General features: G+C 50.4%; 2 protein-coding genes across 4 annotated transcripts; both read right to left on the reverse strand.

Moving 5' to 3' along the window:
- Positions 1–918: 918 nt before the first annotated feature.
- Positions 919–33,875, reverse strand: TOP2A (DNA topoisomerase II alpha). Its single transcript, XM_038754538.1, has 35 exons — positions 33,781–33,875; positions 27,779–27,934; positions 27,038–27,128; positions 25,630–25,693; positions 24,548–24,693; positions 23,883–23,980; positions 23,484–23,696; positions 22,488–22,661; positions 22,190–22,291; positions 21,937–22,074; positions 21,596–21,734; positions 20,835–20,992; positions 20,300–20,425; positions 19,655–19,765; positions 19,433–19,538; positions 18,236–18,345; positions 17,897–17,989; positions 16,669–16,783; positions 16,398–16,519; positions 16,111–16,259; positions 15,535–15,766; positions 15,282–15,416; positions 14,995–15,195; positions 14,149–14,344; positions 13,730–13,821; positions 13,248–13,412; positions 13,068–13,151; positions 12,238–12,429; positions 10,083–10,170; positions 9,780–9,932; positions 8,710–8,857; positions 6,310–6,368; positions 4,417–4,584; positions 2,074–2,288; positions 919–1,941 (listed from the first exon to the last, which is right to left on the reverse strand). Exons 1-35 carry the CDS (start codon positions 33,808–33,810, stop codon positions 1,810–1,812), a joined length of 4,701 nt encoding a protein of 1,566 aa, XP_038610466.1. The 5' UTR covers positions 33,811–33,875; the 3' UTR covers positions 919–1,809.
- Positions 33,876–43,951: 10,076 nt separating this feature from the next.
- Positions 43,952–57,213, reverse strand: LOC119934996 (collagen alpha-1(XVIII) chain-like). Of its 3 annotated transcripts, XM_038754610.1 has the most exons (12): positions 57,090–57,213; positions 56,650–56,774; positions 55,884–55,931; positions 55,320–55,478; positions 54,442–54,687; positions 54,226–54,354; positions 51,320–51,478; positions 49,509–49,568; positions 49,228–49,281; positions 48,871–49,065; positions 48,558–48,676; positions 43,952–44,335 (listed from the first exon to the last, which is right to left on the reverse strand). In XM_038754610.1, the coding sequence occupies exons 1-12, from the start codon at positions 57,181–57,183 to the stop codon at positions 44,125–44,127; spliced, it is 1,599 nt and encodes a 532-aa protein (XP_038610538.1). In that variant the 5' UTR covers positions 57,184–57,213; the 3' UTR covers positions 43,952–44,124. The 3 variants fall into 3 exon arrangements, with proteins under 3 accessions (XP_038610538.1, XP_038610537.1, XP_038610536.1); XM_038754609.1 differs by lacking the exons at positions 55,884–55,931; positions 56,650–56,774; positions 57,090–57,213 and having other exon boundaries at positions 48,558–48,703; positions 51,320–51,457; positions 55,320–55,477; XM_038754608.1 differs by lacking the exons at positions 55,884–55,931; positions 56,650–56,774; positions 57,090–57,213 and having other exon boundaries at positions 48,558–48,703; positions 55,320–55,477.
- Positions 57,214–70,304: the final 13,091 nt, after the last annotated feature.

Consider the following 70,304-nt stretch of genomic DNA (forward strand, 5'->3'; position numbering starts at 1 on the left):
TACTTCCCAAGCGCTTAGTACAGTGCTCTGCACACAGTAAGCGCTCAATAAATACGATTGATGATGATGATTTGGTGCCACCCCCGGGGCTGGCACCTCTAGACCGTGAGCCCGCTGTTGGGTAGGGACTGTCTCTATACGTTGCCAACTTGGACTTCCCAAGCGCTTAGTACAGCGCTCTGCACACAGTAAGCGCTCAATAAATACGATTGAATGAATGGTGGTAGAGCTGGGGGGCAGGGGGGCCCTCCCATGAGTCTCTTGGGGTAGCGTGGCGGGCCTGGCACTCAAAAGGACCCGGGATCTAATCCCTGCTCCACCGCTTGCCTGCCGTGTGACCTTGGCCAAGTCATGTCACTCCTCTGGCCTTCGTTTTCCTCATCTGTAAAATGGGGATTACGACTGTGAGCCCTATGTGGGACAGAGACCGTGTCCGACCTGATCCCACTGTTGGGTAGGGACCGTCTCTATATGTTGCCAACTTGTACTTCCCCAGCGCTTAGTCCAGTGCTCTGCACACAGTAAGCGCTCAATAAATACGATTGATTGATTATTACACATTTCTGCACACAGTAAGTGCTCAATAAATACGATTATCACACATTTACACACATTGTGAGTCCCCCCAGGGGACAACCTGATCACCTTGTCACCTCCCCAGCGCTTAGAACAGTGCTTTGCACATAGTAAGCGCTTAACAAATGCCATCATTATTATTATTATTATTTACCTCAGTGCTTAGCACGGTGCCTGGCCCATAGTAAGCGCTCAACAAATACCACAGTTATTATTTCTGCCCACGTTCCCCGGGGCCAGCTCGGGGCTATGGGAGAGACGCGCCTCCCCCAGATTCTCCAACCTCGCGCCGCATGGAGGTTGGTGAGGGGGGGGATCAGGGATGCAAATCCATGTTTACAAACTTCTTTATTCTTGTAAAAAAAAACCAAAACAGAATTCTTTTTTTTTTTTCCTAATGAACGGACAACCGGGAAACACAGCAAATATTTACAGACATTCACAGGACGCCACGACTACACGGACACTTTGTACACGGTGAGCCGGGGGATTTGAACGCCAAACCGGGGGATACGGTTTGGCTCGAGATGCCAGCTGCCTGAGAAGCTCCTACTCCGCCCGGGCACCCGGGTTGCCCTTCGGCGGCGGGACGGGGACGAGCCAAGGCTCCGTGGAAACGGGAATGGCACGGGGGCACGACAAGGGACGGGAGGTTTGGAAGGCCCGACGGCCGGGATTTGGAAAGCCTAAAAGGTGCTGCCCATTAGCTGAAACTGGACTTGCTTAAAAGTTAAGTAGTTTAAGGTCTTAAAACCGAACCTCGCACGCAGAGGGCTCCCGGGGTCCGTGCTTTTGGAGCTTAAAACTTAAGTAGTTTAAGGTCTTAAGTGCTTAAAACCAAACCTCGTACGCCGGGGGCTCCCGGGGCCCGCGCTTTTGGAACCCATCCCTTGCCGGGGTGGGGAGGGAGGGGAGCAAGTCAACCACGGGAAGGGGTAAAAATCCCATTCAAGTGCAATGGAACCGAGACTCAAAGTGTCGCTCGGCCAGTTCATTAGAGATCGCCGGCCCCTCTGGATGGAAAGGGTCGATTCCTTTGCGGGGGCAAGGCAGAGCGCTCAATCGGTACTTCCCGGCGGCTAAACTGAACCCTATTCTTAACCTGATAAAATACATCTAGAATAAAACCTATGCTGCAATCGGGGGACGGGGGGGAATTAAGAACTCTTGGGAGAACCATTTTAATTCAAAACCAGTCTCGGGCTCCGAGACTTTTAAAAACAAGCCCGCTACCTAAAATATGTCGTCGTCGGACTCCTCGAGGTACTGGATAGGCTTCTTGGCGCGGCCGGGCCGGGCCCGGGGGGCAACGGGGGCAGTTTCGATCCGGAAATCGTCGTCGTCGTCGTCGTCCACTTTGGCTTTCTGGAAGAGAAGGGTAAAGGAGGGGTTGGTGCTTTTCGGGGTCTGCCCGTCCGTGGGGTGCCACGCCGCCGTCCCCGGTTAGACCACCCGTTCGACTTTCAGCACCGCCCACCTCCCGGTGGCCGAACCCACCTTGGTGGCCACAGATTTGAAAACTTTCTTTCCGAAGTCCGAGTCGTCTGAGTCTTCGGGGACGGGCTTCCTCTTGCGCTGCTGCTTCTCTTTGGCGGGGGCGGCCTTCTTGGGGCCCGCGGCCGCCCCGCTGTCCGAGCCCGCCTTCTTGGCCGCGGCGGCCTTGGTGGTCCTCGGGGCCGCTGCCTTCTTCGTCCCGGCGGGGGCAACCGCGCCTGCAATAACAGCCCCCGGGTTATTCATTCATGCAGTCGTATTTATTGAGCGCTTACTGTGTGCAGAGCACTCTACTAAGCGCTTGGGAAGTCCAAGTCGGCAACATAGAGAGACGGTCCCCTACCCAACAGCGGGCTCACAGTCTCGAAGGGGGAGACGGAGAACAAAACATATTAACAAAATAAAATAAATAGAATAAATAGGTACAAATAAAATAGAGTAATAAATCCGTACAAACATATATACACGTATACAGGTACAAATAAAATAGAGTAATAACTATGTACAAAAGTATATACAGGTGCTGTGGGGAGGGGAAGGAGGTAAGGTGGGGGGGATGGGGAGGGGGAGAGGAACACTTCTCTGTGCCTCAGTTACCTCCTCTGCAAAATGGGGATGAAGACTGCGAGCCCCCCGTGGGACAACCTGATCACCCGGGGACCTCCCCGGAGCTTAGAACAGTGTCGGGTAGGGACCGTCTCTATATGTTGCCGACTTGTACTTCCCAAGCGCTTAGTACAGTGCTCTGCACACAGTAAGCGCTCAATAAATACGATTGATTGGTTGCTTTGCATATCGTAAGCGCTTAAATGCCATCATTATTCTTATTAGGGCCCTCGCCGGACCTCCCGATGGCCCCAGGGGAAATAGATGTGGACGAGCGGGCCGGGCCGGAGCTCCGGGTCTGAACGGTCGGAGAAGGATGAGTGACACCGGACGGGAAGGGAGAAGGGGTGGTGACAGGTCACGGGTTCAAATCCCAGCTCCGCCACTTAGCTGTGTGACTTTGGACAAGTCACTTGACTTCTCTGGGCCTCAGCTGCCTCATCTGTGGAATGGATATTAGGACGGTGAGCCCCACGTGGGGCAACCTGATCACCTTGTAACCTCCCCAGCGCTTATAACAGTGCTTGGCACATAGTAACTGTTAATACTTGCCATTCTTATTCTTATAAATACCATTGATTAAATGACTGATTTGGGGCAATTACTGCTCTGAAAAAAGGAAAGTCCCCATGCTTAGATACCTAGCATATGCATATCCAGAAAACTGGGTTACCAAATTTTCGGTTGTGATAAACATTTAGAGGGGTGTGCTATTTATATTTAAGTCACTATGTATATATGTTTGTACATATTCATTACTCTATTTATTTTACTTGTACATATCCTCCCCCTTCACATCCCCCCCGCCTTACCTCCTTCCCCTCCCCACAGCACCTGTATATATGCATATATGTTTGTACGTATTTATTACTCTATTTTATTTGTACATATTTAGTCTATTTTATTTTGTTAACATGTTTTGTTTTGTTCTCTGTCTCCCCCTTCTAGACTGTGAGCCCGCTGTTGGGTAGGGACCGTTTCTATATGTTGCCAGCTTGGACTTCCCAAGCGCTTAGTTCAGTGCTCTGCACACAGTAAGCGCTCAATAAATACGATCGAATGAATATTTATTTTATTTTGTTAATACGTTTTGTTTTGTTGTCTGTCTCCCCCTTCTCGACCGTGAGCCCGCTGTTGGGTAGGGACCGTCTCTATATGTTGCCAACTGTACTTTCCAAGCGCTTAGTCCAGTGCTCTGCACACAGTAAGTGCTCAATAAATACGATTGAATGAATGAATGAAAGTTTATTTTGTTAATATGTTTTGTTTTGTTGCCAGTCTCCCCCTTCTAGACTGCGAGCCCGCTGTTGGGTAGGGACCGTCTCTATATGTTGCCGACTTGGACTTCCCAAGCGCTTAGTCCAGTGCTCTGCACACAGTAAGCGCTCAATAAATACGATCGAATGAATATTTATTTTATTTTGTTAATATGTTTTGGTTTGTTGTCCGTCTCCCCCTTCTCGACCGCGAGCCTGCTGTTGCGTAGGGACCGTCTCTCTATGTTGCCGACTTGGACATCCCAAGCGCTCAGTCCAGCGCTCTGCACACAGTAAGCGCTCAATAAATCCGATTGAATGACTGACTGAGAGCAGGGCGGCCCACACGCCTTCAGCGGCTTTCCGGGCCCAGGCCCCCCGGCCCGCTCTCCCGATGTTTCCGGCTGGCTCCATCCCCCGGAGCCGGAAATCCCCAGGGAATCTCGGCCCCAAGGTTTGCCTCGTGACCGATACTTGCCCTTACCCTTGGCTCCGGCGGCGGCAGCGGTGGTTTTCTTCCCCCGGGCAGGGGCCGGCTTCTTAGGCGGCGGGCTCGGGATCACGGGGCCGGGAGACGGGTCGCGGGTGGGAGGGTCCCGAGCCGCTGAGACCGGGCCTTCTTCATCAGAGGTGTCGGAGTTCTGGATTTCGACTTCAGGAGACAGAACACATCTCTAAGAATGTCCTCCCACCCCGGGGAGGTGCCCCCAAACCCTTCCAGTTGATGAACTGCATGCCCGCCTAAATCATCATCATCATCAATCGTATTTATTGAGCGCTTACTGTGTGCAGAGCACTGTACTAAGCGCTTGGGAAGTACAAACTGGCAACATATAGAGACCCAACAGTGGGCTCACAGTCTAAAAGGGGGAGACAAAACCTCGTCAGGTGTGACAGCCCAGTCATTCTTACGACACGGCGGCATCTGTGACTGCTTAACTTGTATCTACTCCTGTGCTTGGGACAATGCGGTCACCTAGAAAACGCTTCATGCAACAATAATGATAGCTACTAACAATGATAGTAATTATTATTCTTAGGGGGGCATCTGTGACTGCTTAACTTGTATCTACTCCTGTGCTTGGGACAATGTGGTCACCTAGAAAACGCTTCATACAACAAGAATGATAGCTACTAACAATGATAGTAATTATTCTTCTTAGGGGGGCATCTGTGAATGCTTAACTTGCATCTACTCCTGTGCTTGGGACCATGAGGTCACCTAGAAAACGCTTCATACACCAATAATGATAGCTACTAACAATGATAATAATTATTATTCTTAGGGGGGCATCTGTTACTGCTTAACTTGTATCTACTCCCGTGCTTGGGACAGTGTGGTCACCTAGAAAACCTTCATACAACAATAATGATAGCTACTAACAATGATAGTAATTAATATTCTTAGGGGGGCATCTGTTACTGCTTAACTTGTATCTACTGAGCTTGGGACAATGTGGTCACCTAGAAAATGCTTCATACAACAATAATGATAGCTACTAACAATGACAGTAATTAATATTCTTAGGGGGGCATCTGTGACTGCTTAACTTGTATCTACTCCTGCGCTTGGGACAATGTGGTTACCTAGAAAACGCTTCATACAACAATAATGATAGCTACCAACAATGATAGTAATTATTATTCTTAGGGGGGCATCTGTGACTGCTTAACTTGTATCTACTCCCGTGCTTGGGACAATGTGGTCACCTAGAAAACGCTTCATACAACAATAATGATAGCTACTAACAATGATAGCAATTATTATTCTTGGGGGGCATCTGTTACTGCTTAACTTGTATCTACTCCCGTGCTTGGGACAATGTGGTCACCTAGAAAACGCTTCATGCAACAATAATGATAGCTACTAACAATGATAGTAATTAATATTCTTAGGGGGGCATCTGTTACTACTTAACTTGTATCTACTCCTGTGCTTGGGACAATGTGGTCACCTAGAAAACGCTTCATACAACAAGAATGATAGCTACTAACAATGATAGTAATTATTATTCTTAGGGGGGCATCTGTGATTGCTTAACTTGTATCTACTCCTGTGCTTGGGACAATGTGGTCACCTAGAAAACGCTTCATACAACAGTAATGATAGCTACTAACAATGGTAGTAATTATTATTCTTAGGGGGAGCCCAAATCCCTTGCCAGCGTGGGTACTTGGGTAGATCAGTGTCCAGTGCTCTGCACACAGGAAGCGCTCAATAAATACGATTGAACGAATGAAATAATAGGAGACAATTCCAGGAGGTGCTGGAAGACAGCTTTTGTTTCGTTTACCCTGTTGACGCTGGCACCCAAGGACCCCCCGACACAGAAATGCAGGCGTGTGCACCCGCGCCACCCCCAAAAAATACACGTACTTGATTTGGCAGTTTGTTGGCGCTCGTGGTCCTCATCAGCCACCTTCTCTTGGTGTCCCCTGGAATACAAAGACCCATAGGAGCTCCTAGCCCAGCTGATGATTGCGCACTGACATCGCTTTCCCCCCCAGACATCCCTGCAAGTCGAACGCTTGGTACGGTGCTCTGCACTCAGTAAGCGCTCAATAAATACGATCGAATGAATGAACGAGAGGGTCAGGGCTGCCCCTCCCCATTTCCCAGATGGAGAAACCGAGGCCCGGGGGAAGGAAGCGTCTTGGGCCAGGTGACAGGGCGGGGTTTGATGGCGGGGGTGGTCCGAGAGGGTCCCTGAGGCTACCGGGAACAGCTTTGGCCGCCAACACGCTTGGCTTGCGGTGCTATCGGAGTTTCCGGGCTGCCCGGGGGCTCGGCCCACATCATCAATCGTATTTATTGAGCGCTTACTATGTGCAGAGCACTGTACTAAGCGCTTAGTACATGGAGATGAGCAGGGGCACTACCTTTTGTTGAGCACCCACTTGGTGTAACGCAGTGCCTGGCACATAGTAAGCGTTTAACCATTACCATTATCATGCAGGGGTGGAGTTAATATTTTTTATGGTATTTACCAAGCGCTTACTATGCACCGGGCGCTGTACTAAGCACTGGGGTAGATACAGAGTAATCAGGTTGGACACAGTCCATGCCCCACATGGGGCTCATTCATTCATTCAATCGTATTTATTGAGCGCTTACTGTGTGCAGAGCTCTGGACTAAGCGCTTGGGAAGTCCAAGTTGGCAACATCTAGAGACGGTCCCTACCCAACAATCAATCAATCGTATTTATTGAGCGCTTACTGTGTGCAGAGCGCTGTACTAAGCGCTTGGGAAGTCCAAGTTGGCAACATATAGAGACGGTCCCTACCCAACAATCAATCAATCGTATTTATTGAGCGCTTATTGTGTGCAGAGCACTGGACTAAGTGCTTGGGAAGTCCAAGTTGGCAACATATAGAAACGGTCCCTACCCAACAATCAATCATTCAATCGTATTTATTGAGCGCTTACTGTGTGCAGAGCACTGTACTAAGTACTTGGGAAGTCCAAGTTGGCAACATCTAGAGACGGTCCCTACCCAACAGCGGGCTCACAGTCTAGAAGGGGGAGACAGACAACAAAACATATTAACAAAGTAAAATAAACAGAATATGTACAAATAAAATAGATACGTACAAACACATATACAGGTGCTGTAGGGAGGGGAAGGAGGTAAGGCGGGGGGGATGGGGAGGAGGGGGCTCAAAGCCGTAATTCCCGTTTCACAGATGAGGTAACAAGGCCCAGAGAAGTGAAGCGACCTGCCCAAGGTCGCACAGCCGACGAGTGGCGGAGCCAGGATGAGAACCCGGGTGCTTCTGACTCCCGGGCCTGTGCTCTAACCGCTAAGCTACGCTGCTCCTCATTCTAATTCTGTTGTATTTTCCCAATCAATCAATCAATTGTATTTATTGAGCGCTTACTATGTGCAGAGCACTGTACTAGGCGCTTGGGAAGTACAAATTGGCATCACATAGAGACAGTCCCTACCCAACAGTGGGCTCACAGTCTAAAAGGGGGAGACAGAGAACAGAACCAAACATACCAACAAAATAAAATAAGTAGGATAGAAATGTACAAGTAAAATAAACAAATAAATAAATAAATAGAGTAATAAATATGTGCAACCATATATACATATATACAGGTGCTGTGGGGAAGGGAAGGAGGTAAGACGGGGGGATGGAGAGGGGGACGAGGGGGAGAGGAAAGAAGGGGCTCAGTCTGGGAAGGCCTCCTGGAGGAGGTGAGCTCTCAGCAGGGCCTTGAAGGGAGGAAGAGAGCGAGCTTGGCGGAGGGGCAGAGGGATTGGGGGCATTCCAGGCCCGGGGGGTGACGTGGGCCGGGGGTCGATGGCGGGACAGGCGAGAGCGAGGTACAGTGAGGAGATTAGTGGTGGAGGAGCGGAGGGTGCGGGCTGGGCAGTAGAAGGAGAGAAGGGAGGTGAGGTAGGAGGGGGTGAGGTGATGGACAGCCTTGAAGCCCAGGGTGAGGAGTTTCTGCCTGATGCGCAGATTGATCGGTAGCCATTGGAGGTTTTTGAGGAGGGGAGTAATATGTCCAGAGCGTTTCTGGACAAAGATAATCCGGGCAGCAGCATGAAGTATGGATTGAAGTGGAGAGAGACACGAGGATGGGAGATCAGAGAGAAGGCTCTCCCAAGTGCTTGGTGAGTAGTGAGCGCTCAGTAAATGCCATTGGTTGTGAATGATGGATTGGAGGGGAGGCTAAGCCGGCTTTCGGGGGGCCCCCGCTGGGCCTGAGCTCCCCTCCGGGGGCCCGGCCCACCCCCTTAGCCCCACTGGAACCATTCCACTCACCCTGGGTCAGCCTTCGTCCTCGAAATGGCCACTCTTGAGGAGGTGACTTTGGAGGGGATGAAGTCCTCTTCCTCGGCTGTGGAGTCTTTTCCGCCGGAATCCGAGCTGTCCGAGTCCGAACTCAGATCAACTGTGTATTTGGATTTGGCTGAAGGGACACAAAGGGCTATTTAGCTCGAGCGATCTGGCCCCGTCCGCCTCTGGTAAGTCGGAAACGCCGCCCCTCATGGCTCGAGTTCCTCAAGGACCCCAGGGTGGGTTTCCCAAATGAAGCAGTGTGGCCTAGAGGATAGAGAGTCAGGAGGACCCAGGTTCTAATCCTGCCTCCGCCACTTGTCTGCTGGGTGACCTTGGGCAAGTCACTCCACTTCTCTGTGCCTCATCTTTAAAAATGAGGGTTAAGACCGTGAACCCCATGGTCTGTGTGTCCTACCGGATTATTATATATCTATCTCAGCGCTTAGTACAGCGACTGGCACAAAGTAAGCACTTAAATACCATTTTTTTTTAAAAAAAAAAACCTTTTCCCCAAGCGTCTCAGAGCAACTGGACGCCCTCTCAGTCCGTGGCTATTTGACCTTTATTTCGTCTTGGTGTTTTATTCCAACTTTTTTTGTGTGTCTGGACGCCCTCTCAGTCCGTGGCTATTTGTCCACGTCCTTTATGTCGTCTTGGTGTTTTATTCCAACTTTTTTTGTGTGTCTGTCCAGTCCCCTCTGTCCCTTTATATTCTCTGATTGTGAGCCCCATGGGGGCCAGGGACCATGTCTAATTCCCACTGTGTATTCTTTTCCTATGCTCTGCACAATGACAGCGTTTACTACGTGTCAAGCATTGTACTACGCAGACAATCAGGTCGGACACTCAACCATTCATTTGATCGTATATATTGATCGCTTACTGTGTGCAAAGCACTGTACTCAGCTCTTGGGAGAGTACAAGATAACAAGAAACTGTCATTCTGGAGGGACGGCTTACAGTCTACGGTCCCCGTCTCACAGGAGGCTCGGCCTAAGCAGGAGAGAAGAACTTAATACTGTCATCGTTACTCGCCGCCGTCATCCTCTCACCTGCGGCTCTGCGCGGCTTGGCTTCCCTTGGCGCCACGTCGACGTCACTGTCGTCACAGCTCAGGTCGGACTCCGAGTCTGACCAAGGGTTCCTCTTCTTCTCCTTTTTGACTGGTTTTAACGGCAGCGTGCTCTGCTTCTTTGCTTTGGGGCCTGGCGGGAGAGGTTCCTTCCCACATCACACCCCCCCATTCGGCAGCTGCAGCCCCCCAACCCGCGGCCCCAGGTACTTCTCCGCTCGCCATCGCCCGGGACCCCCCACCATTTAGGCCTGGTACGGTTTCCCTGGGACGTCCCCGGTACCTGTGTCCGATTTCAATTTCTTCTCCAATCTCTGCTTGAGGCTCATGGGCTCCTTGTCTTCCGGGGAGCTGCCGGCGCTGGTCTCGGACTGGGGAAACACAGAGTTCGACTCATCCCCCTTCCAGCCGGTGACCGGCCTGGTGTGGGGATGGAGATGGATTCAGTTCTCAGTTCTCGAGTGGGGTTGCGGGCATAACTTGGCGAAAGAGACCTGGGGAGAGTCCGGTCCTTTCAGTAGCCAGCTCGGTGCTTCGTAGCGGCTTCCGTTTTTTCCCCTTTGCGCTCCAAAGGAGGAGGATGGACCCCTCTTTTGTAGCAGCATCCCCAGGGACTTACAGATTATTCTCGCCTCTTTTTGTGTTTGCCAAGCATTTCTAGCTGAGCTGAAATGGCGTCTTTAATTTTTTTCTCACCTCCAGATCAGCAGGATGCTTCCTCAGAGAAAGTGTCTGTTTTGATCACTACTGTTGTTGTTTTTCCCTGCTGTTTTTATTATTAACAGCAGCAGTAATATTTTGAAAAAAGTATTTGATCAACCAATCAGTCGTACTTATTGAGCGCTTACTGTGTGCAGAGCACTGGACTAAGCGCTTGGGAAGTACAAGTTGGCAACATCTAGAGACAGTCCCTACCCAACGGTGGGCTCACAGTCTAAAAGGGGGAGGCAGAGAACAAAACCAAACATCCTAACAAAATAAAATAAATAGAATAGATATGTACAAGTAAAATAAATAGAGTACTAAATATGTACAAACATATATACATTTGAGCATTTAGTATGTGCCAAGCTCTATATTAAGTGCTGGGGTAGGGAAGCAGCGTGGCTCAGTGGAAAGAGCAGGGGTTTTGGAGTCAGAGGTCATGGGTTCAAATCCCGGCTTCGCCACTTGTCAGCTGTGTGACTTTGGGCGAGTCACTTCTCTTTGCCTCAGTTCCCTCATCTGTGAAATGGGTATTAAGACTGCGAGCCCCCGCCCTGTGGGACAACCTGATCACCTTGTAACCTCCCCAGGGCTTAGAACAGTGCTCTGCACATAGTAAGCGCTTAATAAATGCCATCATTATTATTAGTATTATTAATAACCACAACGGTGGTCTCCACTGAGTGCTTGCAATGTGCCGCACTGGGACAACCTGATCACCTTGTAACCTCCCCGGCGCTTAGAACGGTGCTCTGCACATAGTAAGCGCTTAATAAATGCCATCATTATTATTAGTATTATTAATAACCACAACGGTGGTCTCCACCGAGTGCTTGCAATGTGCCAAGTGCCGCGCCGGGAGCTGGGAGAATCACGGGAATCCGATGACGTGGCTGTGGGGGTGGGAGGAGGCCCAGCTCACGGGGGAATTTCTGGTGCTGCAAAGTTGTGATTTGAAGCGAGCCTAGGTGGTGAGGCGAGGGCCCGGGACGTAACCATTCTCCGTCCAGACCGCCAGACTACGAGAAGCAGCGTGGCCTAGGGGAAAGGGCCCGGGTCTGAGAGCCAGAGGATGTGGGTTCTAATCATGGCTCTGCAATACGTCTGCTGTGTGATCTCGGGCAAGTCGCTTCACTTCTCTGTGCTTCAGTTACCACAGTTATTATTATTACTATCACCGCACCACCCCTGACAACTAAGCGTTCCTCTGTGCCTTGATTTCGGCTATACTCACTCAGTTCTGCCAGGCCCGATACACACAACATGCTGTTTGGGAGTTAGGGGACATTTCTGTGACCATGTGAGCAATCGCTGGAAGGGGCGAGGGCTCCAGCGCGAGTTTTCCTGAACGTGGGGTTTGGTGAGAAGGCGACCCTCGCCTTTGAGGAGGACGGGGGGGTGTTTTCGGAGGAAGTAACCAGTGGGAAAGCTAGACAGAGAGCATTCGCGACGCAGGTGTTAGCAGCCACCACAAAGGCTTTCAATCCGTGAGGGCGAAACGTTCAGCATTTAAAAGATAAAAATAATAACAAATGACCAATGGGATTGAGAACCTACTGAGTCCGAGGCACCGAACAACCACTACCACTCCCACCATCACTACTACTAGTTACGCGGGTCAATCTCCGGCTCCCCAGAAAACGCAAGAAATTCACCAGCTGAGTTTCAAGCGGAAGGCACTGCTTGAAAGTGACCGACGACAACGACGACAAAAAAACTTCAAAGGGGGTTACCTTAACCTTCTTTTTGATTTTCTTTTCTGCCTCCGCTTTCATCTCAACGGTCACTCGAGGAATAACTCTCCTGCCATGGGGAGACGGCAGGATTTCCGCCAGCTGGGTCTTCTTCACCTTCAGCTTCCCTCCCTTGGTGGCCTTGCCCGCGAGCCCGGCTTGCTCATCCTGCTTCTCTCTGGTCTCGACCGCCTGGGAGCGGGGCGGGGGAAATCAATCAATCGATCAATCGATCGCATTATTTGAGCGCTTACAATGTGCAGAGCACTGTATTAAGCGCTGGGGAGAGTACAACAGAATTACCAGACACATTCCCTGCCCTTAATGGGCGCACACATTCGGGCTCAGGGGGCGGGCAGAGATACGTCAATGGCACCAACATGCCCCTCTGGCCTAGCCACTTTGTCCCATTCTGCTTTTTGGGATTCCAGGAGCATCATCATCAATCGTATTTATTGAGCGCTTACTATGTGCAGAGCACTGCACTAAGCGCTTAGGAGCACCCCAATTAGCTCTCCACCCAGTTCGATGGTGGGGCCGGCCTCCCGGCTCAAGAAAGCAGCCCCTTTCAGAAGCCCAGTGAAAAGCGATGTCACCTGCAACTGGGCCGCCCGCCAATCCTTCGGGGAAGCAAGGTGCCATCACGTTTCCCCACCTCCAAACTACCCCCTTGCCCAGTTCCCAAGTGCGCTGGGGAAGGGATCCCCCTGTGCCCGCCCTCAAGGCTCCCGTTCCATCACCCGACCTCCCGGATCCGGACCCCACGGCCACGGTCTCCTCCAAAATCCAAACTTCCCACCAGAAAGCGGCTCTAAGGAACATCTACCCACCTCCAGTTCTTCGATGAAAGCCGCCAGGTCTTCCTTCCACAGGTCCGCGGGGCTCTTCCTCTTGAGGGTCTCCAGTTCTTGGGTCTAAACGCCAAGTGGACAGCGGTCTGAGCCGAACCCCGGCCGCCTGCCAGTGGCGTGGGAACGGGAAGGTCAACCCCGGGGAAGCCAACACCTTACCTTGTTATCTCTTTGCCGACACAGCTCGTCTTTCTTCTCCTTGGTCAGGTACCAGAGCGGCATCTCGAGCAGGTAGTTGAAGTCTGGCCCGGCGGCTGAAGTGGGTTCGCTCTTCTCAGCCTCCTTCTCAGTCTCGCTGTCTTCGTTCTCCTCCTCACTTGAACCCTAGGCGACGTTTTCAATGCACTCAGTCCCGCCAGGGCCAGGAGGATCGTCGCTTCGCCCCCAAGCACTTAGCCCAGTGCTTTGCACGTAGGAAGCGCTCGATAAACGCCACTGACTGAAGGACCGATTTTAGGGAATGTCCTTCCGGGAATGTCTTTGTCCGGGGAGGGTGCACCGAGGCCGGTGTTCTACACTCTGCATTTCCCTTAATGTGGATATGCTGGGTGGGTTGGGGGGCAACCCGACTTGTGTTTGATGGGACCCGGGGGTCCTCCCGCCCCCACCACGGATGGGCCCAGGGACCCGTGAGATGCTACCTTCTGCTGCGCTTCCTTCCAGGCCTTGACGGGATCGGAGTCGTAGCCCCGCTGGATCAGGACCTTTATTAACTCCTTCTTCGGTTTGTTTTCTGGAAGCAGGAAGGACCCGAGTGAGTTTCCCCCCACCGCCCCGGGATGCTTGAAACGACACCTGCCCTTCGGACCACTGCTCTCCCGGGGGACGACGAGCACCGAGAGGGCTCTGAGGCCCGGGCTCGAAGACTATCCGCGGTCCAAACTGGTGGATGTTGGCCGCTAGACAAACTCAGTTTGGTTCTGACCACCCACGCCAGCAACGCTTTTGGCTTCCAGGGCAGTCCCGGCCCCTCCCTAAAGAACGAGCGGAACCCGACTTGAATGCTATTCCCCAGACGGGATCGCTCCGGACCTTGGCGGCAGAGGTCCCGGGAACGTACCGATGACGATTTTGCCCTCGATCTTCTCCAGGATGAAGCGAGCCTGGTTATTCAGCCTGGCGGACTCGGCCCCCAGCATCCCGACGAGCCACTCTTTCCTTAGCCCGTAGTATTTAAGCCGCAGCTCGAAAAAGTCTCTCAGGATGTCCAGGGCCGTGTCGTATTTCTTCAGGCACCCGACGTGGTCGAAAAGCACCTGGAGGCGGAACGGGGTGAGATTCGAGTTAGGTCTGGAGAAAGGACTTTAGCACAATTTCCGCGCAACTGTTGTCGGCAGCTCATGAAATCGGGAGCCACAGAATTCGGCTCACGTCACTGTGACCGGTCCCAGGGGGTTTGCCACAGTGGCTTCTCTAGTGGCCTGCCCGGGGAGAGTCTGAACCAAAGTTCTCCCTCCTAATTCAAGCCGCCTTTCCCCTCCTCGAGCCGGGATCAGGAACGGCGGGGGGAATGTGCCACCGGCACCCCACTTCAAGCAGCAGCTCCTGTTTCTGGGGTCACTCGGGCTTCTGTGGTGCGGCCTGATGGAGATCGCGTGGGTCCGGGGGTCAGAAGGCGCTGGATTCTACCCCTGGCCCTGCCAGTCGTTTGCTGTGTGGCCTTGGGCAAGTCACTTCATTCCCGTGGGCTTCCGTTTCCTCCAACTGGAAGATGGGGATACCCGTTCTTCCTCCTACTGTGAGCCCCACGTGGGACGGGGACTGGGTCTGACCTAATTAATCTATCCCAGCGGCGCTTGATACAGAGTCAGCGCTTAGCAGCTGCCATTTTAAAGCCACCACAACCAACAAAAACATAAAAAAATACAGTCCCACAACGAGCCGGTCCAGTCCCCGGCAGACCTACCATAGAGTTGCACGTGAGGTTCGTCTGAAGCTTAAACACTTTGTGCAGCCCCGCGGCCTCGGCCTCTGCCAGCTTCTGCTCCGTCATCTTGATGATGAACTTGACGGTGGTGTCGGTGTGGTACTCCCTGTAGTCCAGGATGAGCGCCGGGGTCTTCTCCGTGCCCGTCAGCATGGGCTCCAACACCTGTTCCTTGTACACCTATGGAGAGACGGCGCCCGTTCGGAAAAAAGCCCCGCGGGCCGGCGTGGGGGGCCGGGCGGGAACCCGCCGTCCGCTGCCGTCACCTGCGTCCAGGTCCTGACTGGGAGCTCGGAGATCTCGATGGTGGTGGAGTCGAGGATGGACACCTCCCCGTTGATCACGTACTGGTTGGGGGCCAGCTCGTCGATGGTCCCCTTGAAGTTCTTGTAGCTCGGCAGCTGAGGGGGGAGAAGGCACCCGGGTGAGCCCAAGCTGGGGGGCGGCCACGCCGTTAACCGACCTCGGCCTGCGGCGCAGAGCCGGGCTCCCACCGCCCCTCCCGGGGACCGTGCTTACCATTGGCAGAGGCTCCTCGCCATCCATCATGCGCCTGATGTTGTTCACGACCTCGCGGACGTCGTAGTTGGGGAGCTTACACGACCAGCCGGTGCCGATGCCCTCCGCCCCGTTGACCAGGACCATGGGCACGATGGGGATGTACCACTCCGGCTCTACCCGCTGGTTGTCGTCGTAGAGGAACTTGAGCGTGTTGTCATCCTTCACGGGGAACAGCAGCCGGGCCAAGGGGCTGGGGGGAAGGAAGGGGCGGGAGGCGGCGGTTAGCAGTTCCTGCTGTGCCAGGCGTCGGAAAGAGCAGACACGATAGTCTCTGTGTGTGTGTTCGTGTATGTGCACGTTCATTGTGTGTTTGTGAACGTGCACAAGAATGGGATGGTTGGGACGGTGGCTCCGTGTTGAACTTCGCTGCCCAGCGGGCACCTTTGTTGAACGGCGATCGGATATTCCCGGATTGGGGTTGAACACCGGGAAAAGGTGGGCAGGGAGGGGACACCCCCCCCAACCCAAGACTGCCGTGTCCTCTCAGGTTAAACCCCTGGTGTGATGGGGGTCCCGCTCCCCGCAGACGCTGACCTGAGCATGGTGAAGATGTATCGGGGGCTGGCAGAATCTTTGCCCCCGTGGAGCCGGGTGCCAAACTGCCCGATGGGCTGTAAGAGGTTGACGTTGTTGCTGCCCACAAAGTTTTGCGCCAAATTAATAATGGTCATCATTAGCGACATCTAAAGAAGAAGAAAAGGAAGCTTCGTCTCACCCCGCCGGCTCCCACGCTGGATCAGCCCTGAACCAGAGTCCCGCCATTTCAACCGAACCACCCGTTAGCGCCTGCACATTTTCTTCCTGGATGGCCAAGGGCATACCTCGCCGTGGTGGTAAGACGACATTTCAGCCACTGACCCGGCCAGCTGGGCAACCTTCACCTCCCGCTTGTCATTCCTTCTGAAACACGTGAACAGAACTTTCCTCTGGCCTGGTTTCAGACCTGCCGGGAGAAGAGAGGGGCAAGCGTGAGGGTCATCGGCTCCGGCCCTGCCGAGAGGCCGCAAAGCTAGAGCTGCCCACCGACCGCCGTCTTCGGTGCTCATCTGGAGCTTGACCAACTGGGCCCGCAGCGGGGGAGACGACACTCACCGTCTACCATGGACGGGATGGACCGCTCGTTGTCGGAGTTGGAGAACAGGATCAGTTCCTTGTTGATGAAGTCATTGTAGGTCAGGTAATTGGTGGCTTTGCCGTACAAATAATCCTGAGGGAAAACAGAGGGGGGGTTACGTACGTCAGTTGGTTCCCGCTGCAACGGGAAGAGCTGTGGGCCTAGCAATGAGCGTGGTGGGACGGTTCAAAAAGAGATTGCATTTCCAAAGGGAGCCCTGAAACTTGATTTACTTTCGGTCAAGCCCTACTGATTCCCCCAGAAGCACCTACAGGGATGTCCGCGATAACGTAGCTGACACATCGGCAAACGTGCTGGGGGGGCTAGGTGGGTTGCCATTGCTCTCAAGCCCACTGGCAGACCTCCGTGAGCTGTGATTTGGCAGCTGGCTCCCCCACAGAGCGGTGCACGAAAACACAGACACAGTGGGCGGGCTGCGGTCTGTGAGGGAAATTTTCCGGTGGAAAGCCTCTTTGGGTCCGGGCCTGCAACGGGGCAAGTCTCACGGGAAAGGTCAAGCCACCCCTGGCTGGCAGGGATAGGCCTGTGCTCACCAGGTCACGCCCCATCGTTTGTCACAGGATGCCTGTTGCTAACAAGCAATCCGCCTTTCCCTACTCCGCCCAGGGAAGCTCGGGGCCAGCCCCGGGGCCCCAACAGGCTGTCCCGGAGGGAGGGTGGGCAGTAAAGCCGAGACTCCGGCATCCCCGGGGCAGCAGCTGTCAATCTGCAGCCTCGCGGGCAAATCAGAAAGGATGCAGAGAGAAGACTTGCCAACATGACCTCACCCTGGAGGATTTTGGTCCTCTGTGCTTAAGCTTAAGGGTTCTAATCCCGGCTCTGCCACCTGTCTGCTGTGTGACTCTGGGCAAGCCACTTCACTTCTCTGGGCCTCAGTTACCTCCTCTGGGAAATGGGGATCGAGACGTGGGACAGGGGACTGTGTCCAACCCGATTTGCCGGTATCCACCAGTGCCTGGCACATGGCAAGCGCATAAGAAATATCATAATTATTATTATCAGCAGCAAACCCTCTCAGAGCTTGCCTGCTTATGAGGTTGTTCGGAAGCTTATAGACCCTGCATATTTTCTTTCTCACTGCCATTTACTTCACTCTGCGTCCTTGGCCCCGGGGCTCCGATTTGCTGGAATAAATCAAGCTGATCTTGGGGCCCTGGAACCGACAAGACTGTGTAAAGGAATTACCTCGGGCAGGCCGTGCAACTTTCGCTGCCTTCTGTCCTCCATGAAATGAGTCAGCCATTCCTTCCGATCGTCGATCTGCTTCTTGCTAAAGGCCTGCGGATTTTAAGATGGAAAAGGTCGCTTTTATACCGCTGGCTGCCAGTGACTGCCCTTCGACTCTCAAAGGCTCCCTCAGACAATTGACGCCTTGCCTCTAGGCTCTCCACCCCCTCCTCAAATGACCGGATCCCGCATCTCCGGGGCATCCCATCCCGACCCAACTCGAAGCCGACGGGACCGTCGGAAACGTAGGTGATTCCGAAGGCTTGCTGGGCGCTTTTCCCGGGCCAGCACGCTTACCAGGGAGATCGCAGCATCATCTTCGGGCCCGGAATATTTGAACTGGATCCGATGCCTTGCCATATCGGAAAAGTATTCCTTAGCCTCTTTGGATGTGCTGGTTCCCAGACCTACAGAAATGAGGGAGAGCTGACCGGTCTGCACCCTGGGGGTCTTGCGGCCTCCGGCCGGACCCCTACAGGAACAGGGGTGGGTACTAACTCGTGGAGATCCACAGTGGTCCGGACCCCATAGGAGCCGATTCTACCTTGCCGCCCCCGACCACAAAGCCCCGACATACAAACCCCCATCACCCTGTCAAAGCCTCCAGAACTGACTGGACGTTGGGATGGATGAGGTGGTGAGGATTTCTCCCTCCAGGAACTGGGTCTACCTATGGGTTTTTGTTTCTTTGCTTGGTTTTTTTGGTATTTAAGCACTTACCAGGCACTGGACTCAGCTAGGGTAGATACAGCTTATCAGGTTGGAAATAGCCCATGTCTCTCAAGGGGCTCGCAGTCTTCATCCTCACTTTGCAGATCAATCAATCAATCGTATTTAGTGAGTGCTTACTGTGTGCAGAGCACTGTACTAAGTGCTTGGGAAGTACAAGTTGGCAACACATAGAGACGGTCCCTACCCAACAGTGGGCTCACAGTCTAGAAGATGAGGTCACTGAGGCAGAGAAGTTAAGTGACTAGCCCAAGGTCACACAGCAGACAGATGGCGGGGCCGGAATTAGAAGCCAGGTCCTTCTGACTCCCAGAACTGTCTTCTATCTATTAGGCCAAGCTGCTTCTCATTCCCCAGTGCTAGCCCGGACCGTGGTTTTCGTAACTGAGTGCTGTTTGCTATCTCACTGCTGTGGCTGTTTGCCTCCATTTAGATGGTCAGAACCACATGGGACAGGGACCCTGCCTGTTTACCTTGTATTTACCCCAGTGCTTAGTAAAGTAAAACGTAGTAAGTGCTGGATAAATACTATTGCTATTATTATTACTTCTATTACTTGTCCTGCAGGACAGAGGAGGACAAAACTGCCTGTACTTCAATGATGCTAGGACTGAATTACGGACGTTGAGCTTAGCAGGCTCCCGTACACAAGAGTGAACTAAAGGAGGGCCCTCACACTTCCCCCGACGGATTCAATCCCGGCACTTAGTGGCCCCCTCATCCCTGAGCAAAACGCTCCACGCCGGGCCAGGGCTGGGGACAAACCTTTGTAGTACTTGACTTTCCATTTTTTGTGATCGCCAGTGGAGTTCTTCCACTCTTCAAATTCAGGAAGACTGTAGAATGACATCTCCTGCTTGTTTCTGGAAACCTGGTACCCAACAAATGTGTACACAACAAGCCCGTTAAACCCTACCCTGATTTCTTAAGGCGCATTTCAGGGCACTAAGGGACCCTTTCCCGATTCTTCCCAAAAGTTGGCTTTACCTTTACGATGGGAGTGATGAACTCCTCCAGAAAGCGATGCCGCAAAAGCGAGGGCCAGTTGTGATGGATGAAATTGATCAACAGGCCTTTGATATGGGAGCCATCCTGATCCTAAAACATGTTTGAAATAGCAAAAGCCACTCTTAAGGGGGGCATCTGGAAACGGTGCTAGCACGGAAGGGTTTCTCAATGAAATAGCTGGAAGGGAAGAGAATGACTGAAAACGGGCATCCACCGTTGATCCGCCAAAACTCACTGATGGTGGCGGGGTGGGGGGAGAGGAGGAGAAAGAAGCGAGGATGGGGGAACTGGGATTGGTTCCCAGTTTTTTCCAACTGGGATGGAAAAAGCACCGCCCATCCTCAGGATGCTCGGGAAACACCGACCAATGACGATGACCACGAGGTACCCTCGGTTCTGGCCAGGACATGGTTTTGCACCCCGCGTTGGTCAAAACTGAAGGTTGGGGAACGCCTGGGCTTGGGGGGCTGCGGGGTTTCTCGAGAACACAACCCATGCCTCGTAGGAGGACTGGTGGCGTCAACCCTTACGCGACCGATCTGCTTCCTTTCCAGGAAATCAGGCAGAAGTGAGGTGTACGTGGCTTTGAGTTAAGGATCTTAGAACTTTCAAACCGACTCTAACCTGATCTGTCATGATCATGATCTTTCCGTAGCGGAGACTATTCAGTGAATCCTGATCGTCATAATTCTTCTTGTACTGAAGACCCACAATCTTAATGATATTATTAATTTCTGCATTTTCCATGATCTGAAAGCCCAAATTAAAAAAAAAACAAAACACACTTTCAGTATCAGCTCTGAGAACCTCAGAAATTCCCAGCACTGACGTCAGGCCAAGCAGCATTTATTCGGCTAAAATGTATCTTTTCTCTTCCCCGACCCGAGAAATCCAAGGACTTGCCTGGCATCATCCCAAATCGTTTCCCACTATTTCCCCGCCCCCTTGGGATGGTGCCCGTAGGGAGCTCGCCGATCCTGACGGCTCCAGAACGGGGCTGGCTGGGAAAGTACCCGTCTACCAGGCTGGCAGCTCCTATTTCCAGCCGTTACACAGTTTTGGATGCTTTCCAAAAAGTCCCCGACTGGAGGGAGACGAGGCTCTTTTCGCCGCCACAAAACCTTTTGGTAAACCCAAGCGGGAAGATATGTCCACTGACCTGTTTGTGAGACGCTTCCCGAACGTTGAGCATTTTCCCACGTAATGGGAAGACTCCGTACTTGTCTCTCCCGACCACGCCGAGGCCAGAGACGGCCAGCGTTTTGGCCGAGTCTCCCTCCGTCAGGATAAGCGTGCAGTCGGTGGAGTTCTTGCTGCCTGCAAGCCAAACCACAAATGATCACGGCTCCTTTCTGCAGAATACCCAGGAGTTCGCCTCCTGGCAGCCTCACAGGGGGGCTCGGGCAGGGCCGGGGCCAAGGTGATGGGCACTTGCTCTACCTCGGAGCCAGATGCTGTCATGTGCCCCCGGCTGCCAAGTCACAGACGCCCCCGACCCCTACCAGCCCTCCCACCGAGTCACCCAGGAGGCACAGACATGTAGAATGGGGGGCGGGCAGAGAGGAAGAAGTGCTTCTCCCCAAAAAGCGGGATCCTGCCCGACTCGGTGAATGGCACCATCCATATCTGGGTGAGCCAGGACGGCGGCTAGTAATCTCGCACACCTGCCAAATAATTTTTTACATCTCTATTTCTGACCTTTCAATCTTTTTAAACAAAGGGGGAGGGTCAGAGCCCGAGGTCTTAAGGACCCTTTGGTCTCTGCCATTTTGAAATCTAACCGCCTTTGGCTTTTAACATCCGGTCTCTCCCGCTGCTGCCGAATAAAACCGTCATTCGCCAGGCCCTATTTCTGGAATTTTCCTGGAGGTGCACCCGCTCCCCATCCCACGGGAACCAGGAGGCGTGGCGAAACAGTACCTGCATCGTTAGCGTCGTCTAGTTTGGGGATACCCTTGATCCTGTTGTGCTTCACGGCCGAACACTTCTTGTTCAGTTGGATTTGGGCTTTGAACTTCACCCAGTTTAGGATGCTCTCCACCACGCCACAGTTGGTGGCCTGAAAACCAACGGAGCATTGATCTTAGCCAACCGTGTGCCTTTCCGTTCCTTTCTTATCAAACACCTGGGTTCCACTTCCTCCCTAGTGAAACCAGAGCCCCTCTCTGCCATCAGCCCTACCCGCGAGGATCTAAAAGAGCCGTCCACACGAGCCCATCCGAGCCACAGAGTAGGAGAATCATGGCTCTTCGGGTGCTTACCGCTTTGATGAATTTTTCACTCAACTGGCACCTGGAGCCAAAGCTCTTAGCCTGAAGAGTCATGTTCTCCTTGGTCTGGGAGTCAAAGGTGGGGTTTTCGATCAAGGAATTCACAAAAATCCACATATGATTTTTCACCTGCGGAGAAATGGCAGTCAGTAAGCATCCCATTGCTCTGTCCCCTACAGCGCGAAGAGTTTCAGCCTCCACCCCACCGCCGTCTGCCGTAAAAAATAACGCCCAGGGCCCTCACCTGATGGGGTTTCACAGCCACGCCGCCTTTGTTCTTTTTTTTTACAACTTCAATAAGTTTGCTTATAATCTGGTCAGCCACGTAATCGACGTGTCTGCCTCCCTGAGGAAACCAAGGCCCGAACACACATCAGGACCGAGAAGCATCAGCCCGATTAAATCACCTGCCCGGATCTCCCCCCTCAGCCTGCTGAAGTCCCTGCTGCCCGTCTCTTTAGGGAGACGGTAGACTTGCGAGACATTTGGCCGCGCCGAGGACAAATGGCGTGGGTGACCAGTTCAGTATCTGGGCCAGTTACCTTGGAGGTGGCAATGCTGTTGACAAAGCTGACTTGCTGAAACCCTTTCTCGCTCATGGTCAAGCACACCTCCCAGCGGCTGTTCACTTCTTCGTGGATGACTTTCAAGGGGTTGCCGGTCTCGTCCACCTTGTCCTTTACGTACAGGTCAACGTAGCCTCGAAATCCTTTCACCTGCACAGAAACAGACACGCGGCTTGTTAGGAAGCTTGCTCTCTCTGCGGGGGCAGAGTAGGGGGCAAGTGGCAGCGAGAAGTTGCCCCCCCCGGGCTCAATTAGCAGAAAGATCCACCGTCCAGAAAACATCCTGCAGCCACCACTTTCTATCTGTCATTAGGTCCTGCTCTCTCCACTCCGTGGCAGTTTGATGTCAAAGAGGCAGCTCCTCAACTTTTAGAACGTGGGGTTGGGGTGGGCAGCGAGGACCAGACGACTGCTTCTTTAGCTGCAGTGTTCGGCAGCTCTTGGAAGAATGCCCTTTGAGATCATTTTTCTGTTTTTATTGCTTCGTCTTACAATCCCCCGCCACCCCTTATTTTCTGATTGTGGCTTCGGTGAGAGCCAAGAACCATGTCAAATTCCAATCTTTGCATTTTTTCCCCCCAAACTTAGTGCCGTAAGTAATCAATAAAGGCTATTCCACAGAGTAATACAATATTTAGGAGTAGTAGCTGTATTTATTAAGTACTTACTGGGAAAGAATACACTGATAAGAATTAAGAACTGTCCCTGGCCCTCGGGGGGAGGTTCAGGGTAAGTGCTCAATAAATATGACTGAATGAATGAATCCGGTGGTATGTCTCCTGGTAAGGGCTGGGCATGCGGATGCTTCTGGGAACTCCTGACACCGAACGTGGCAAGGGACTGGGAAAAACCCTTTTAAAAAGAATGAAGGGAAAGAACTACTTTGTTGCCCAGCACCACCGAATTCTTCACATCTAGGGTGATGCCCACTACAGCCCACGCCCTTGGGAGCCACCCGAGTGGAAAACTCACGGGCAGCCTCTTCCCGTTAAGAAAGACTTTGACGTCTTTGGTGGATCCGGCGATATCATAGGCCCTCCGCGACATGAGAGCCACAATATCCTTGTCCAGGCTTGTCATCTTAAACTTCGCCAGGTCTGGCTGGAAGGTGATGCAGGTATAATCTTCCCCATCAAAGGGCTTGAGCTTCATCTCGCCTGCTTTTCCCATGTTGTCTGTCCAGGTCTGAGAGAGTGGGAGGGTGCAGGGGAAGAAAATCATCAACAACCACCCGAGACCTCATTTTCACCCGGTGAAATCCACCCCTTCCTTAGGGCAACTGAAAATACCATATTTTCATGCTTTTTCTTAGCCATCCAAAGCCTTCGATACCTGAGGGCTACTCCAGAGTCAACTGTGGGGATACCGTACCTGCTTGAACAGTTTCCTGAATTCCCTAGAAGCAGTTTCCACCGTGAACTTGGTACTAAATATGTTGCAGAGCTTGGCTCCATAACCATTCCGACCCCCTGGAAAACGAGAAACCACATTTTTTTTTTTTGTCTTTTAAATGGTATCTGTTAAGTGTTTGCTATGTTCCAGGCACTCAACCAAGCACTGGGGTAGATATAATTGAGTTGGAGACAGTCCTTGGCCCACATATGGCTCAGTCTTAACCCCCAATTTACAGATGAGGCAACTGAGGCACAGAGAAGGTGAATGACTTGCTCAAGGTCATAGGTCATACAGCAGGCAAGTGGCGGAGCCGGGATTAGAACTCAGATCCTCTGATTCCCAGTCCTGTGCTCTTTCCACTAGGCCACACTGCTTCTAAGCGGATTTTGGCTCCGGTCCTTGCCCTGCTTGTGTGGCCACAGGGACGAGGGCTATGAGCAGACCTGGATACCTATCACAACCGACTGGCCAGCGGGATTGAATAGCCACAAATCCTGCCCTCCTAAGCAATCAAGTTACACCCCAGCAGATGGTTTCTAGTCCTTCTGGCCCAAAATGCTCCACTTGAGGTTAACAACTAGTGCCTGGAACAGGGGAATCTGTTCCCTGCAGAAACACTTCTCTCTTTCGAAAGAGCCTACCTGTAACTTTCTTTTCGTCGTCGTCATAGTTGCTGGAAGTCAGGAGCTGTCCAAAGATGAGAGCAGGGACATAGACTTTCTCCACTTTGTGTTCAACCACAGGGATGCCTTTCCCATTGTTCCACACGCTGATTGTATTGTTCTCCCTGGGAAAAGGAAATCGGAAGTTTGTTGCAAAATTACTTTTTGTTGACAGTTTCAATTTTACCCCGTGCCAAAGAGGGGTGGTGGACGGGGGGCTCTTTTCAAAATGTTGCAGCACATTTACTGTGCAAAATTTCAGGGGAAGAGGTGGAATAGACAACTGGATTCAGTGCCATATTGGATTTCCTGGAAATTTTCCTGCTGTTAAATGCAAACCCTCCCTCAATGGTGGGGGTGTCTCTCAGGGGAAAAACCAAGCCCTGGGGTGGCCGCCCAGGGCACACAAACTCTACACCCTTTTCCACAGCTTGGGCGGACACGGATAGTGCTGTGCAAACACACGTTGGGCACTCTGTGGGGAAACTTGGGAGAACCAGCTATGCTAAATGGAAAAAGAGGAAGCTGGAAAGACACCCCCTCACCCACCCATCCATCAAGAAGAGAAACAAATAGGATATTGGCAGGGGGGACGTGGAGGCAGACTGGGTGGCCCCTGCCTGATTCCCCACCACACCAAATCAGTCACATGTGGAAACCGTTTTCAGTTCTGGCCTCCATCTGCCCTCCGTAGCTCCAGGGTCAGGGTCTGACCGCGCTACAGTCCTTTGATCAGGCTGGGGTCTGGCCCACACGTGACCGGCCGCGAAGACCGTGCTTGGAGGTCAGCCCCACGGGTGGGAATGGAGCCCTGGCTCCTGCTCTATTTTGGGATTGAATACAAGGCGGAAATGGCTCACATCCTGCAAAGATAACGCTTGGCTAGGGAGATCATCTCTGGAGGGAGGAAGGATAGGAGGAGCCGGGATAAGACGGATGGCTGATTCTCTAATACCCCCTGCTGCCCGCCTGTTGGGACCCCATTCTGGATTCCAGAATATCATTCTGAAATGCTCTTTCTTGAAGCTAAGATTCCCTGGACCCGAGTGAAAGGGACTTACGGATCGATGTTGACCTTTATGCAAGACATTTTATTGTCCCTTTGCTTGTTATCTGCTGCGTTGACTGGAAGAGAGCAAAACAACCCCACAGATTTGTCAGGCTTCAAAGAATACTTTTCCTCTCATACACTTCCCTCACCTGTCCAGGTTGTTCCCAAGGGAGACGTGGGGAGAAAATTCAGCAAAGGAAACCTGGCCACGACACGTGTGGCGTTGGCGAAATGGTGGCACTTTCCATCTAGCACGATAAACTCTGGGTAGTGCCAGAGGCCTCTAGCTTCATTCATTCATTCGATCGTATTTATTGAGCGCTTACTGTGTGCAGAGTACTGTATTAAGCGCTTGGGAAGTACAAGTTGGCAACATATAGAGACGGTCCCTACGCAACAGTGGGCTCACACACTCATCTTGCCACAGAACCCCTGGCCTAATCCTCCTCCACCTCAGAGGGGAGGGAGATAATATCAACTTTATTGTAATATATTAATTATTTATATTAATTAATTAATTCAATCGTATTTATTGAGTGCTTACTGTGTGCAGAGCACTGTACTAAGCGCTTGGGAAGTACAAGTTGGCAACATATAGAGCTTCTCCCTTAGAAGGACCATCTCTTTGGTGGAGGCAGGAACTACGGGCTGATGAATTGCTTCTGTCGTCTTCTGCTAATTCTGTTGTATTGTACTCTCCCAAGCGTTTAGTACAGTGCTCTGCACATAGTAAGCATTCAATAAATACAATTGATTATCAGACTTTCTGCTGGGACGGACTAAGGACGTGGAACACGGGGGGCCAGGTCCCAAGAGCTATTAGAGCTTTATTTCTGGATTTCCTTCAGTTGGCTCTGCCACGCTGAGCTCTAGACTGAAGCAGTGGAGAGTGCCTAAATTCTCAAAGACGGGTGAGAGAAAAGGGAAAGTTTTGGGGTTCAGATGGTCTGTGCTGGGTCTCTGGGAGGGAATCAGGGATGAAGAGGGCAGTTAGGTAATGGATGGGTCATACTGGGTCACTGGGGTAGAGTGTAGGTGAATCAGGGTGAATCAGGGTTATGGTTAGGATTTCCCTTCCACGGGTCCTCCAGGTGTCTTAGTGCTGCTCTCCTGGGCTGGACCAGTGATGGTTTTGTCCCCGATTTTATGGGATGTCTGTTGAGCAGCCCAGCTCCCTGGGGTTCTGCCACAATTGTAATCCACAATAGAGGAGGTGGGAAGAGGGGAATGAGAACAGACACAGTAAGCGCTCAATAAGTACAACTGAATGAATGAACATACCCCCTGGACTCTGACATCAAATTTACAATAAAGAAGAGTGTAATATTACTATTCCGGGGATGGCCAACTTCTCTGAAGAAACCCACGCAACAGCAAAATCACCCAAGGGTACCCATGAGATAACTGAATTTACTTACCCAGAATTTCATCAAAGATTTTATACAATCCGGGAACAAAAGTCACATCCCTGCAATTGAGTCCAGCATCTTCATCAAAGACCCACATTTGCTAGAAATAAGAGAAACAAATGAGATGTTAGGAGCCTGATTCTATCCCACAACTATTCTTCTGCTGAAATCGGTTGTTCCAAATAGGGCTCCAGAGCTGAGAACCTGGACTGCTTCCTACGGGGAAGCCCGATTATTTCTGAAATGGGAAAGGTAAGGAAGGGATGGCAGTACTGCTTTCTCCTTCTCATGGAAACCCTGCTCCCCGGCGATGCTAAAGTTTGAGAACTAATGAGTTACCGCTCTGATGCGGATTCTTGAAATCTTGCAGAAGGCAGAAGAAACCTTTCGAACCGCTCTTTCTGGGACTGTGGAAAAGAAGCTGAAAATGATCTGAAAACGAAGACTTAGGGGGTGGAATCAGAGTGTGGCCCACAGGGAGGGGCAGCTAGGGAACAACAGTCGGGAGGGGGGATTTTTTTTTTAAAGGGGTGGGACTGTGGGAGGGAAAAGGCTTCAAAGAGCTAACAGGCCAGAGAGCTGCCCTTATGGGTCTCTCTCAGCCAGTTGGTCAGAGCCCTAAAATGAGCGAGGTAGAAAATCCAGCTCAAGTTGTGGGTCCATTGCTCCCCTTGCTTAGCCTCATAGAGCGCTGTCCGCTCGGGCTGTCTGTTGTGGTAACCTCAAAATGACTTCGGCTCCCGGCTTCACCTGGGTCAGCAGCTCCACGGAGCCGATGTATGTATCTGGGCGGAGCAGAATGTGCTCCAGTTGGGTTTTCTTCTGGTAAATCCTCTCCACTGACAGCCTTTTCTTCGCTGCTTCATCCTTCTTGATTTTGCCGAGCTGGGTGTTCACGTTCACAGGCTGGATGGGGAGAACAAAATGAATCCTTAGCATATATGGAGAGCTCATTTTACTTAACTCTGCCCCCCCCCCCCCCAATTAATAATTGTGGCATTTGTTAAGCATATACTTTTAGAAATAGAATTTGTTATATGCTTCCTATATAATAATAATGATGGAATTTATTAAGCGCTTACTATGTGCAAAGCACTGTTCCACTATATGCCAGGCACTGTACCAAGCGCTGAGGTAGATAATCCTAGCTAATCAGGTTGGACATAGTCCATGTCCCACATGGGGCTTAGTCTTAATCTCCATTTTACAGATGAGGTAACTGAGGCACTGAGAAGTTAAGTGACTTGCCCAAGGTCATAAGGCAGACAAGTGGGGGAGCTGGATTAGAACGTGGGTCCTCCTGACTCCCACTTCTGTGCTTTATTCACTAGGCCACATTGCTTCTCAACATTTACTATGTGCCAAGCACTGTGCTATGTGCTGGAACAGATACAAGATAATCAGATGGGACACAATCCCTGTCCCACATGGAGCGCACGGCCTAAGGAGGAGGTAGAATAGGTATTTAACCTTCACTTTACAGATGAGGAAACCGAGGCCCAGAGAAGTTAAGTGACTTGGCCAAGACCATACAGTAGGTAAGTGGCAGAGCTACTAGAACCAAGTCTCCTGACCCAAGTCCTCGGCTCTTTCCTCTAGGACACAGCATCTTCATCTTCACGGAATCTCTAAAACCCGCCCTTTCCTCTCCATCCAACCTGCTACCACACTGATCTAAGCACTTATTTTCTACCTTAACTACTGCATCAGCCTCCTCACTGACCTGCCTGCATCCTGCCTCGCCCTTCTCCAGTCCCTACTTCACTCTACTGCCCAGATCATTTTTCTGAAAAGCCATTCAGTCGTACCTTCCCCATAACTCAAAACCCTCCAGTACTGTCCATTCACCTTCTTAAGTGCTTTTAGGCACTCAATCAGCTTTCTCCCTCCTACCTTACTTCACTGATCTCCTACTACAACCCAACCCACACACTTCACTCTAATGCCAACCTACTCTCTGTACCTCAGTCTCCTCTATCCCAACACTGACTCCTTATGCACATCCTCCTTGGGGCCTGGGGCTCCCCCCTCTTCTCTCATATATGGTAATAGTAAAGTAATAAGTTGCTTATTTATTCATACATGGGCAGAGAACGTGTCTGTTAATTCTGTTGTATTGAACTCACCCAGTGTACAGTGCTCTGAACATAGTAAGCGCTCAATAAATACCACTGATTGATTGATATCTGACAGACCACCACTCTCCTCACCCTCAAAACTTTCCTAAAATCACATCTCCTCAAAGAAGCCTTCCCTGATCAAATCCTAATTTCCCTTACCTGCCCTCCCCTCTGCATCACCTAAGGACTTGGCTCTGTGCCCCTTAAGCACTTTGATAACCACCCCAGCCCCAAAGTACTTATGTACCTATGCTTATACTCTATTTCCTCTATCTGTAATTTTTTTTAATGTTTGTCTCACTGTAAGCTCATTACTGCGGGCAAGGATCATGTCTGCCAACTCTACTGTACTACGCTTTTGCTACCGACTCTGTTACATTGTTCTGTGATACTCTCCCCCAAGGACTTAGTACAGGGCTCTGCACACAGTAAGCACTCGGTTGATTTTTGATATTTATTAAGCACTTTTCTAAGTGCTGAGGAAGGCAAAGTACATGTCAGACACAGTCCCTGTCCAACATGGGGCACACAGTCAGCACTCAACAAACACCAATGATTGATCTTTCCATACTCTGTCAATTTCCAGTTGTAGCTTCGTTCTCCTGCTTCCACTATTGCCAAATAATTTGGGTTTGTCTGACTCTCCCAATAGATTGTAAACTCCTTGAGGGCAGGGACTTGTACTTCTATTGTGTTTTCCAGAGTGCTCGGCACAAAGCTCAGCATGCAGCAGGAGCTGGGAGGAAAGTTGCCCCTTGAGCAACGAAAGTAGCCTGGCAGCTTACAAAGATGAGGCGGACTTGCTGGAAGTCATCCTCAGCCGCGGTTAATCAGGAGTGAGCCTGGCATTCTGGCTGCAGGTAATAATAATAATACTAATGATAATTATGGTATTTGTTAAGCGCTTCCTATGTGCTGAACACTGTTCTAAGCGCTGGGGTAGATACAAGATAATCAGGTTGTCCCACAGGGGGCTCACAGTTTTAATCCCCATTTTAAGGATGAGATAATTGATGCACAGAGAAGCTAAGCATCTTGCCCAAGGTCACACAGCAGACAAGATGCATCAGAACCCACGTCCTCTGACTCCCGAGCCTGTGCTCTTTCCATTAAGCCACACTGCTTCCCCGCAAGGTCCCTTGCAGGAGGGAGACCCTGGTTGGGGAATCTCACCCAGGTCACTGATGGGCCAGGAACGGATCCCCTCAGAGAGGAATTACCAGGCCTGGGACCAATCTCCTCGGGGAGGAATTGCCAAACTCGGGATAAATCTCCTCAGGGAAGAACTGCCAGGCTCAGGAAGAATCCCCTCAGAGAGAAACTGCTAGATTTGGGCTGAATCTCCTCAGGGATAATAATAGTAACTGTGGTACTTGTTAAATGTTTACTATATATCAGGCACTGAACGAGGCACTGGAATAATAATTATGGTATTTATTAATTCATTCATTCAATCAAATTTATTGAGCATTTACTGTGTGTAATAATGATAATGATGGCATTTGTTAAGCGCTTACTAGTGCCAAGCACTGTTCTAAGCACTGGGGGCGGGGGGTATACAAGGTGATCAGGTTGTCCCACGTGGGGCTCACAGTCGTAATCCCCATTTTACAGATGAGGTAACTGAGGCTCAGAGAAGTTAAGTGACTTGCCCAAGGTCACACAGCAGACAAGTGGCAGAGCCAGGATTAGAACCCATGACATCTGACTCCCAAGCCCGGGCTCTTCCCACTAAGCCACACTGCTTCTCCATGTATAGAGCACTGTACTATGCACTTGGAAAGTACAATTCAGCAACAAATAGAGACAATCCCTGCCCACAACGGGCTCACAGTCTACAAAGTGCTTACTATGGGCCAAGCACTGTTCTAAGCACTGGGGTAGATACAAGGTAATCAGGCTGTCCCACACAGGGCTCACAGTCTTAATCCCCGTTTTACAGATGAGGTAACTGAGGCCAGAAAAGTGAAGTGACTTGCCCAAGGTCACCCAGAAGACAAGGGGCAGAGCCGGGATCAGAACCCATGTCTTCTGACTCCCAAGCCCGGGCTCTTGTCACAGGGAGGAACTGTGGAATTTGGGGCCAATCTCCTCAGGGAAGAAATGCCAGGCCCGGGATGAATTTCCTATGGGAGGAACTGTGAAATTTGGGGCCAATCTCCTCAGGGAAGAAATGCCAGGCTCGGGGCGAATCCCACCTGGGAGGACTCTGCATCTGTTGCCGAATTGTACTTTCCAAGCGCTTAATACAGTGCTCTGCACCCAGTACACGCTCAATAAATGCGACAATGAGTAAATGAATGAATGAGGACCCGTGAATTTTGGGGCAAATCTCCTTTGGGAAGAAATGCCAGGCTCGGGGCGAGTCACCTGAGGGAAGAAATGCCAGGGTCGGGGCGAATCTCCTCAGGGAGGAAATGCTAGGCTAGGGATGAATCTCCTGAGGGAAGAAATGCCAGGGTTGGGGCGAATCTCCTCAGGGAGGAAATGCCAGGCTCGGGGCAAATCTCCTGAGGGAAGAAATGCCAGGGTTGGGACAAATCTCCTAAGGGAAGAAATGTCAGGATCGGGACAAATCTCCCAAGGGAAGAAATGTCAGGATCAGGATGAATCTCCTGAGGGAAGAAATGCCAGGGTCGGGGCGAATATCCTCAGGGAGGAAATGCCAGGATTGGGACGAATCTCCTGAGGGAAGAAATGCCAGAGTCAGGGCGAATCTCCTCAGGGAGGAAATGCCAGGGTAGGGACGAATCTCCTCAGGGAAGAAATGCCAGGATCGGGACGAATCTCCTTAGGGAGGAACTACCAGGCCCTAAAAGAATCTCCTCAGGGAGGAACTGCCAGGCTCAGGGTGAGTCTCCTGAGGGAAGAAATGCCAGGCTCGGGGCTAATCTCCTCAGGGAGGAAATGCCAGGGTTGGGACAAATCTCCTAAGGGAAGAAATGTCAGGATCGGGACGAATCTCCTGAGGGAAGAAATGCCAGGGTCAGGGCGAATCTCCTCAGGGAGGACATGCCAGGCTCAGGGTGAATCTCCTGAGGGAAGAAATGCCGGGATTGGGACAAATCTTCTAAGGGAAGAAATGTCAGGATCGGGACGAATCCCCTGAGGGAAGAAATGGCAGGCTCGGGGCGAATCTCCTCAGGGAGGAAATGCCAGGCTCGGGGCAAATCTCCTGAGGGAAGAAATGCCAGGGTCGGGACAAATCTCCCAAGGGAGGAAATGCCAGGATTGGGATGAATCTCCTGAGGCAAGAAATGCCAGGGTCGGGGTGAATCTCCTGAGGGAGGAAATGCCAGGCTCGGGACAAATCTCCTGAGGGAAGAAATGCCAGGGTCGGGGCGAACCTCCTCAGGGAGGAAATGCCAGGCTCGGGGCAAATCTCCTGAGGGAAGAAATGCCAGGATTGGGACGACTCTCCTGAGGGAAGAAATGCCAGGGACGGGACAAATCTCCCAAGGGAAGAAATGCCAGGATCGGGACAAATCTCCTGAGGGAAGAAATGCCAGGGTCGGGGTGAATCTCCTGAGGGAGGAAATGCCAGGCTCGGGACAAATCTCCTGAGGGAAGAAATGCCAGGGTCGGGGCGAACCTCCTCAGGGAGGAAATGCCAGGCTCGGGGCAAATCTCCTGAGGGAAGAAATGTCAGGATTGGGACGAATCTCCTGAGGGAAGAAATGCCAGGGACGGGACAAATCTCCCAAGGGAAGAAATGCCAGGATCGGGACAAATCTCCTGAGGGAAGAAATGCCAGGGTCGGGGTGAATCCCCTGAGGGAGGAAATGCCAGGCTCGGGACGAATCTCCTGAGGGAAGAAATGCCAGGGTCGGGGTGAATCCCCTGAGGGAGGAAATGCCAGGCTCGGGACGAATCTCCTGAGGGAAGAAATGCCAGGGTCGGGGCGAATCTCCTCAGAGAGGAAATGCCAGGCTCGGGGCAAATCTCCTGAGGGAAGAAATGCCAGGATCGGGACGACGCTCCTGAGGGAAGAAATGCAAGGGTCAGGGCAAATCTCCTGAGGGAGGAAATGCCAAGCTTGGGACAAGTCTCCTAAGGGAAGAAATGCCAGGATCGGGATGAATCTCCTGAGGGAAGAAATGCCAGGGTAGGGGCGAATCTCCTCAGGGAGGAAATGCCAGGCTAGGAACGAATCTCCTGAGGTAAGAAATGCCAGGATCGGGGCAAATCTCCTCAGGGAAGAAATGCCAGGATCGGAACGAATCTCCTGAGGAAAGAAATGCCAGGGTCGGGGCGAAAATCCTCAGGGAGGAAATGCCAGGCTAGGGACGAATCTCCTGAGGGAAGAAATGCCAGGATCGGGACAAGTCTCCTAAGGGAAGAAATGCCAGGATCGGGGCGAATCTCCTGAGGGAAGAAATGCCAGGGTCGGGGCGAATCTCCTCAGGGAGGAAATGTCAGGCTCGGGGAAAATCTCATGAGGGAAGAAATGCCAGGCTCGGGGCGAATCTCCTGAGGGAAGAAATGCCAGGCCCGGGACGAATCTTCCCAGGGAAGAAATGCCAGGCCCGGAATGACTCTCCTCAGAGGGGAACCACCAGGCCCCACAAGAGCCTCCTCGGGGAGAAGCCTCTCGGGCAGACTGAAATGGCGGCCGGGAGGGGCCGCCCTCACCTTCAGGGGCGACATGTCCTCTAGCTCCATGGCGGCGTCGGCGAAGGCGGCGAGGACCCGAGATGGAGAGGCACAAGGCGAGACTGGCCGGCGAAGGCTTAGGCGGTAACGTCCGTTACGAGCCCCTCACGAGACGTTTCAAACCTCCCCCCCTCGACCGCCTTCGCCGACCCCACCAATCCCCGTCCGTCTCCGGGCCGCGCGCTCCGCTCGCCTGGCCAATCGCGCGGCGAGCCAGCTGAGGGGCGGGGCCTGGGAGGAAAGCCAATGAGCGGCCGGGGAGGCCGGTTCAAATGGACCAATCCTCGTCGTCTGGGAGGAGGAAAGCGGGCCACCCAAGGCCCCGGGGGAGTCATTCATTCATTCATTCAGTCAGTCAGTCATTATTCATTCATTCAGTCAGTCAGTCAGTCATTCAGTCACCATTATTCATTCATTCAGTCAATCATTCAGTCACCATTATTCATTCAGTCAGTCATTCAGTCATTCAGTCATTATTTATTCATTTATTCATTCAGTCAGTCAGTCATTATTTATTCATTCAGCCAGTCATTCAATCATTCATTATTCATTCATTCATTCATTATTCATTCATTCATCCATTCAGTCATTCAATCATTCATTATTCATTCAGTCAGTCAGTCATTCAGTCATTATTCATTCATTAATTATTCATTCATTCAGTCAGTCAGTCAGTCATTATTCATTCATTCATTCTTCATTCATTCATTATTTATTTATTCATTCAGTCAGTCATTCAATCATTCATTATTCATTCATTCATTCATAAAGTCAGTCAGTCATTCAGTCACTATTCATTCATTCATTATTCATTCATTCATTGTCAGTCATTATTCATTCATTCAGTCATTATTCATTCATCATTCATTCATTCATTCATTCATTTAATCGTATTTATTGAGCGCTTACTGTGTGCAGAGCACTGTACTAAGCACTTGGGAAGTACAAGTTGGCAACATATTCATTCATCATTCATTACTTATTCATTAATTATTCATTCATTCAGTATTCATTCATTCATTCAATCGTATTTATTGAGCGCTTACTGTGTGCAGAGCACTGTACTAAGCACTTGGGAAGTACAAGTTCATTCATTCATTCATTCAATGGTATTTATTCAGCACTTACTGTGTGCAGAGCACTGTACTAAGTGCTTGGGAAGTCCAAGTCGGCAACATATAGAGACGGTCCCTACCCAACAGCAGGCTCACAGTCTAGAATGGGGGAGATGGACAACAAAACATATTAACAAAATAAAATAAATAGAATAGATATGTACAAGTAAAGTAAATAGAGTAATAAATATGTACAAACATATATACATATATACAGGTGCTGTGGGGAGGGGAGGGAGGTAAGGCGGAGGGGGAGAGGAAGGAGGGAAGGAGCCAATGGGAAACACCGAGGAGAAGGTGGAAGAGAGGGAGCAGGAGAGGAGGGGGAAGGCAACTGAAAGGGGAAGAAAGCTTTACCTTTAAAGATCTCAAAGCCCTTAACATTCATTCATTCATCCATCCATCCATCCATCCATCCATCCATCCATCCATTCATTCGTATTTATTGAGCGCTCACTGTGTGCAGAGCGGCATGGCTCAGTGGAAAGAGCCCGGGCTTTGGAGTCAGAGGTCATAGGTTCAAATCCCGGCTCCATCAATTGTCAGCTGTGTGACTTTGGGCAAGTCACTTCACTTCTCTGGGCCTCAGTTACCTCTTCTGGAAAATGGGGATTAAGACCGTGAGCCCCATGTGGGACAACCTGACTACGTTGTATCTACCCCAGCGCTTAGAGCAGTGCCTGGCACGTAGTCAGCACTTAACAAATACCATTATTATTATTTAATTCTTTAATTCTCTGGGCCTCAGTTACCTCATCTGTAAAATGGGGATTAAGACCGTGAGACCCCCATGGGACAACCTGATCACTTTGTAACCTCCCCAGCGCTTAGAACAGTGCTTTGCACATAGTAAGTGCTTAATAAATGCTATCATCATCATCAGAGCACTGTACTAAGCTCTTGGGAAGTACAAGGGAAGTACAGGGAAACAGCAGGGCATTGTGGATAGAGGACGGTCCTGGGAGTCAGAAGGTCATGGGTTCTAATTCCGGTCCCGGGACGAATCTCCTCAGGGAAGAAATGCCAGGCCATCCCGGCCATCCCGGGATGAATTTCCTCAGGGAGGAACTGTGAAATTCAGGGCCAATCTCCTCAGGGAGGAAATGCCAGGCTAGGGATGAATCTCCTTAGGGAAAAAAATGCCAGGACCGGGACGAATCTCCTCAGGGAGACCTTGTGGGGCAAGTCACTGCACTTCTCTGGGCCTCAGTTACCTCATCTGTAAAATGGGAATTAAGACCGTGAGACCCATGTGGGACAACCAGACTACCTTGTATCTACCCCAGCGCTTAGAACAGTGCCTGGCACATAGTAAGCACTTAACAAATACCATAATAATAATTATTATTATTGTTACAATTCAGCAACAAATAGAGACAATCCCCGCCCACAATGGACTCACAGTCTAGAAGGGGGGAGACAGACATCAAACAAGTAAGCAGGCATCAATAGCATCAATATAAATAAATAGAATTACAGATATATACACATCATTAAGTAAATATAATTAAATTATAAATATGTGTACACACACACACACATGTGCTGGGAGGCACTCTCATGGCGTCCAGCAAAGAGAGTGGGTTGGGAAATGGGGTGGGGGGAACAGAGGAAAAGGGGGGCTTAGCCTGGGAAGGTCTCCTGAAAGATCTCAAAGCCCTTAACATAAAGCTCTCCTCTCGTCACCCAGCGAGGCTGGTGGAGAGGGGAGGTGCTGGGGGCAGATAATAATAATAATAATAATAATAATGATAATAATAATAATAATAATAATGATAATAATAATAATAATAATAATGATGGCATTTGTTAAGTGCTTACTATGTGCAAAGCACTGGAGAGGTTACAAGGTGATCAGGTTGTCCCACAGGGGCTCAGAGTCTTAATCCCCATTTTACAGATGAAGTAACTGAGGCCCAGAGAAGTGACTTGCCCAAAGTCACACAGCTGACAACCGACAGAGCCGGGATTTGAACCCACGACCTCTGACTCCAAAGCCCGTGCTCTTTCCACTGAGCCACGCTGAAGTTTTTATTGCTATTTTACAGAAAATTGAATTGAGGCTCAGAGTCCCATGGGAGATGCAGGGCTAGCTCGTTGTGAGCAGGGAATGTGTCTGTTTGTTGTTATGTTGTACTCTTCCAAGCGCTTAGTACAATGCATGGCGCGGTGGATAGAGCATGGGTTTGAGAGTCAGAAGGTCATGGGTTCTAATGCCGACTCCACCACTGGTCTGCTGTGTGACCTCGACAAATTACTTCACTTCTCTGGGCCTCAGTTACCTCATCTGTAAAATGAGGATCGAGATTGTGAGCCCCACGTGGGACAGGGATGGTGTCCAAACGGATTTGCTTGTAACCTCCCCAGCACTTAGTACAGTGCCTGGCACATAGTAAGCGCTTAAAAAATACCATAATTATCCCTCTAGGCTTGTAAGTTCATTGTGGGCAGGGAATGCGTCCGTTTATTGTTGTAATCATAATAATGGCATTTGTGAAGCGCTTACTATGTGAGAAGCACTGTTCTAAGCGCTGGACCCTCCCAAGCGCTTAGTACAGTGCTCTGCATACAGTAAGTGCTCAATAAAAATGAATGAATGAAAGAACCACGTGTTTTAGAGAAAGATAGGATCGGGACACCCTCTCTTGCTACTTGTGCATCTAGCTTTAATTCTATTTGTTCTGTCGACTTGACACCTGTCCACATGTTTTGTCTTGTTGTCTGTCTCCCCCTTCTAGACTGTGAGCCCGTTGTTGGGTAGGGACCGTCTCTATATGCTGCCAACTTGTACTTCCCAAGCGCTTAGTACAGTGCTCTGCACACAGTAAGCGTTCAATAAATGCGATTAAATGGATTTCTGTCAAAACGCCAACGCCACCTAGTGGTCTAATAATAATAATAATAATAATAGTAATAATAATAATAATAATAATAATAATAATGGTATTTGTTAAACCCTTACTATGGGCCAAGCAGAAGGTCTTTACCTTTAAAGATCGCTCATTCATTCAATCGTATTTATTGAGCGCTTACTTTGTGCAGAGCTCTGTACTAAGCGCTTGGGAAGTACAAGTTGGCAACATATAGAGATGGTCCCTACCCTGGGGTAGATACAAGGTAATCGGGTTGTTCCACATGGGGCTCACAGACTTAGTCCCCATTTTACAGATGAGGTAACTGAGGCACAGAGAAGTCAAGTGACTTTCCCAAAGTCACCCAGCTGACAAGTGGCGGAGCCGGGATTAGAACCCACGACCTCTGACTCCCAAGCCCGGGCTCTTTCCTCTAAGCCACGCTGCTTCTCGGCTTCTCTAACGAGGACATTCTAATAATAAACAACGATAGTAGCAATTGTGGTATTTGTTAAGCTCTTACTTTGTGCCAGGCACTATACTACGCACTGGGGTGGATGCAAGCAAATAGGGTTGGACCCAGTCCCTGTCCCATGTAGGGCTCACAGTCTCAACCCCATTTTGCAGATGAAAGAACTGAGGCCCAGCGAAGTGAAGTGACTTGACCAAGGTCACACGGCAGACAAGTGGCAGGGCAGGGATTAGAACCATGACTTTCTAACTTCCAGCCCCGTTCTGTATCCAAGATGAGGGTGATAGTTGGGGTGGCAGGGGCAGTGTTATCTTAAAAAGAGGAGGTCTCTTTGTCATAAAGTTTAAGAACAACTCTCCCTGTTGTAGTCACGGTTTCCAATGTACAAGCCCCTTCGTTCCTCACTATATAGCCCTCTATCCAAAAAGGTCATTTCCTACCAACGTTTTAGTCAAAAATGTGTTTCAGTAGAATTGAGTTGAGTAATCCTCCTCAACATGCTGGTGAGAAGCAGCGTGGCTCAGTGGAAAGAGCCCGGGCTTTGGAGTCAGTGGGCGTGGGTTCAAATCCCGGCTCCGCCAATTGTCAGCTGTGTGACCTCTGAAAATTCACTTAACTTCTCTGGGCCTCAGTTACCTCATCTGCAAAATGGGGGTTGACTGTGAGCCCCCCGTGGGACAACCTGATCACCTTGTATCCCTCCGGCGCTTAGAACAGTGCTTTGCACATAGTAAGCGCTTAATAAATGCCATCATTAATTAATTAATTAACCTCTCAGCTGCCTTCAGCACTGTGAACCACCCCCTTCTCCTAGAAATGTTAACGAATCTTCGCTTCACTGCCTCTGTCCTCTCCTGCTTCTCCTCTTATCTCTCTTGCCACTCATTCTCAGTCTGCTTTGCGGGCTCCTCCTTTGCCTCCCACCCCTTAACTGTGGGGGTCCCTCAAGGTTCATTCATTCATTCATTCAGTCGTATTTATTGAGCGCTTACTGTGTACTAAGCGCTTGGGAAGTACAAGTTGGCAACATATAGAGACGGTCATTCAATTCTGGCCTCCCTTCTATTCTCCATCTATGCCCACTCCCTTAGAGAACTCACTCTCATGGCACTCTCATGGAGAGGCAGCGTGGCTCCGTGGAAAGAGCCCGGGCTTGGGAGTCAGAGGTCATGGGTTCTAATCCCAGCTCCGCCATGTCAGCTGTGTGACTTTGGGCAAGTCACTTCACTTCTCTATGCCTCAGTTACCTTATCTATAAAATGGGGATTAAGGCTATGAGCCCCACGTGGGACAACCTGATCATCTTGTATCCCCCCCAGCGCTTAGAACAGTGCTTTGCACATAGTAAACACTTAATAAATGCCATCATTATATGGCTTCAACTACCAGCTCTGTGTGGATGATACCCAAATCTACATCTCCAACCCTGATCTCTTTCCCTCTCTCCCGTCTTGCATCTCCTCCTGCCTTCAAGACATCTCTACTTGGTTATCTTCTCGTCACCTCAAATTTAACATGCCTAAAACAGAGCTCTTTATCTTCCAACCCAAACCCTGTCCTCCCCTTGACTTTCCCATCTCTTTAAATGGCACCACCATCCTTCTTGTCTCACAAGCCCATAACTTTGGTGTTCTCCTTGACTCCTCTCTGTCATTCAACAGAGAAGCAGCGTGGCTCAGTGGAAAGAGCCCGGGCTTTGGAGTCAGAGGTCGTGGGTTCAAATCCCGGCTCCACCAATTGTCAGCTGTGTGACTTTGGGCAAGTCACTTCACTTCTCTGGGCCTTAGTTACCTCTTATGTACAATGGAGGTTAAGACTGTGAGCCCCCCGTGGGACAACCTGATCATCTTGTAACCTCCCCAGCACTTAGAACAGTGCTTTGCACATAGTAAGTGCTTAATAAATGCCATTATTATTATTATTCAATCCATCACTAAATCCTGTTGGTCCCACCTTCACAACATCGCTAAAATTTGTCCTTTCCTCTCCATCCAAACTGCTACCATGTTAATACAATCACTCATCCTATCCCACCAGGATTACTGCATCAGCCTCCTTGCTGACCTCCCTGTCTCCTGTCTCTCCCCACTCTAGTCCATACTTCACTCTGCTGCCCAGATCATTTTTCTACAAAGAAGTTCAGGATGTCACCCTGCTTCTCAAAATACTCAAGTGGTTGCCTATCCACCCCTGCATCAAACAAAAACTCCTCACCATTGGCTTTAAAGCACTCCACCACCTTGCCTCCTCCTACCTCACGTCACTTCTCTCCTACAACCCAGCCCACACACTTCATCATCATCATCAATCGTATTTATTGAGCGCTTACTGTGTGCAGAGCACTGTACTAAGCGCTTGGGAAGTACAAGTTGGCAACATATAGAGACAGTCCCTACCCAACAGTGGGGTCACAGTCTAAAAAAAAAAGGCACATCTCCTCCACCTTTCCTCATCTCCCACTCCCTTCTGTGTCTCCCCATCCCAGCCCCATGGCACTTATGTACTTCTCTGCCATTTTATTTATTTGTATCGTTGTCTGTCTCCCCCTGCTCTAGATTGTAAACTCTCTGTGGGCAGGGAATGTGATTGTTGGTTGTTACATTGTACTCTCCCAAGTGCTTAGTACAGTGCTCTGCACACAGTAAGGGGTCAGTAAATAAGATTGATTGATTGAATGAGTGAATAAATGACTTCTTTACATCTGTGTAGCATTTTTATTTTTTTTAAAGCATATTCACATCAACAAAATTGAAACCATCAGGTGTGATCTCCCTAAAACCTCCCCTGCTCCTCTCCAAGTCTACCCTCCCCCTCCACCCTCATCAACTCTCCCTATATTCCCTGTGGTAACTCAAGATAAGATCTCCCTCCTCCTGTCTAAATCTACCTCCTCCGCCTGTTTTTCTCCGCTATCCCTTCATACCTTTTTAAAACACTCTCTTCCTCCCTTCTTCCCTCCTTGACTGCCATCTTCAACAGTTCACTTTCCAAAGGTTTCTTCCCCACATGAAATGTTCATTTCATCGTATTTACTGTGTACAGAACACTTTGATGGAGTGGGGACAGTTAAGAGAGTTGAACTGTTTGTCTTTCAACATGAGTGTGGGTGTCCGGGAGGGCAAACAGTACACAATTCCTCCAAGTGTTCCGGTGCCTCTGTTGGAAACACAGTCCTAGGCTGGACCTACCGTGGAACTGAGAAGGGCTGTCACTCGGGATTTTGTAGGAGAGAGACGGTTCAGCGCTGGGCACTGAGACGACTCCAGGCCCAAAGAAATTCCTGCCAAGCACCACGTTCCTATCCTTTCTTGCTTCTCCCGTGTTCCTCTCAGACCCGCAATCCCAGTTGGAATGGCGCCTCGGCCCTGGCCTCTCCCCTTGTATCAGGGAGAATTGAGGGCACAATCCAAGAGGCCTTCCCTAAGCCCCCCTTTTCTCTTTTCCCACTCCCTTCTGCATCTCCCTGACTTGCTCCCTTTATTCATCCTCCCTCCCAGCCCCACAGCAGTTATGTCCGTATCTGTCTTTTATTTATTTCTATTAATGTCTGTCTCCCCCCATCTAAGCTGTAAGGTCGTTGTGGGCAGGGAGTGTGTCTGTTTATTGTTGTATTGTACTCTCCCAAGCATTTAGTATAGTGTTCTGCACACAGTAAGCACTCAAAAACTACAGTTGAATGAATGAATGAGTAGGCAATCCAGGCTCTCTTCTCCTTGTCTCTGCAGTTTTTCTTTAGTCCGACCAAATGCAAGGACCAAAGGGCATCAGAATCCACTTCATCACGATCCTCTCCTCTGCTCCTCTGCCCTTGACCTTCCCAAAGGCTCAGGGAGTGATGCCCTAATGGGTGGGTGGGGATGACATGGGTAATCTCTGGGTGGGCTGGAGAAGAAGGGGATGGGAGAGAGGAAGGTGTGATTCATTCACTCAATCATATTTATTAAGCGCTTACTGTGTACAGAGCACTGTACTAAGCGCTTGGGAAAGTACAATATTTAAAGCGAAAGAACATGGAAGGGGCTGTTGTTGAAAGGGAAGTATTCTCAAGCCAGAGTTTGTTCCCTGAGGGAAGGGGCCAAGCAATTCACTCATTCATTCATTCGATTAAATTTATTGAGTCTTTACTGTGTGTAGAGCACTGTACTAAGCACTCGGGAGAGTACAATGCAACAATCAACAGTCACATTCCCTGCCCACAGTGAGTTTACAGTCTTGAGGCGGGGAGACAGACATCAGTATAAATAAATAAAATGATAGATATGTACATAAGTGCTGTGGGGCTGGGAGGGGGGAAGAGAAAAGGGAGGAAGTCAGGGCGATGCAGAAGGGAGCGGGAGATGAGGAAAAGTGGGGCTTAGTCTGGGAAGACCTCTTGGAGGAGATGGGCCTTCAATAAGGCTTTGAAGGAAGGAGAGTCATTGTCTGTCGGATTTGAGAACAATGAGGGTGTTCCAGGGCAGAGGCAGGACGCGGGCTAGATATCAGGGGTGAGGCACAGTGAGAAGGTTAGAAAATCATTGTGGTATTTGTTGAGTGATTACTATGTGCCTAACACCAGAGTAGAAACAAGATAATAAGTCAGACACAATCCCTGTTCCACATGGGGCTCACAGTCTAGCGAGCAGGGAGAAAAAGTGTTGCATCCCAGTTTTACAGAGGAGGAAACTAAGGCACCAAGAAGTGAAGCGACCTGCTCAAGATCACACTTGGCTGAGTTAGTATTGGAACCCAGGTCCTCTGAATCCCAGGCCGATGTTCTAGCCATTAGGCCACACTGCTGAGTTGAGCTTGTCTCTCCCGCAAACCGTGCCCTTCCACCCACTGCACAGCAATTATTGCATATTTCTCTGAGCCCGGCTGGGCCTCGACCATAATAATAATTGGGGTATTTATTAATCTGGAATGCCCTTCCTCCTCAAATCTGGCAATTGCTCTTCCCCGCTTTCAAGGCCTTATCAAAGGCACGTCTCCTCCAAGAGGTTTTCCTTGACTAAGCCCCCCTTTCCTCTTATCCCACTCCCTTCTGCATCCCCCTGACTTCCTCCTTCTATTTTTCCCCCCTCCCAGCCCCAAAGTACTTATGTACATATCTGTACTTTATTTATATATATTAATGTCTGCCTCCTTCACCTAGACTGTAAGCTCATTGTGGGCAGAGAATGTGTCCATTTATCGTTGCAGTGTATTCCCCCATGTTCCTAGTACAGTGCTCTGTGCACAGTAAGCGCTCAATAAATATATCTGAATGAAGTCACTTCATTTCTCTGTGTCTCAGTTCCTCCATCAATAAAATGGGGATGAAGATTGTGAATCCCATGGGGGACATTGACTGTTTCAGCCTGACAAGCTTGGAACAGTGCCTGGCATGTAGAAAGCACTTAATATTAATAATAATGGCATTTGTTAAGCACTTACTATGTGTGAAGCACTGTTCTAAGCCCTGGGGAAGGTACAAGGTGATCAGGTTGTCCCATGTGGGGCTCACAATCTTAATCCCCATTTTACAGACAAGGTAACTGAGGCCCGGAGAGGTGAAGTGACTTGTCCAAAGTCACACAGCTTAATAAATACCGTAATAAAAAATATGCATTTCTCAGAAGCGGACCCACCTTGGCACATTCGTAGATAAATCCTGGGTAACCACTGAAGGGCACCGGGCTCAGTGGGGCCGGTGGAGTGTTGGGGGAAAGTGGCAGGACTGTCAATCAATCAATCAATCAATGGTATTTATTGAGCGCTTACTCTGTGCAGAGCTCTGTACTAAGTGCTTGGGAGAATACCGTCCTAGCTCCCTCCTGCCCAGGATGTCTTGAGTGGAGCAGGACCAGGCCCTGGATTTTCAACGAGGGCGGGACTCCGGGCTTCCCCTCGGCCCATCTGTCCGTCACCACGTGTCCCTGTAAGGGAAGGCGATCTCGATGCACAGGACGGCCAAGGGCTCAGTACAGTCCAAGGAGGCCACGCGCAGGAACTCTCCCTCGTCCAGGAGGGTGGCCAGACCCTGGGCCCCGCTGCTGGTCCTCCAGTCTCGGCAGGTGCCCTGGGGACCTGGGCTGTCCTTCTGGCTGGGTCCGATCCAGGCTGCCTTCTGGGTCCTGGAAAACACAGGGTTGTGTGGAGGGAGGGGTGGATCAGGAATAGTAATAATAATAAAAATGATGGCATTTATTAAACACTTACTATGTGCAAAGCACTGTTCTAAGCGCTGGGGAGCTTACAAGGTGATCAGGTTGTTCCACGTGGGGCTCACAGTCTCAATCCCCATTTTACAGATGAGGTAACTGAGGCCCAGAGAAGTGAAGTGACTTGTCCAAAGTCACACAGCTGACAATGGGCGGAGACGGGATTTGAACCCATGACCTCTGACTCCAAAGCCCGGGCTCTTTTCCACTGAGCCACGCTGCTTCTCTAAGTCGCCTACCTACCCTCCCCACGGGTAGGGACCGTCTCTATATGTTGCCGACTTGTAATTCCCAAGCGCTTAGTCCAGTGCTCTGCACCCAGTAAGCGCTCAATAAATACGATTTAATGAATGAATGAATAAATACGATTGAATGCATTAATGAATCAATACTAACTCTGTTGTATTGTTCTATTGTTCTCCCCCAAGCGCTCAGTCCAGTGCTCTGCACACAGTAAGCGCTCAATAAATACGATTGATTGATTGATTGATTGGATCCTGGGGCAGCCAACTCCAGCCATGGACCCCCATGGGCTGGGCTGGGGGGGCCCATGGGGAAGCAGGAGGCTGAATTTTCAGGATTGACCCAGCCCAGAATCCCAAGGTCACAATCCCCCATTACCCGATAAACCTCTCTAGGCTGTGAGCTCGTTGTGAGCAGGAATAGATTGTGAGCCCATTGTTGGGTAGGGATTGTCTCTATTTGTTGCCATATAAACTTTCCAAGCACTTAGTACAGTGCTCTGCACACAGTAAGCGCTCAATGAATACGATTGAATTGAATGAATAAATGTGTCTGTTAGATTGTACTCTTCCAAGCACATAGTACAGTGCTTGGCACACAATAAGGGCTCAACAAATTGAATGAATGACTGATGGCCACTTTTAATTGTCAATCTGTGGCTTCAATTGAGTGTTTACTTTGGGCAGATCACTGCATTGAGTGTTTATTTGCCAGAAGCATCTCCTACTTACTTTCTGCACACCGCTTGGGTCATCCCAAGAGTCATCCTTGGCATTGGCCTATTTACAACTTCCTCAGCCCCTCCGTTCACTTCCATGACCTGTACATGTTCCATTTACCTATTCCTCCAGTCATTTTTCCACCCTCTTGCAAGTTTTATTTTCCTCTCGTTCCCACAGTAAGTGTGAGATCTAGCCCTCCGACCTTATTTACACCTTCCTTAACACTTAGCTATACGTGTCGGCTCAATTTATTTAGTTTGACAGAGTTATACATATTTATACCTTCGTCTCCCCCATTAGAGTATACCTTGTGAGCTGGGAACCCGTCACTTCCCAATTATTGCTATTACTCCCAATTCTGTACTCCCCTAAGTGCTTATTATAGTGCATCGCAATGTGTGGGTGTTCAGTAAATGCTACTGCTACTACTACTACTATTAAATTCATTCATTCAGTTGTATATATTGAGCGATTACTGTGTGCAGAGCACTGTACTAAGCTCTTGGGAAGTACAAATCGGCGACATTTAGAGACGGTCCCTACTCAACAACGGGCTCACAGTCTAGAATGTGTTTGTTTCCCTCATTAGCTCTTCAAGAGCAGGGCGACCTTATTTACACCTTCCATAACACTTAGGTATACATGTCAGCTCAATTTATTTAGTTTGACAGAGTTATACATATTTACACATTCGTCTCCCCCATTAGAGTATACCTTGTGAGCCGGGACCCTTCCGCTTTCCTCCATAACACTTAGGTATACATGTCAGCTCAATTTATTTAGTTTGACAGAGTTATACATATTTACACATTCGTCTCCCCCATTAGAGTATACCTTGTGAGCCGGGAACACGTCACTTCCCAATTATTGCTATTACTCCCAATTCTGTACTCCCCTAAGTGCTTATTATAGCGCATCGCAATGTGTGGGTGTTCAGTAAATGCTGCTGCTACTACTACTACTACTATCAAATTCATTCATTCAATTGTATGTATTGAGTGCTTAATGTGTGCAGAGCACTGTACTAAGTGCTTGGGAAGTACAAGTCAGAGACATATAGAGATGGTCCCTACCCAACAACGGGTTCACAGTCTAGAATGTGTTTGTTCCCCTCATTAGCTCTTCAAGAGCAGGGTGACCTTATTTACACCTTCCTTAACACTTAGCTATACATGTCGGCTCAATTTATTTAGTTTGACAGAGTTATACACATTTATACCTTTGTCTCCCCCATTAGAGTATACCTTGTGAGCCGGGAACACGTCACTTCCCAATTATTGCTATTACTCCCAATTCTGTACTCCCCTAAGTGCTTATTACAGTGCATCGCAATGTGTGGGTTTTCAGCAAATGCTGCTACTACTACTACTATTAAATTCATTCATTCAGTTGTATGTATTGAGCGCTTACTGTGTGCAGAGCACTGTACTAAGCACTTGGGAAGTACAAGTCGGCGACATTTAGAGATGGTCCCTACCCAACAACGGGCTCACAGTCTAGAATGTGTTTGTCTCCCTCATTAGCTCCTCAAGAGCGGGGATTGTATCTTTAGCTGTTATTGTATTCTCCCAAGTGCTCGGTATAGGACTTTGCATGCACTAGACACCAGACCCAGTGCTTCGCACATAGTAGGAGCCCTGCAGCGGGCTCTGCACATTACATTCACCAGGCACAGTGCTCTGCAGAGAACAGACTGGTGACAGTGCTCTGCAAGGAGCGGGAGATGGGCACAGAGCTCTGTGCCTGTATATATGTATATATGTTTGTACATATTTGTTACTCTATTTATTTTACTTGTACATATCTATCCTATTTATTTTATTTTGTTAGTATGTTTGGTTTTGTTCTCTGTCTCCCCCTTTTAGACTGTGAGCCCACTGTTGGGTAGGGACTGTCTCTATATGTTGCCAACTTGGACTTCCCAAGTGCTTAGTCCAGTGCTGTGCACACAGTAAGCGCTCAATAAATATGATTGATGATGACAGAGCTCTGCACACCGCAGGCGGGTGACACATTGCTGGACACACCACAGGCGGTTGGCACAGCGTTCTGCACAGAGTGGGCGGGTGACAGCGGTCTACAAGGTGTGGGCATTCTACACAGTGCTCTGTGTACGTTGGGCTCAGACAGAGCCAGTGATGAGGAGGCGAGAAGCCTCCGTGCCATCTCCAAAGATTATCATTATCATTGTATTTGTTAAGCGCTTACTATGTGCCAAGCACTGGTCTAAGCGCTGGGGTAGATACAAGGTAATCAGGTTGTCCCACGAGGGGCTCATACTCTTAGTCCCCATTTTCCAGATGAGGGAACTGAGGCACAGAGAAGTGGAATGAAGCAGGGATTAGAACCCACGTCCTCAGACTCCCAAGCCCTTGAAGGTGTCCTAGAGAAGCAGCGTGGCTTAATGGAAAGAGCATGGACTTGGGAGTCAGAGGATGTGAGTTCTAATCCTGACTCCACCACTTGTCTGCTGTGTGACCTTGGGCAAGATGCTTAACTTCTCTATGCCTCAGTTACCTCATTTGTAAAATGGGGATTAAGACTGTGAGCGCCATGTAGGACAACCCAATTACCTTGTAATCAATCAATCAATCAATCAATCTTATTTACAGAGGACTGTACTAAGCGCTTGGGAAGTACAAGTCGGCAACACATAGAGACAGTCCCTACCCAACAGCGGGCTCACAGTCTAGAAGCGGGTGACAGAGAACGAAACCAAACATACTAACAAAATAAAATAAATAGAATAGATATGTACAAGTAAGATAAATAAATAGAGTAATAAATATGTACAAACATATATATATATATATATATATATATATATATATATATATATATATATATATATATATATATATATATATACAGGTGCTGTGGGGAAGGGAAGGGGGTAAGATGGGGGGGATGGAGAGGGGGGCGAGGGGGAGAGGAAGGGAGGGGCTCAGTCTGGGAAGGCTTCCTGGAGGAGGTGAGCTCTCAGTAGGGCCTTGAAGGGAGGAAGAGAGCTAGCATGGCAGATGTATCTACCCCAGCGCTTAGAACAGTGTTTGGCACATAGTAAGCACTTAACAAGCACGATAATAGTTACTATTATTGTGTCCCTTTCCCCATAACTTCCACGTGAGAGAAAGACCTGTGGGTCCCGGACACCCCAGCCCCTTTCTCACCAGAGGGGGTCCTCCAGGACCACACGATCGTCGAAGGTGTAGATGGGTGCCCGGAGTCCCTGGGCATGGCGGGAGTTGCCCTCCAACAGTGAGCCCCAGGTCCTGGCCAGCCGCTGGCCCTGGGGGTGAGGGTGAGGCTGGGCTGACTGGGCCCAGAGATGGAGGGGAGAGGGCAAGGGGTTCAGGGGGGCTGAGCAAGCCAGGCCCTTCTGGACCCCCATCTCCCCACCCCTGACGCTGCCAGCTCCAAGGGAAGCTGGGGTGGGGCTTGGGCTGGGGATGGGGCAGTGCCATCTGGGAGGAGGGCCCTCACCCGCAGGTTGACGATGGGCAGGGCTCGGTCCGCCCTGTGCACCAGGGATGCCAGGCGCTGGCCCGAGGCAGCCAGGAGGGCGCGAAACGTCCCGTACAGTCCAGCCTCCTGTGCCTGCCTGTGGCACTGAAGATCGGCTCCTCGCAGCCCACCCAAGTGCCCGGGCAGGGGGGCATTGAGAGCCACCAACCGGAGCTGAGGGGAGAGGGAGTCGGGCTGGGGGGTGGATCACCCTGGAGCTCCTGGGGGGCACTTCAGGGGGATGCCCCTCATGCCCCCAACCCACTGATTCCTGGGCACAGCTGTTCCAGTGGGCACAGAGGGATGATGGGGAAAGCGGGGAATGGGGATCCTCACCGAGGGAAATCTCTGGGGTCTTCCTGTGGGCGAGGGCCAGGAGGTTGGCAGTCCCTAGAAAGGCACAACCAGAGCAGGGGGTTCAGGATGAACCCTGATGGGCAGAAGGCGGTGGGGGGTCCCGAACCCCAGTTCTCGGCCCAGAGACCACCCAACCCGAACCCATAACCCAACTGATTTAGTTTCTTTTAGACCCATGGCCTGATTGTCCTGGGAGTCCTGGGCCTCCAGCGCGGACCCCGCACTCCCACCCCAAGACCTGTTGCTGGTTGAAGTTTTACCTTGCTACGCTGAGTCTCTGAAGGGTCATCACTGGCCAGGGCAGGGTCAGGGTCCTCTAACTGGACAGAGAAAGAAGGGAAATTTGGGGGCACAGTCCAGTTGAACCCCCCCACCACAGTCATCAGGCCCCAAGCAACACCATCCTGGCTCAGGCCTCCGTCTGTCCAGCCTAGAGCTGAACGCTGATAATGGAGCATTCATTCATTCAATCGTATTTATTGAGCACTTAATATTGGACGGTCCGTGCTGGGTCACTGAAGGGGAATCAGGATGGAGAAGGGAAACTGTGAACTCATTGTGGGCAGGGAATGTGTCTGTTATATTGTTACATTGTACTCTCCCAAGCGCTCAGTACAGAGCTCTGCACACAGTAAGTGCTCAATAAATTCGATTGACTGACTGTTGGATGGTCCGTGCTGGGTCACTGGAGGGGAGTCAGGGATGGAGAGGGGAGAGTTAGGAGTGATGGATGGTCCGGGCGGAGACACTGAGGGAGAGACAGAGGTGTTGGACAGGGTGGGTATCCGGGAGGCTTAATCCCGCTGTTGGGTAGGGACCGTCTCTATATGTTGCCCATTTGTACTTCCCAAGTGCTTAGTACAGTGCTCTGCACACAGTAAGCGCTCAATAAATACGATTGAATGAATGAATCCTGGACTGGATGGACTGAGGCCATGACCCGAGGTGGGAGGAGGCCGAGGGAATGACGGGAGGACGGATATCACTAGGGGATACAGTGTCAGCCTCACCCAGGGGGCTTTCAGGAGGTGGGAGATCAGTCACACTAAAGGCGAGGGAAGGAGTAAAGGAGGAAATAATAATAATATTAATAATGATAATGGTATTTGTTAAGCGCTTACTATATGCCAAGCACTGTTCTAAGCGCTGGGGTAGATACAGGGTGATCAGGTTGTCCCACGTGGGGCTCACAGCCTTCATCCCCATTTTACAGAAGAGGCAACTGAGGTACATCGATGTTAAATGACTTGTCTAAAGTCACACAGCTGACAATAATAATAATAATAATAATAGTGGCATTTATTAAGCACTTACTATGTGCAAAGCACTGTTCTAAGCGTTGGGGAGGTTACAAGGTGATCAGGTTGTCCCACGGGGGGCTCACAGCCTTCATCCCCATTTTGCAGATGAGGCAACTGAGGCCCAGAGAAGTGAAATGACTTGCCCAAAGTCACACAGCTGACAAGTTGTGGAGTCGGGATTAGAACCCACATCCTCTGACCCCTAAGCCTGTGCTCTTTCCACTGAGCCACGCTGAGGGGAGAGAAGCGGGGGATTGGGTGTCAATCAGTTCAACTGAACACTCGTGTGGGCAGGGAATGTGTCTGTTTATTGTTGTATTGCACTCTCCCAAGCTCTTAGTACAATGCTCTGCACATAGTAAGCGCTCAATTAATACGACTGAATGAATGGATGAGAGGCGTGGGGAGGATGAATAGAAGAAGCAGCGTGGCTCAGTAGAAAGAGCAAGGGCTTGGGAGTTAGAGGTCATGGGTTCAAATCCCGACTCTGCCGCTTGTCAGCTGTGTGACTTTGGGCAAGTCGCTTAACTTTTCTGTGCCTCAGTTCCCTCATCTGTAAAATGAGGATTAAGACTGTGAGCCTCACGTGGGACAACCTGATCACGTTGAAGCCTCCTCAGCGCGTAGAACAGTGCTTTGCACATAGTAAGCGCTTGACAAATGCCATTATTATTATTATTATTATCGAAGGGGGGCTAGAGTCACTGGAAGGGGGATAGTGGGGGTGTGGGGAAGGGTCAGTCTTTGGGGGTGGGGAGGGGGGTTGGTACCCGAAGCCTGCGCCATCCAATGTCGGTGCGGATGAAGGCTCCACCGCCACCGCCGCTCACGTAGGCCAGGGTGCCCTCGCCCACCAGGTGCCCGGCTCTGCCCATCTCTTCCCGGGATGAAAAGACCCAGCTCTGCAGCTGCGGGGAAGGGGTGGGGGTCTGTGGTGTGGTGGGGGGCGGGAAGAGGAGCGCAGTGGGTGAGGGGGTGCAGCAATACTAGCAGGGATTGTGGAGGGATGGTCCTTCTGGGCCCGCTCCCCTTCACCTCCTCAACCCCGATTACCTCCCACCCCAATCCCAGACCCCCTTCCTCAGCCCCCTCTTCCCCACCTGCCCCGGCTGCGATAGGAAAAGGGGGAAGGGGAAGGGCGAGATTGAGAAAAGCCACTTAATAAAAAAAGTGCTTATTAAATTATTATTAATAAATAATAAGTACAAAGTCAGCAAACACCATGATGATTAGATGATGATTGTTGTATTTTTTTAAACGCTATGTGCCAAGCACTGTTCTAAACGCTGGGGTATATATAAGGTACTCAGGTTGTCCCACATTAATTAATTAATTCATTCATTCATATTTATTGAGCGCTTACTGTGTGCAGAGCACTGTACTAAGCGCTTGGGAAGTCCAAGTCGGCAACATATAGAGACCTACCCACCAACAGGCTCACAGCCTAGAAGGGGGAGACAGGCAGCGAAACAAAGCATAGTAACGCAATAAGATAAATAGGATAGTAAATATGTACAAGTAAACTGAATGGGCCTCACAGTGTTAATCCCCATTTTTCCAGATGAGGTAACTGAGGCCCAGAGAAGTGAAGTGACTTGACCAAGGTCACATAGCAGACAAGTGGCGGAGCCGGGATTAGAACCCACGTCCTTCATTCATTCATTCAATCGTATTTATTGAGCGCTTACCGTGTGCAGAGCACTGTACTAAGCGCTTGGGAAGTACAATTTGGCAACATATAGAGACGGTCCCCACTCAACAGTGGGCTCAATTCAGTCCCAAGCCCTGGCTCTTGTCACTAGGTCTTGCTGTTTCTCTTAGGGGTGTGTGTGTGGGGGGGCAGCATCCCTTCCCCTCCACCCACAAAGGACCATCTGCTTCCTCCCACTCGTCCTTTTCATGAGCCTCAGCCTAACCCGGCTCGGCCCTCGACCTTGAGGGTGGGGACAATGTCGATTTTATTTATTTTATTTTATTTTATTTTTTTATTTTATTTTATTTTATTTTATATTTTATTTTATTTTATATTTTAGTATTTTATTTTATTTTGTTTTATTTTTATTTTTATTTTTTATTTTATTTTATTTTATATATTTTATTTTATTTTATTTTATTTTTTATTATTTTATTTCATTTCATTTTATTTTTTATTTTATTTTATTTTATTTTTTATTATTTTATTTTATTTTATTTTATATTTTATTTTATTTTATTTTATTTTTTATTTTATTTTATTTTATTTTTTATTTTATTTTATTTTATTTTATTTTTCATTATTTTATTTTATTTTATTTTATTTTATTTTATTTTATTTTATTTATTTTATTTTATTTTGTCAGTATGTTTGGTTTTGTCCTCTGTCTCCCCCTTCTAGACTGTGAGCCCGCTGTTGGGTAGGGACTGTCTCTCTGTGTTGCCGACTTGGACTTCCCAAGCGCTTAGTACAGTGCTCTGCATACAGTAAGCGCTCAATAAATACAATTGATTGATTGATTGATTGATTGACCCCCGGGAGGAGATTTCAGTGAGCCCTGTATTCCCCTCCCCACTAGCATCTCCCTGGATGGTTGCCCAGATTTGCTAGCCGTTCGCACGTGGCCTCTGCCCCGGGATCTGTGTTCGAGATTTCCCCCCATAGGAGTTCAGTGACCGCCTGGTCGACCTGGGGAGAGCGCGGGGTGCAAGGAGAGAGTAAGGGGCTTCTCCCCTTTCTGGAGCTGTGTGACTTTGGACAAGTCGCTTAACTTTTCTGTGCCTCAGTTCCCTCATCTGTAAAATGAGGATTAAGCCCCCGCAGGTCTGGGGGCCCGGGACCCCCCGGGTTGAGGCTGGTGAGAAGGACTGGCATCTCTGCAGCCACGAGAAGCAGCGTGGCTCAATGGAAAGAGCTCGGGATTTGGAGTCAGAGGTCATGGGTTCAAATTCTAGCTCTGCCGACTGTCATCATCAATCGTATGTATTGAGCGCTTACTGTGTGCAGAGCACTGTACTGAGCGCTTGGGAAGTCCAAGTTGGCAACATATAGAGACAGTCCCTACCCAACAGTGGGCTCACAGTCAGCTGTGTGACTTTGGGCAAGTCACTTCACTTCTCTGTACCTCAGTTACCTCATCTGTAAAATGGGGATTAAGACTGTGAGTCCCCTCTGGGACAACCTGATTACCTTGTAACCTCCCCAGGGCTTAGAACAGTGCTTTACACATAGTAAGCGCTTAATAAATGCCACTTTTATTATCTCTCCAACAGCCTGAGGGAAGGAGGGTCCCAGCCGGTGGTGGTAATAATAATAATAATAATAATAATAGCATTTATTAAGCACTTACTATGTGCAAAGCACTGTTCTAAGCACTGGGGAGGTTACAAGGAGATCAGGTTGCCCCACGTGGGGTTCACAGTCTTAACCCCCATTTTACAGATGAGGTGACTGAGGCACAGGGAAGCTAAGTGGCTTGCCCAAAGGCCGGATTTGAACCCGTGACCTCTAACTCCACAGCCCGGGCTCTTTCCACTGGGCCACGCTCCCTGGCTGGGGACGGGCGTCTGGGACTCCTGGTTCGCTTCCTGCCCGTTTCTCACGCCCCAGGCCTCAGTTTCCCCCTTTTCCCCCTTTAAGGAGGGCTGCCCGGGGGAAGGCAAAGGGGAGGAGAGATGGGAAGGACGGGTCGGAGCGACTTACCCGGTCACTGACCATCGGTCCGGGCGGACCCGCGGGGCCGGGCAGGCCGGCAGACCCCCGCTCCCCTGTCCGACCCGGGACCCCCGGGGACCCAGGGGACCCCGGGGCCCCGCACTCTCCCTTGGGTCCCTGGAGAGGGGAGAAATTTGGCGTTGAGGAGGGGATGGTCTGAGGCCTGTCCTCAGCCCCCCCATCACCCCCTCACCCCCTCCTCACCTGAGGTCCAGGCGGTCCCTCTGTGTACCCCAAATTCCCTGGAAGGCCCTGGGGCCCTGGAGAGCCTGGCATCCCGGGGGCACCGGGGAGCCCATCGGCCCCCGGGTGCCCGGTGTGGCCCGGGGGCCCCTGAGGCCCTGACACTCCTTCGTGGCCAGGGTAGCCCTGGGGGCCGGGGGAGCCGGGGAAGCCTGGAAAACCCTGCGGGCCGGGGGGCCCCGCCAGCCCCGCCAGGCCCCGCCAGCACTGGAAAGGGCCGAGGGAGGGGAGGGGTGTGGGGTCAGCTTCTCCCGGGGACCCGCCAACACGAGGGGTAAGGGCTGGAGGCTCAGGGGAGGGGCCGGCCAGAGGAAAGGTGGGGGGCAGGAGAGGGGCAAAGCCAGGGGGAGGGTAAAGCAGGGGCGGGGGCAGTTAGATTTGGGGTCTCCGGATTTCCAGACCCGACCCTTCCTCCCTCTCGTCTCCCTCCCACCTCTCAGAAGCACCCCTTCCCCTCCTCCCTCCCAGGGGTCAGCAGCAGCATCCCTTCCCCTCCCCTCTTCCAGGGGTCAGCAGCAGCATCCCTTCCCCTCCTCCCTCCCAGGGGTCAGCAGGAGCATCCCTTCCCCACCTCCCTCCCAGGGGTCAGCAGCAACATCCCTTCCCCTCCTCCCTCCCAGGGGTCAGCAGCAGCATCCCTTCCCCTCCTCCCTCCCAGGGGTCAGAGCAGCATCCCTTCCCCTCCTCCCTTCCAGGGGTCAGCAGCAGCATCCCGTGCCCTCCTCCCTCCCAGGGGTCAGCAGCAGCACCCCTTCCCCTCCTCCCTCGCAGGGGTCAGCAGCAGCACCCCTTCCCCTCCTCCCAACCGGTCCCGCACTCCAGGCCCCTCTCCATCCCACCTGGTTTTCAGGTGCAGCTGCTCTCTGCGGTGCTGGAGCCGGACAGGGACAGGGCTGGCTGGGGTGGCCCTGAAGGTCGGGGGGACCGAGAACCCCCCCAAGGCCCATCTCCCCAGGGAAGCCGGCCACCCCGTGGGGTCCGTGCTGTCCTCTCTCTCCCTGCGGGACGGGGGGGCAGAAATGCAAGGCAGGGAAGATGCAGGGGTCCCGGATCCCCCCACTTTCTAATCATTTCACTCTCCCTTCCCGGGCCACCTTGAAGACTCTCCCGTCCTCAACCCTGCCCTCCTCTCTGTGCCTCATACCCTGTGCCCACTCTTGACTGGCACTTTCTGGGCATCCGGCAGGACAGGCACACTCTGAAGGGTCACTGACTCGGACGGGGCAGGGAAACAGGTGGGGTAGAGGGGGTAGAGGGGTGCCGGACCAACTTCAGACAGGGAGAATGCCACCCTGCTAAAAGTAGGGAGTGCCACTGCAGTGGAGGGAGGTTGGACCAGGCCAAGGGCCCAGGTGATCCATCCCTCTCCCCCTTCACCCGACCCGAGTCTTAGCCCAGCTTACCTGCGTGTTGGGGGGAGAAGAGGGGTCTGGAAAAAGTCCCAGAGTCGTCTGAAAGGGTAAGCCCAGGGAGACGATGCTGGAGGAGGCAGTTCGCAGCTCTCCATCACCTCGCCTCTTCTTACCTCAACTCCCTTCTCTCCTTCTACATCCCAACCTGCAAACTCCCCTCCTCTGGTGCTCCTAACCTTCTCACTGGGCCTCCATCTCGCCTGTCTGGCCGCTGACTCCTGGCCCACGTCCTACCTCTGGCCTGGAATGCCCTCCCTCCTCAAAACCTCCCTTCAAAGCCCTACTGAAAGCGTACCTCCTCCAAGAGGCCTTCCCAGACTAAGCCCCCTTTTCCTCAGATCCCCCTCCCTTCCGCATCACCTCAACTGTCTCTGTTTGCTCTTCCCTGCCCCACAGCACTTATGTATCTATCTATAATTCTATTTATTTCTACTGGTAATTGTTTACTTGTTTTGATGTCTGTTTCTCCCCCTTCTAGACTGAAAGCCCGTTATGGGCAGGGATTGTCTCTATTGCTGAATTGTACTTCCCAAGCACTTAGTACAGTACTCTGCACATAGCTCAATAAATACGATTGAATGAGTGAATGAAAACTGAAGCCGGGAGAGGGGTAGGGGTTGGGATAGAGGCAATACTGGTGGCCCTTGCATTTTCTGGAGTTTTGCCTAGCAGTTCAGACGACAGCCGCCTCCCCCTCAAACACACATACGACGCTCCTCTCCAGGCTTCCCCCACTCCCCCATAATCCAGGGCCCACCTGGCCCTTCTCTTCCTCCTCTGCCTCCTCCAGGCCGCTACCCACAAAGGGGCTAGGTAGGGTGCCCAGCGGACGGGGAGTCGAGGGCTCGTTATGGGTCATGGCCTTCTTCCTGGCATCGCCCTCTGCAACAGGAACCAGGACCGGAGCAGGGGTTGGCGGGCCCTGCTTCCCCGGAGAGCCCAAGGAAAACTGCCCCACCGCCCCTGCAGGAGCCCAAATCCCTGGGCCTTGTGACTCCGGGCCACCGGGAGTTTCCCTCATGCCAGAGAGAGAAAGAGGCAGAGACAGAGAGGGAAGAGAAAAAGAGAGAGCTCTTTGTGTGCCCTGCATGTATCCAGGTTGTGCCTGCAGAAAGAGGGTTCTGGGTTTCCCAAGGGCCTGCCCATCTCCCCCCGCCACCAACCTCCGGTTTTTTGAGGGGACCCTCGGGTACTTACCGCCCCAGATCCAGCTGACCCCCTGCGGTGGGAGGGGAAGCAGGAGCAAGAGAAGGAAAGAGAAGGCGAACCTCCCCCTCCCTGAGATGCCCATTGCCCTGTCCCTGACTCGGGCCTGAGGATAGCCGCGTCTCCAGGCCGAGCTCCACTGCCCACCTCACTCCACCCAGCTGTGCCCGCAGCCGTGCCAGCACCCGCCCACCCAGCTCTGCCCCCTAGACAACCCATGCCTGGCAAGCGGGGAGGAGGATTGGCCTCTTTTCCCCGCCCTTTTCATGGCCCCAGCCACTCTGCCAGTCTGGGAGGGGGGCTCCGGCCTGTCCTGGGCCTTCGCTGACCTGACCTGACCTCGCTGACAACCCCCCTCCCTCAATTTTCTTTCTCTCTATCCCCCCCACACATCCCTACACCCCAGGTTGAACCCCTAATTTCCCCAGGCCGAGTAGACCCAGCTGGAGAACAGGATTCAGGGGGGCAGAGGTGGGTGGGCGGGGGGCACCGGAGGGGGGCCCGAGGGCTCTGGTAGGGCTGGGGTCTTTCCAGTCTCTTGCCCCCTCTGCACCCACCCTCAACCTTGAAGCGGACCGGCTCAGTGGAAAGAGCACGGGCTTGGGAGTCTGAGGTCATGGGTTCAAATCCAGACTCGGCCCATTGTCAGCTGTGTGACTTGGGGAAAGTCACCTAACTTCTTTTGGCCTCAGTTCCCTCATCTGTAAAATGGGGACTAAGACTGTGAGCCCCACGTGGGACAACCTGATTACCTTGTATCCTCCCTGGCGCTTAGAACAGTGCTTTGTACGTAGCAAGCGCTAAACAAATGCCATTATTATTATTATTATTATTGAAGCTTATCAGCTCTCCGCCAGGGTGAGGGTCCCTCTTCTGACCCTCCCCTCTGATCCAGCTCTGCTACTGCTCTGTTGTGTGACCTTGAGTAATAATAATAATGATGGCATTTATTAAGCGCTTACTATGTGCAAAGCACTGTTCTAAGTGCTGGGGAGGATACCAGGTGATCAGGTTGTCCCACGGGGGGCTCACAGTCTCCATCCCCATTTTACAGATGAGGGAACTGAGGCCCAGAGAAGTGAAGTGACTTGCCCAAAGTCACACAGCTGATACCTGGCGGAGCCGGCATTTGAACCCATGACCTCTGCCTCCAAAGCCCATGCTCTTTCCATTGAGCCACGCTGCTTCTAGGAGTAAGTCACTTCACTTCTCTGGGCCTCTTTCCTTATGTGTAAAATAAGGATTGAGACTGTGAGCCTCATGTGGGACAGGGACCATCTAACCCGATTGGTTTGTATTCAGCCCAGTGTTTAATACAGTGTCTGGCACATAGTGCTTAAAAATACCATCTTCATCTTCGTTTCCCCCTCCCCCAAATCCCTACTGTTATACTACTACCCAGTCCACACTTTTTGCTTGTTTTGATGTCTGACTCCCCCTCAACCCGCTCCCTTCTAGACCGTGAGCCTGTTGTGGGCAAGGATTGTCTCTATTCGTTGCGGAATTGTACTTCCAAGCACTTAGTGCAGTGCTCTGCACACAGTAAGCGCTCAATAAATACGATTGAATGAATGAAAGACCCCTCACTGTCGCCTTGGGCCTATCAAGAGGAGAGCGCCGGGTGACCTCCCCCTCCCCACAACCCTTCCCTCCACCCCACAACCCTTCCCCTCACCATCAACCAAAGCAGCTTCTCATGATCTGAGGCAGGGGAATCCCTGGGGAAAGGCCGGGCCAAGCCGCGGGCAGCTCCGTCAACTCGTCGATCCGCAACTCGTCCCGTGTTCGTTGAATATAAAAATGAAAAATCATCTCCCCGCTTCTCCCCGCCACCCACCCACAACCAGGGGAGACAGACACTAAATAAAGTAAATTACAGATAGGAGGAAGCAATAGAGCATACAGTTATGTCCCTAAGTACTGCGGAGGTAAGGGAACGAGCACTGGTTTTGGGTGACGCAGAAGCTGAGAGGCAGGGGCGGCGTGCTGGGATGGAGAGGAGACAATAATAATAATAAGTAGTACTAGTAATATTAGTAGTATTACTAGTACAGTAGTATTACTGTACTAAGCGCTGGGGTGGATATAGTACAGTGCTCTGCACACAGTAAGCGCTCGATAAATACGATTGAATTTATTCATTCATTCAGTCGTATTTATTGAGTGCTTACTGTGTGCAGAGCACTGGACTAAGCGCTTGGGAAGTCCAAGGTGGTAACATATAGAGACGGTCCCTACCCAACAGTGGGCTCACAGTCTAGAAGAGACAGAGAACAAAACAAAACATATTAACAAAATAAAATAAATAGAATAAATATGTTCAAATAAAATAGAGTAATAGAGAATGAATGAATCAGGTTGGACACAAACCCTGTCCCACATCATCATCAATCGTATTTATTGAGCGCTTACTATGTGCAGAGCACTGTACTAAGCGCTTGGGAAGTACAAATTGGCAACATATAGAGAGAGTCCCTACCCAACAGTGGGCTCACAGTCTCAATCCCCATTTTCTAGATGAGGTAACTGAGGCCCAGAGAAGTGAAGTGACTTGCCCAAGGCCACACAGCAGACAAGCGGCAGAGTCGGGATTAGAATCGGATTCCCAGGCCTGTGCTCTAGCCACCACACCATGCGGATTCAGTTGCACGAGTTCAGCAGGGAGGGCTTTGAGGATGGGGAGAAATACAATCTGCCAGATATGAAAAGGGAGGAAGTACCAGACAGGCGGACTAGAACAAGGGGGTCACCCCCAACCCCCGCGCCTCTTCCTCCCCGCCCCCTCGACTCTGCCCCTTCTCCGCCCCTCCTGTCTCGTAATAATAATAATATTATTTGTTAAGCACCTACTATGTGCAAGCTCTGTTCTAAGCGCTGGGGTAGATACAAGGTTATCAGGTTTTCCCGCTTGGGGCTCACGGTCTAAATGCCTATTTTACAGTTGAGGTCACTGAAGCACAGAGAAGTTAAGTGACTTGCCCAAAGTCACACAGTTAAGTGGTAGAGTCGGGATTAGAACCCACCACCTCTGACTCCCAAGGCCGTGCTCTTTCCACTAAGCCACGCTGCTTCAGTAGTGCCCACTCTTGCCTCCTTCCTCCTCCCTCCTCACCCTCTCCACCTCTCCTCCTTCCCCACTCCCCCGCCCCTTTGTCTGTCTCCTTCCTCTTCTCCTTTTCCTTCACACCTCCTCCTTCCTCATCTTCCTCTCTCTCTCCACCCCTGCCTCTTTCATTCATTCATTCATTCATTCATTCAATCGTATTTATTGAGCGCTTACCGCATACAGAGCACTGTACTAAGCACTTGGAAAGTACAATTCAGCAACAAATAGAGACAATCCCTGCCCACAACGGGCTCACAGTCTAGAAGGGGGGCGACAGGCATCAAAACAAGTAAACAGGCAACAATAACATCAGTTTTGATAAATGAAATGATAGATATAGACACATCATTAATATAAATAAATAGAATTATAAATATGTGCATATATACACAAGTGCTGTGTATATATTAGGAGAAGCAGCGTGGCTCAGTGGAAAGAGCACAGGCTCTGGAGTCAGAGGTCATGAAAGGTCAGAGGACCTGTGACATGCCTCAGGTCAATCAATCAATCAATCAATCAATTGTATTTATTGAGCGCTTATTGTGTGCAGAGCACTGTACTAAGTGCTTGGGAAGTACAAGTTGGCAACATATAGAGACAGTCCCTACCCAACAGTGGGCTAGGTCACAGAGCAGGCAAGTCGTAGCTCACTGGAAAGAGCCCGGGCTTATGGAGTCAGAGGTCATGGGTTCCAATCCCAGCTCTGCCAACTATCAGCTGTGTGACTTTGGGCAAGTCACTTCACTTCTCTGCGCCTCAGTTACCTCATCTGTAAAATGGGGGTGAAGACTATGAGCCCCCCGTGGGAAAACCTGATCACCTTGTAACCTCCCCAGCGCTTAGAACTAGACTGTGAGTCCACTGTTGGGTAGGGACCGTCTCTATACGTTGCCAACTTGTACTTCCCAAGTGCTTAGTACAGTGCTCTGCACACAGTAAGCGCTCAATAAATATGATTGAATGAATGAGTGAACAGTGCTTTGCACATAGTAAGTGCTTAATAAATGCTATTATTATTATTATTATTATTATTATTATTATAAGTGGAGGAGCCGGGATTAGAACCTTATGAGTCCCATGCCCGTGCTATAGCCACATGCTGCATCCCCTTCTTCCGCACCCCTGAGCATCTTTCCATGGGGCAAGCCCCTCTTAGAAAGTCCTTGGAAGGCCTGGGGGAAGGAGGATGGGGGATTTCCAGGACACCCCCCTGCTGCTGATCGCCCTTTTCTCTGGGGCAGAGGGAAGGTCTCTCCCCATCCCCCGCCCGCAGAGCCCTGGTGGGAGACACAACAAGCCACCCCCATGGCCCAAGCAGAATTATTATTTGGGTTTCAAATAATACCAAGGTTGAGCTCTGGGAGGGGGCCGGATAGAGGGCGAAGATTAGGGGGATTCATTCATTCATTCAAGCTTATTTATTGAGCGCTTACTGTGTGCAGAGCACTGTACTAAGCGCTTGGGAAGTACAAAGTTGGCAACATCTAGAGACGGTCCCTACCCAACAACGGGCTCGCAGTCTAGAAGGGGGAGACAGACAACAAAACGAAACATGTGGACAGGTGTCAAGTCATCACAATAAATAGAAATAAAGCTAGATGCACATCATTAACAAAATAGATAGAATAGCAAATATGGGCAAGTAAAGTAAATAGAGTAATAGATCTGTACAAACATATATACAGGTGCTGTGGGGAGGGGAAGGAGGTAGGGCGATGGGGAGGAGAGGAGGAGGAGAGGAAAAGGGGGGCTCAGTGTGGGAAGGCCTCCTGGAGGAGGTGAGCTTTCAGTAGGGCTTTGAAGGGAGGAAGAGAGCTAGCTTGGCGGCTGTGCAGAGGGAGAGCATTCCGGGCCAGGTGGAGGACGTGAACCGGGGGTCGACGGCGGGACGGGTGAGAACGAGGTATAGTGAGGGATCCGAAGCCAAAGCTCGATAAAACTATGCTCTGAGAACAGTACCAATTCCTATATATCCAAGGAGCTGGTGATGAGCAATAATACGTGTGTGCGTATGTCTCCAAAAAAAAAATTATGTACATATGTTTGTACATATTTATTACACTATTTTACTTGTACATATTTATTCTATTTATTTTATTTGGTTAATATGTTTTGTTTTGCTGTCTGTCTCCGACTGTGAGCCCGCTGTTGGGTAGGGACCGTCTCTAGATGTTGCCAACTTGTGCTTAGTCCAGTGCTCTGCACAAAGTAAGTGCTCAATACATACGATTGAATGAATGAATGAACGATGCCTCCCCACCCCTATGCCAGAGCCCAAAGCTCGCTCTCTCTTTCCACTTGGGCTATCCCGGGGGTCCCTGGGCCACGCTCTGCTGCAGCCCCTTCACCCCTGGCAGTTCCAGCGGCCCAAGTGTCCGTCAGTGTCCGGCCTTCTGTCCCTCTCTGTCCCCTCGTCCCTCCCCATTGTTTGGCCCCTTCCTCCCAACCTCCAGAGTCCACACAGAGCCTAGTGGGGCTGGATAGCCAGTATACTCGGAATGGTGGCCAGCTAGGAGCAGATGGAAACAGGTTGGCCCGGGGAGTCTCTTCCCCCACCGCTGGCGACATTCTAATAATAATAATAATTCTGATATTTGTTAAGCACTTACAGTGCGCTAGGTACTGTTCTAAGTGCTGGGGTGGACACAAGCAAATAATAATAATTCTGGTATTTTTTTTTAAATGACATTTATTAAGCGCTTACTATGTGCAAAGCACTGTTCTAAGCACTGGGGGAGGATACAAGGTGATCAGGTTGTCCCACATGGGGCTCACAGACTTAATCCCCATTTTACAGATGAGGTAACTGAGGCACAGAGAAGCTAAGTGACTTGCCCAAGGTCACACAGCTGACAAGTGGCGGAGTCGAGATTTGAACCCATGACCTCTGGCTCCCAAACCGGGGCTCTTTGCACTGAGCCACACTACTACCTCTTCCTCCTCCTCCACCTCTCCCTCCTCCTCCTCTTTCTCCTCTTCCTCCTCCTCCCTCTCCTCTTTCTCTTTCTCCTCCTCCTCCATTCCTTCCTCCTCCTCCACCTCAAGGTGATCAGGGTGTCCCACGTGGGGCTCACAGTCTTAATCCCCATTTTATGGATGAGGTAACTGAGGCACAGAAAAGTCAAGTGACTTGTCCAAGATCACACCGCTGACAAGCGGCGGAGCCGGGATTTGAACCCATGACCTTTGGTCCCCAGCCCGTGCTCTTTCCACTGAGCCACACTGCTTCTCTAAGCATTTGTTAAGTGATTACCATGCACCAAGCACTGTTCTAAGCACTGGGGTAGATACAATGTAATTAGGTTGTCCCACATGGGGCTCACGGTCTTAATCCCCATTTCACAGATGACGTTACTGACGCCCAGAGAAATTAAGTGGCTTGACCAAGGTCACACAGCGGACAAGTGGCAGAGCCGGGACTAGAACCCACGTCCTCTGACTCCCAAGCCTGTGCTCTTCCCACGAAGCCACGCTGCTTCTCTATCAGGTTCATTCATTCATTCTTTCAATCATATTTATTGAGCACTTACTGTGTGCACAGCACTGTACTAAGCGCTTGGAAAGTACAATTTGGCAACAGATAGAGACAGTCCCTACCCAACAACGGGCTCACAGTCTAGAAGGGGGAGACAAAACAAGTAGACAGGCATCAGTAGCATCAAAATCCCCCTTCTAGACTGTGAGCCCACTGTTGGGTAGGGTCCGTCTCTTTATGTTGCCAACTTGTACTTCATCATCATCATCATCATCAATCGTATTTATTGAGCGCTTACTGTGTGCAGAGCACTGTACAAGTACTTCCCAAGTTCTTAGTACAGTGCTCTGCACACAGTAAGCGCTCAATAAATACGATTGAATGAATGAATCAAAATAGAATTATAGGTATATACACATCATTAATAAAATAAATAGGGTAATAAATATGTACAAATATACACAAGCGCTGTGGGGAGGGGGAGGGGGAAGGGGAGAGGGAGGGAGTGGGGGAGGTGGGGAGGGGAGGAGGAGCAGAGGACAAAGGGGGGCTCAATCTGGGAAGGCCACCATGGAGGAGGTGAGCTCTCAGTAGGGCTTTGAAGGGAGGAAGAGAGCTAGTTTGGCAGATGTGTGGAGGGAGGGCATTCCGGGCCAGAGGATGGACGTGGGACAAGGGTCGATGGCGGGACAGGCGAAAACGAGGCACAGTGAGGAGGTTAGCGGCAGAGGAGCGGTGGGTGCCGGCTGGGCTGGAGAAGGAGAGAAGGGAGGGGAGGTAGGAGGGGGCGAGGGGATGGACAGCTTTGAATAGTGAGGAGTTTTCATTCGACCTTCTCTCATTCAACCCGCACATTCAGTCTGCCACCAAATACCTTCTACCTTCACAATATCGCTAAAATCCCCCCTTTCCACTCCATCCAAACTGCTAGCGTGCTGATCCAGAGAAGCAGCGTGGCTCAGTGGAAAGAGCCCGGGCTCTGGAGTCAGAGGTCAGGGGTTCAAATCCGGGCTCTGGCAACTGTCAGCTGGGTGACTTTGGGCAAGTCACTTAACTTCTCTGGGCCTCAGTCCCCTCATCTGTAAAATGGGGATTAAGACGATGAGCCCTACGTGGGACAACCTGATCACCTTGTAACCTCCCCAGAGCTTAGAACAGTGTTTTGTATATAGTAAGCACTTAACAAATACCATTATTATTACCTTTTCCCACCTTAATACTGCATCAGACTCCTTGCTGACGTTGCGTCCTGCCTCTTCCCAGCCCTTACTTCACTCTACTGCCTGGGTCATTTTGCTATAAAACCAATCAGTCCATGTTTCCGCACTCATCAATAACCTCCAGCGGTTGTTCATCTACCTCTGCATCAAACAGAAGCTCCTTACCATCCACTTTAAAGCACTCAATCACCTTGTCCTCTCCTACCTTACCTCTCTGATTTCCTACTACAAGCCAGTTGGGTCACTTCACTTCTCTAATGCCAACCTCTTCACGCTGTCTCGATCTCCTCTATCTCATCACTGACTTCTCTCGCCCACATCCTGCCTCTGGCCTGCAATGCCCTCCCTCTTCGTATATTTGTTAATATGTTTTGTTTTGTTCTCTGTGTCCCCCTTCTAGACTGTGAGCCCACTGTTGGGTAGGGACCGTCTCTATATGTTGCCGACTTGGACTTCCCAAGCGCTTAGTACAGTGCTCTGCACACAGTAAGCGCTCAATAAATACGGCTGATTGATTGATCAATCGCCCCCCACTTCAAAGCCTTATCTGAAGCCCATCTCCTCAGAGGCCTTCCCCGATTAAGCCCTCACTTCCTCTTCTCCTTTTGTGTCGCTTTGGCACTTGGATTCACACACTTTATTCGCTCCTTCTTCAACCCCACAGCACTTATGTACATATCTGTAATTTATTTATGTTAATGCCCGTATCCCCCCTCTACATGTAAGCTCACTGTGGGAACATTTCTAACAACTGTTATATTGTACTCTCCCAAGCCCTTAGTACAGTGCTCAGCACACAGTTAGTACTCAATAAATGTGATTGATTGATTGAAGCAGCTGGCAGAACTGGGATTAGAACCCAGGTCTTCTGACTCCGGGGATCATGCTCTTTCCACTAGGCTATGCTGCCTCTCAATAATTCCGTTATAACCTTAGCTTTTTTGGTCCATGCAGTGTGGATTGTGCCAAAACCCTTTCCCAGCCTCCAGCCTGAGGTTCTCAGCCTCCCAGCTGTGGCCCAGTGGATAGAGCATGGACCTGACAGCCATGATAATAATAATAATAATAATAACAATAATAATAATAATAATAATGGCATTTATTAAGCACTTACTATGTGCAAAGCACTGTTCAAAGCGCTGGGGTTCTCACCCCAGCTCCGCCACTTGTCTGCTGTGTGACCCTGGGCAAGTCACTTAGCTCGCTGTGGACAGGGAATGTGTCTTTTTATATTACTATATTGTACTCTCCCAAGCGTTGAATACAGTGCTCTGCACACAGTAAGCACTCAATAAATACGATTGAATGAATGAACGAATGCACAGAATAAGTGGAAATAAGTGAGACTGACTGACTGACTTCTCTGAGCCTCAGTTACCTCATCGGTAAAATGGGGATTAAGATTGTGAGCCCCACGTGGGACAGTGGACCGGGCCCAACCCGATTCTCCCTCCTTTAAATGTGGTCGAGTCGTTTCCAATTCATAGCGACGTTCTGGAATTAATCCATAGAGCTTTCTTGGTAAAAATACAGGTGGTTTACCCCTGCCTTCTTCTGCACAGCTCTGCCGTTGTCTCTGATGAACATTTTGATCGCTTGATCTCTGACTCTCCCGTGCTGCTGCAAACCCTCAACTTTGTCTGACGCTTCAACTTTGCCCAATGCTCTGCACACAGTAAGCGCTCAATAAATATGATTGAATGAATGAACATTATTATTAATAACTTTTCTCTGTCTCAGTTTCCTCAACTGCAAAATGGGGGTACCTGTTCTCCCTCCTCCATAGACGGGGAGTTTCAAGGGGGACAAAGATTGTGTCTACCCCAGCTCTCAGAAGAGGGCTTGACCAATAGCATAATAATTAGCATTATTATGAGGCAAAGGGCTAGTAATAGTAATAATAGGCCTGTTGTTGGGTAGGGGCCGTCTCTATGCGTTGCCAAATTGTACTTCCCAAGCGCTTAGTACAGTGCTCTGCACACAGTAAGCGCTCAATAAATATGACTGAATGAATGACTCCCCACAGCACATGAGAGCTCACCTCCTCCAGGAGGCCTTCCCAGACTGAGCCCCTTCCTTCCTCTCCCCCTCGTCCCCCTCTCCATCCCCCCATCTTACCTCCCTCCCTTCCCCACAGCACCTGTATATATGTATATATGTTTGTACATATTTTTTGACTCTATTTATTTATTTATTTAATTTGTACATACCTATTCCATTTATTTTATTTTGTTAGTATGTTTGGTTTTGTTCTCTGTCTCCCCCTTTTAGACTGTGAGCCCACTGTTGGGTAGGGACAGTCTCTATACGTTGCCAATTTGTACTTCCCAAGCGCTTAGTACAGTGCTGTGCACATAGTAAGCGCTCAATAAATACGATTGATGATGATGATGATGATGATATGTATCTATCTGTATATATCTGTAATTGATTGTTTTATCTATTTGTATTAATGTCTGTCTCCCCCTCTAGACCGTGAAATCGTCGTTGGGTAGGGACTGTCTCTATATGTAAGCGCTTAGTCCAGTGCTCCGCACACAGTAAGCGCTCAATAAATACGACTGAATGATTAGCCAGTGTCCAGCCCAGCGTTTAGTAAGGTGCCTGGCACCTAGTAAGCGCTTAATAAATACTATAAAACAATCAAAAATCCCTCGCTTTCCCGGGGTTCCCAGTCACCAGTAGGTGTCAACCGCTTTTAACTTTTGTTTCTTTCCTCTCTCTCCGGTCGAGGCTACTTTCTGGGTGACTCCCAGCTATCCCGACCCCTCTTGGGGTTGGGAGGGGATAAAATCAGAGCATCCATCCCACCCCACTCCGCTCCTGCCCCGTCCTCTGTGCTCCGGGGTGGATCGGTTCTCTGTCCCTACCTTAGGAGAAGCAGCGTGGCCCGCTGGGCAGAGCGCAGGCCTGAGAAGCAGAAGGAGCTGGGTTCTAATAATAATAATAATAATAATAATGATGGCATTTATTAAGCGCTTACTATGTGCAAAGCACTGGGGAGGTTACAAGGTGATCAGGTTGTCCCACGAGGGGCTCACAATCTTAATCCCCATTTTACAGATGAGGTAACTGAGGCACAGGGAAGTGAAGTGACTTGCCCAAAGTCACACAGCTGACAATTGGCGGAGCCGGGATTCGAACCCATGAACCCTGACTCCAAAGCCCGGGTTCTTTCCATTGAGCCACGCTGCTTCCCCCCGCCCCCTGCCACTTGGAAGTTGGGTGGCTTCACTTCTCCGTTACCTCCTCTGTAAAATGGGGATGAAGACTGTGAGCCCCATGTGGGACAGCGGTGGAAAGGGCTTGGGAGTCAGAGGTCATGGGTTCAAATCCTGACTCCGCCACTTGTCAGCTGGGTGACTTTGGGCAAGTCACTTCACTTCTCTGAGCCTCCGTTCCCTCATCTGTAAAATGGGGATGAGGACTGTGAGCCCCATGTGGGACAACGGTGGAAAGGGCTTGGGAGTCAGAGGTCATGAGTTCAAATGCCGGCTCCACCAATTGTCAGCTGTGTGACTTTGGGCAAGTCACTTCACTTCTCTGAGCCTCCGTTCCCTCATCTGTAAAATGGGGATGAAGACTGTGAGCCCCATGTGGGACAACGGTGGAAAGGGCTTGGGAGTCAGAGGTCATGAGTTCAAATGCCAGCTTCACCAATTGTCAGCTGTGTGACTTTGGGCAAGTCACTTCACTTCTCTGAGCCTCCGTTCCCTCATCTGTAAAATGGGGATGAAGACTGTGAGCCTCCCCGTGGGACATCCTGATCACCTTGTATCCTCCCCAGTGCTTAGAACAGTGCTTGGCACATAGGAAGCGCTTAACAAATATCACCATTATTATTATTATTATTTGATTTAATGTCTCTCTCCCCCACTGGACTGTAAGCTCCTCGAGGGCAGTGCTCAGCGCTTAGAACAGTGCTGAGTGCTTAGAACAGTGCTTTGCACATAGTAAGTGCTTAATAAATGCCACTAAAAAAATCGTGCCTATCAGCTCTAGTGTATTACAGAAGCAGCGTGGCTCAGTGGAAAGAGTCAGAGGTCATGGGTTCAGATCCGAGTCCCGCCAATTGTCAGCTGTGTGACTTTGGGCAAGTCACTTCACTTCTCTGGGCCTCAGTTCCCTCATCTGGAAAATGGGGATGTAGACTGTGAGTCCCCCCGTGGGACAGCCTGACCCTATTCATTCATTCTATATGTTGCCAACTTGTACTTCCCAAGAGCTTAGTACAGTGCTCTGCACACAGTAAGCGCTCAATAAATACGATTGATTGATTCATTCATTCATTCAATTGTATCTATTGAGCACTGACTGTGTGCAGAGCACTGTACTAAGCGCTTGGGAAGTCCAAGTCGGCAGCATATAGAGACGGTCCCTACCCAACAGCAGGCTCACAGTCTAGAAGGGGGAGACAAAGAACAAAACAAAACATATTAACAAAATAAAATAAATAGAATAAATATGTACAAATAAAATAGAGTAATAAATATGTACAAACACATATCCATATGTACAGGTGCTGTGGGGAGGGGAAGGAGGTAAGGCGGGGGGGGATGGGGAGGGGGAAAAGGGGGAGAGGAAGGAGGGGGCTCAGTCTGGGAAGGCCTACTAGCACTTAGAACAGTGCTTTGCACATAGTAAGCGCTTAATAAATGCCATCATTATTATTATCACTCTCCCAAGCACTTAGATCAGTGCTTTGCACACAGGAAGCTCTCATTAAATAACATTTATTATTCTATCGCCTACCCAGTCCGCAAGGCCCAGGCGGCTCAAGCGCTTAGATCAGTGCTTTGCACACAGGAAGCTCTCATTAAATAACGTTTATTGATCGATCGCCTACCCAGTTCGCAAGGCCCACGTGGCTCAAGCGCTTAGATCAGTGCTTTGCACCCAGGAAGCTCTCATTAAATAGCATGTATTGATTGATCGCCTACCCAGTCCGCAAGGCCTACGCGGCTCAAGCGCTTAGATCAGTGCTTTGCACACAGGAAGCTCTCATTAAATAGCGTTTATTGATCGATCGCCTACCCAGTTCGCAAGACCCACGCGGCTCAAACGCTTAGATCAGTGCTTTGCACCCAGGATGCTCTCATTAAATAGCACGTATTGATTGATCGCCTACCCAATCTGCAAGGCCCACGCGGCTCAAGCGCTTAGATCAGTGCTTTGCACCCAGGAAGCTCTCATTAAATAGCATGTATTGATTGATCGTCTACCCAGTCCGCAAGGCCCACGCGGCTCAAGCGCTTAGATCAGTGCTTTGCACACAGGAAGCTCTCATTAAATAGCGTTTATTGATCGATCGCCTACCCAGTCCGCAAGGCCCACGCGGCTCACCGCGTCTACGCTGCCCATCCCATCGACACTGCCCTCTCTGCCCATGCCCCCATCCTGGTCCT

The sequence above is a fragment of the Tachyglossus aculeatus genome, chromosome 11, assembly GCF_015852505.1.
Source record: "Tachyglossus aculeatus isolate mTacAcu1 chromosome 11, mTacAcu1.pri, whole genome shotgun sequence".
Taxonomy (NCBI): domain Eukaryota; kingdom Metazoa; phylum Chordata; class Mammalia; order Monotremata; family Tachyglossidae; genus Tachyglossus; species Tachyglossus aculeatus.

What these genes read in the sequence shown, in the direction of transcription:
- TOP2A (XM_038754538.1), bottom strand. Translation starts at nt 33,810, where the DNA reads ATGGAGCTAGAGGACATGTCGCCCCTGAAG. An exon ending in GAAAGTCAAGTACTACAAAG is followed by an intron (nt 18,346 to 19,432) that starts GTTTGTCCCCAG and finishes TCATTTCTGTAG; the next exon opens with GTCTGGGAACCAGCACATCC. An exon ending in CCAACAAACTGCCAAATCAA is followed by an intron (nt 4,585 to 6,309) that starts GTACGTGTATTT and finishes TGTCTCCTGAAG; the next exon opens with TCGAAATCCAGAACTCCGAC.
- LOC119934996 (XM_038754610.1), bottom strand. Translation starts at nt 57,183, where the DNA reads ATGGGCATCTCAGGGAGGGGGAGGTTCGCCTTCTCTTTCCTTCTCTTG. An exon ending in TTGGATGGCGCAGGCTTCGG is followed by an intron (nt 49,569 to 51,319) that starts GTACCAACCCCC and finishes TTCTCTGTCCAG; the next exon opens with TTAGAGGACCCTGACCCTGC. An exon ending in CAGAGACTCAGCGTAGCAAG is followed by an intron (nt 49,282 to 49,508) that starts GTAAAACTTCAA and finishes GTGCCTTTCTAG; the next exon opens with GGACTGCCAACCTCCTGGCC.